This window comes from Lepisma saccharinum, unplaced genomic scaffold, assembly GCF_977018435.1.
Source record: "Lepisma saccharinum unplaced genomic scaffold, izLepSacc3.1 HAP1_SCAFFOLD_32, whole genome shotgun sequence".
Lineage (NCBI taxonomy): Eukaryota > Metazoa > Arthropoda > Insecta > Zygentoma > Lepismatidae > Lepisma > Lepisma saccharinum.
The window spans coordinates 8,954,054-9,026,142 of NW_028142898.1; positions in this window are offsets into that span (position 1 = coordinate 8,954,054).

Genomic DNA, 72,089 nt, shown 5'->3' on the forward strand with positions numbered 1-72,089 from the left:
CGAGGCCGAGTTGGGAGAAGTATATTATGGTAAATTATCATATTGTAGTCACGGACACTTCTGTGTTGTAGCAACAATATTGACTTTCAATGGAATCATTACTACCCAGAAGTGTCCGTGACTGTACAACCCTAAACTGATGTTGCGTCACATTTTGTTGGTATGTCGACTAAGAAACTCTCATAACATGTCGCAATAAAACAAGTGGCTTCACCAAACTGAGGTAGAGGCGAACAAACCATTATTCTGCACTGTTATCTCAAGAGTCCGATATCAGCAACAGAGGGAGACATTTCTTAGTCACAAGAAATGTTTTCAATTCACTACTTATAAAAAGTATATGGTTTCGTCTTGGCAGAACGAACTGACCTGACTACAAAAGCACAAGAAGCTAACTGTCTCGATTATTGCGATCATACGGTCTAGTTTTATTATTGTGTGTAGTTTTACCAACTAACCTTGAAAGAAAAAGTTTGGTTCGACGTACACACGGAACATTTGGCAGCACAAAACATGTCGCTAATAATACACAGCGACTTAGTGCAACAAAACAATACTACGAGCACAAAATGAACAATCTCTATTTGATGGTGGTATTTTAAGACTTTAGACTTTAATGTCGTTGGAAAGGTGTAGAGTTCTTAACACAAAAAATACTAATAAATAATATGAATGTGAAACATGCAAGGGTAAAGTAAAGTGCATTACAGCGTTGCATGGATGTAGTTGTAAGGGGCCACATATTATATCTCACTTAATGTCCCACCATTTTGGAACATTTCTTGATTTGGGGCAGTTATTTGGAAAATATTGTCCGTCGACGAAGCTGCTATGCCTGCAGTCATCTGTAGAAGACACAGAAAATCTCAGTCCGGATACGAGTGCATCAGCTCAATCTATGCCGTAAACTCGTTCCGACTTTTGTAATTGTTAATCGGCCCAGATTTGAAAGCACCACTGATGCAAGGCCTCTTGTTGAGTGAGCGTGTCATCCGTTTCTTTTCCTCCCTCCTAATTTATGATGGCGGACCTCACGCCAAAAGTGCATAATTTTAAAGAGTGGGAAGTTGCAAAACTCTTTCAACAACGCTTGGGAGCTGGTAGATATCATAAAAACAAGTAACTTTTCCCTATAAAATTTACCTCGAAAGCGCTTAGTTTCTGTGCTATAAGCGCTTAAAGTCTATCCTGTACGTATGCAACCCAACACAGCAAACGCTTGCTCTGACATAACTACCAGGGGCGCGTGACAGGGTTGCCACTAGCGTTCCTCGTTAAGAGAGACGACTTAAAAACAAAAACTTGGGAGTCTTGCTTGAGCAAAATCCAAAACATTAATGATACTTGCGATGTTGTAAGAAGGATTCACAGTATTTATAAACGGACCAAAATAAATAATGGGCAGACTGAAATTCAAGATTACTCATTCGAAAATATCTCCATAATTGATTGATTGATTTGGTTTATTTTAATTCCCTTTTCTGACACCTTTGGCTAATCGCGAAGATGAGGATGATATGAAATAACAAATGACACCAATGTCTAGACCAGGATTTAAACCCGAGACACCTGGCGCCGTAGCGAGCTGTGCTAACTACATCACCACGGAATGTTTCGTGCATCATGCAATATCAACAATTGCAAGGGACACGTGATATAGGGGAAATCCACGAACGAACAAATATATAGGGGTTAGAGCTGGCGCTCTCCCATGGTGGAAAGACCGCAAGGTGAATGCAACGCGGTCCTGAAAACTCGCCCTTCTGGCGTATGACGTCATCTGAGATACACAGGTGGGTCTGTTCCCGTGTATGAAGGAAAGAAGTAAAGTTTCTTTAACAAAACAACAGTATTTCATGAACTTTAGAATATTTTGAGGGAATATTTAAGAAAGTATACATCTTCTGAAGTAAAAAATAAACAAACTAAAATATTTTTTGTATAGCATGATTTCTATCAGTTAGTCGTTAAACTTCCACGTTGCACTGAAAAGGATTCTTTAATAATATCTGATTTCCATCAACCTAGCGTGCAGCATTCTTCTGTGTTTTTTATTGGGTCATATGTACAGGTAGATATCTCGGTGGTAAAGCGTGTTGAGTGGTATACTGGTAACCTACATAGGGAGGGATCCGGGTTCGATTCCCTGTGCCTGGTGTAAGGTGTGACGTTCGTGAAGGGTAGAAATTCCACGTGCCAAAGGCCTGGGCCGCATTCTGCAGAATTACGAGGCTCTGGAGCCCAGACACACAGGCAGCATAATCCTCTGCTTTGTGTTGACATGTTTGCCCTGCGGACCACAGCAGTTCTAATATTTGTCTCGATTGTAATCACTGGCGTAGGCAGAAGAGGGGGAGGCTTGAAGGGACTAGAACCACTCCGAAATTTTGAGAAAAATCAACATTTTCAAATAATGCAGTGAGAACTCGGTTGGAAACCAAAGTGAGTGCTAAATGCAATGGACAATGTGCTGACGTGTCCATAATTTAAATAAATCAATCAAGTACGTATGTTCGAGTTCTGGCCTGGGCATGAGTGTACCTTTGTAACTGTAACTCATAATTCACCTTTGTCGTCGCCAATAGTGGCTGAAAACATATGTAAATTAAAGAATGTAAACACAAACACGCTGTTGCAATTCTGACCACCTCTCTTACATTGAAGCAATTTTTTAATCTTTTTCACCAGGCCAGTGCTTCTCAACACCGCTGCTATGTACTACCTGGTTAGTAGAGGTATAATGAGAAAGAAATACCGGCAGTTTCATTTTTAGTGTTTAGAAGAAAGTTACAAAATTCAGAACTAAATTATAATATTTAGAACTAATTTGTAATATTTGAAACTATATCAACTCTTTTGGTTTATGAATAATTTGTGTCTTATAAATATATTAATATTAATTTATGAATAATGAATAAAATACGCAAATAAAAAGGTTGATTTAGTTCTAAATATTATAATTTAGAACTAAATATTGTAACTTAGTTCTAAAGACTAAGAAAAAATCTGTCGGTACCTCACTCTACGTCTACTCTGGTTTTCCGGGGTAACACATACAAACACATACATAAGGAGGGAGGAAAACCCGTTTGTGCCTTATTTACTAAAGTTGCCTCTACGTTCAATAGGTTCTAGGTTTAACCCCCCACCTCAAATGAAACCACAGGCATGCTGCTGTACCAATTTTTTCAAATTCGTAAAGCAAAAATATTAGGAATTATAACTGCTTTATGTAGCTTCAAATTATTTGGGGGTGGAATCAAATTATTAAATTGGAATACACTAGAGAGGTTGAAAGTGAAAAATAATTTTGCATGTGAAACAGTGTGAGTTGCGTAAGAAATTGCAAGATATATAGCCTAGTCATTAATAATGTAAAATATTTTAAACGCTGATTTATAAAATTAGCAGGTAGATCTGCACATAAACATTTTTAATATATCAAATAAGCAATATTTGATCAAAATAAGAGTTATGGAACTGGAAACGGAATGAAGAGACAATCATTGAATTCAATATTTTGGAAAATTTTACCTTCTGTCTTTTAAACGTTCTATGAAATTTTCCTTCGTAGTAGCAATTTTCTTCTGAGTGCAGGCTATAATGAGCAAGATACTTTGAATGAACTAACAATAACATCCAAAAAGTTTAAAATACATTGTCCTCAGTCGATTTGATTATTGAGACAAATGTTATTTTCCGAGGTAAAATTAGTTTAAGTTTTCCATGAACTTTAAATTTTCAATCGAATTTTTCCAGTTTCTCAAATCTCTAACACCATATTTGAGGCTGGTTTAGGACTCCTATTTACATTCTCCCACACAGAGTGAGAGAGGGAGCTGATATGCATTGCATGGTGCCTTCAGGTCGGCAGTTACGGCGAGATTTTCAACATATCAAGCAACAACTGTCACCATTGAATCTAGACTTGCAACTAATTATTTTGCTTACACTTTTTCATTTGTTCCCTTGTTTAATGAAATCAATAAATACTGTTCAATATTTACTTATGCATAACAAGCGAAAGTTCATGTCATCGTACACAATGTTATGATTCTTAATTTAGAGCCAGTATATTTTCCTACGTTTCTTTCCGTAAAGTGAAACGGAAGTTTTCAGTACAGAAAGAAATATATTGTGCGTCGTTGCCTTGTAAATTAGGGGTCCCAGGTTCGACGGGTTCGATACCAGGTGGAGGCACATAGTTGTTGGGATACCACTTTAAACTGTAGGTCGAGTCTCGATTGGCTTTACTGTGCATAAAACAGACTTTAAAACAACAAATCAATCAATATACTGTAAAATCAATAAATGTCAATCATATTCTTAGTTATTATTTATATTATTTATATGTTATTTTATTGCTAGAACAAATTAACATTGCTGAAACAATTACATTACATTTACATGTAAATGTAACGTAATCGTCTATTTTGTGACTGTCATCTTTTTATAACATTCACAATTAAGTTGCATTAATGATAAAAATCTTTGATAAGAAGAAAGACATTTCATTATCACTGTTACTGTTCTAATTATGTATTATGGGATATAGTGTAATATACATCAATTCGTAAGTAGATTTCAGTATTTTTCTTTCTTAAAACAAATAATATATTTGTTTTAGTTGCTAATACAAAACTAACAGCAACAATTATGGCGACCTTCAGTCAGGATTCGTGAATATATAGTGTGGAAGTTATCTTCTGATTACTTTAAATAATGGATCGGAAACAACATTCTTACAACTTAAGAACGGGAGTTTTCTTAAGATCCGATGTCGTCGATAGTTTCAGGGAAAATGAAACTATTGAAGAAAATGCTGACCCAGTGAAGAATATTATTTGTTGCAGTAACATTGAAACAGATTCTCGTCTTTTGAAGTGCAAAAACTGCAATAAATGGGAACATTTGGAGTGCAAAGGTTTGACTGTAATGCACTGGGTAATATTTAGTTCTTCTAATGAAAGCTATTTTTGTAAATCTTGTAAACCAGATTTTGATCCTTTTTTGATAAAGTCTTATACAAGTACAGTGAATCCAAACTTGGACAAGATTATTGCTGCATTTCAAGTTACGGTTACCCAAAGTTTGCAGCAAAATAATGAAAATCTTCAAGAAAAGTTGCAACAGAACATTCGCTGTGAATTACAACAAAATAATGAAATGTTGCAAAAGGAGTTGCAACAAAATAATGAAATGTTACAAAGGGAATTGCAAAAAAATAATGAAATGTTACAAAGGGAATTGCAACAAAATAATGAAATGTTACAAAGGGAATTGCAACAAAATAATGAAATGTTACAAAGGGAATTGCAAGAAAATAATGAAAATCTGGAAGAGTAGTTTCAAGCCATTCGAAATGAATTACAGCAGCATAATGTTAGGTTTTACGGCCGACTTGATCATATTGAACATTCGTTACAAGATGTTGCCCAAACTTGTCAAAATGTTAGCAGTGAGTTGAGGTGTAAATTGGATGAAGGTATTAGTACAATGCATGTCGAAGTTTCAGTTATTCAAGAACAAATGAAGAGTCATGACGGAAAGTTGTCAAGGTTGGAAGTCTGCAATGAGGAAATTATGGAGAAATTTACTCAACATGAGGTTAGGTTTGAAACATTAAATGCGGAATTAGATAGAATGAAGGTAGTTCAGACTGCTACATGTAGCTCTGAAACCTTGGTAAATGACCTTAGAGATAGGGTTATTTCTTTGGAGCAAGGCAATGCCATCAGCAACAGTGTTGCTAACGAAACTTTGAATGGAAGACGAGAATTGAGCGAAGAGGATGGAAATAGTAAACAAACTGAGCATGTGGCTTGTCAAACCAAAAAGGTAAAGAAGGTAAAGTGTTCCCCTGTGCATAGCACCACGCCATGAAGGCGTATAGGGGTGTGGGGGTAACGCCCCACACTTTCTTGATCCGGTCGTGAGTGGGGGTGATGTGATCAGCATCACGCCCCTGACCGCCTTTACCCCCCAGGGTTTCCCCCCAGGTACCCATGTTATTCGACGCTGGGTAGGCGCCGGGGCCGCTTCAAACCAATAACCAAATTCAATTCGAAGATCACGAAATGTTAAATTTCGGGATAGTGCTCGAAGTGACAAACGTGGTGTTGGTTCTTCCGGTTATGATTCATCTGATATTGATGAACCTGTAATTACTAAGCGTAAATCAGGTCAGAACGCTTCTTTAGGAACTGATTTTACCTACAGGCTTTCCAATACATCTTATTTGTGGGATCCTCCATCACGTGACGAATCATCTGCTCGTTTCACTACACATCCGTTGGCCAATAGGGACTTCGCACTTTCAGAGAATACAAATAGAGTGCATTACAATGAACCTTGTTCTACTAACCATTATGGTTATGGAAGTCCTCTTAATGCCAGTTTTCGTAATGAAACTCAGTGTTGTACAACGAAAGCTTATTCAAATAATCCAATTTCACAAATGTGTTTTCAGCATACACCTTCATGTGAGAAGCCTTTATATACTGTGGCTGGTAATACAAATGCTACAACTTCAATGAGTCCGATGTTTTGTAATCAAAATTACATTCCCAGAAATGACATTTTGAATGATCCAATTAACATTGCTTCTAAGAATTCTCAGTCTCCAAATTTTGAATCAAACCAGTTTTGTAAACCTGCGCGTGCAGAATGTAATACAAATATTTCTGCAAGAAACCCATTTGGAGAATGCCCGGGTAAAGTTATTCGTGTAAATGAGCTAAGCCAGTTACCACGTTTTGGAGGTGACATCTCGAAACAATCAGCTAGGGAGTTTATAGACCAGCTGACAACAATGTTAAATTTGATTGGTGTATCTTCTCAATATCGCCTGCAAGTTATTCACAAATGTTTCTACAATACTGCAGCGTATTGGTTCAAGAGTGAAAGACGGAATTTCTCATCATATGATGATTTTGTGTGCAAGTTTGTTGAACAATTTGCTTCGAATGATTTGTTAGAAAGCCAACTGGCAGTTTTGCGTTCTCGTAAATACAACACATCTTCTGGTTTATCATTAGAAGCGTACGCATTGAAGGTATATTCATCATATTGCAACCTTGTAGAAAAGCCTAAACAAGCTGAGATAATAAGAGTAATTCTGAATCAATTGCCAGAAACAGTTTCTAAGAATGTGGGTTGTCACGAAATTTCCAACCTTAAACAATTAACACAAAAACTCAGGACAATAGACTTATATTCCAGTGATAAAACCAAATCTTTGTCACTACCTGGTGATTATATAAGTGGGGAGTACAACTCGAATAGGTTCGAAAAATCTAGGCATTTTGTAAGGCAATTGTCTATGGAAAATAAGTCATGCAGTGATTCATCTACCCAAACAGTAGCTTCAGAGAGACTTATGGGCCAACCAGCTGCTAGGAATCCCAGAAACAACTATAGGCAATCTGGAGCAAACCAAGAGACCTATAGTCGACAAGGTAACGATCGAAGTTTGTACTTTCATAATAACAATCGAAGAACAAACACTCAAAGGAACGCTAGTAATGGCAATAATACAGATGCACCTAGATACAACAGGAATAGAAGATTTCAAAGTCCGACCAATACAGAATTGCGAGGTGACTCCATTAACACTAACTCAGAGATTTCAGCAAGGAACAATGGAAATTTCCGAAATGGAATGAATTGCAATGACATTAGTTTAAATCAAGAATGTTCCTCAGTAACTAATGCTACTAGTGGGAGCCCTCCGAGAACATTAAACAACTAAGGCGGGGAAATGCGCTCCAATTCGCCCTGCCAAAGGATGACCACATGGAGCTTACTTGAAATTATGATCCTTACCTTCTGCATTTTAAGTCTTGTCTCGGTGACTTTAATAGAGTTAAATATTTAGGCGTTGATAAAGAAGATGTTTTACCTGTAGCATTTTTGCTGGAGTGGTTTGATTCAGAGCCTGAGTGGACTGTTACAGATAAAGGAACTCCTACACCTTTACTTGAAGCACCAGAAATACAGGGAAGAATTTGTGACTTGTTTCTTAATTGTTTAATTGACACTGGTAGTCAATGTAATTTGTTGGATTACAAGGTTTGGATCACTCTAAGTTCTTTATTACCAAGTATAAAGCTGGAACCAATAGAAGGAATTCAGTTGGCTTGTTTCGCTGGTGATCAACGTATAAAAGTTGTGGGTTTTAAATATGTCATTATGCAGTTGGGAGATGAATTTTTCCACGTGGGTTTATATGTAGTTAAATAATTACATGCCGATTTGATCTTGGGAGCACCATTTTTATGGTAGTATAAGGCTATAATTAATTATCGTATGTCTACTGTTGAACTAATTCATTCAAGTGGTAAAGAAGTATCAGCTCCTTTTGTTCCGAGTTCCACAAATAATACTTGCTCGCTAAATTCCGTAATTGAATCTTGTAAAACTTTGATATTTGAATCTTCGCATGTTAATGATTCTGCTTATCTAGCTTCTGAAGAAGATATCCATAAGAAAGTTTATGGCAAAGAATATTGTGAAGCTGAGGTTGATGATTTATTTAATTTATTGCTCAAATACCAAATGTATAATTTAATATTTGGGTTACTTACAAATATTGCTTAGCTTAAAGGAAGTTAAGAACAATTTTCTTGAACTTGGTGTCTTTAGATGGACAACAGATAAAGTGTAGACACAATTTACAAAATATTAAACCCTTTCACTGTTCATTGGAGAAGAAACACGAGTTGTTGTTGAATGTTAACAAATAGGTGCGCAAGGGTAACAACGTAGTTTGAATTGATTGTCATTCTTTGAAAAATTTGTTATAGTATTAAATGTTGTTTTGAATGTTGAATATTTTAAAGTTATGTAACTGTTCGATGTGTATATTTAAAATCTTGTATCTTTTTAAGCCATCAAAGTATGATGTCTATATTTTCTTCACCCCAGGAGGGTGAATATAGAAATTGAAGGTACTATGTTTTGTGTTCAGTTTGTTATCGTCAAAGATTTGACAGTAGAAATTATTTTAGGTTTAGATTTTTTGTATAATGTAGAGGCTCTTGTAAACTTCAAGGAAAATTCTTTATTGTTACACACCAAACAAGGTAAAAGGTTAGTTAAATTATTACCTACATCTTGTACAACTTTTGATGTGAGTGAAGAGGCAGAGAGTAGTTGTCTTCATGTAACACAAAAGTCAAAAGAAGAAATAACTCTTGCTAGTGTAGAAAATATTAAATTAAAAGCTATGCAAGCTGAAATACTCGGTGAAGATGAAAATAACCAACTGTTTGATTTGTTACTTGAATTTAGGATGCTGTTTGATGAAAAACCTGGTTTATGTACTAAATAAGAACATCATATTTAATTAGATACAACAGAACCTTTAGTTTGTAAGCCATATCGAATACCTTATCATTACAGACAAAATGTTAGAGATCATATTCAAAAACTACTTGAGTGGGACATTATAGAACATTCTGATTCACCTTATTTAAATCCACTAGTAATAGTTCCTAAGTCTGATAGAAGTGTAAGGGTATGTACTGACTTCAGGAATATTGATCAACACCAAAAAGTTAGTCAAATTAGACCAATTAATATTGAAGAGGCATTACAAGGATTTGTTGGTAGACCATATGTATCACTGGTCGATATGTCCTCTGGATTTCACCAGATTTTGTTGTCGGAGTCATCTAAAAAGTATACTGCATTTTTGTTTGAAGGTAGACAATACCAATACAAACATTTAGTATTTGGTACATGTAATGGAGTACAAGCATTTACAATGGCAATGACCAAAGTATTAGGCGACATTCTGTCAGAGAATGTTATCATTTATGTTGATGATTTATGCATTAGAAGTGAATCTTTAGAAAGTCACATAGAACATTTGAGAAGTGTATTTTCTAAATTAAGAGAGTCTGGTATGACTGTACGTCTCAAGAAGACATTCCTCTGTAAAGGAAAGTTATTGTACATGGGTCACATTATTGACAAAACAGGTATACGAGTAAATCCAGAGAGAGTAGAGGCTATTCTCAATCTTCCTACTCCGAAGGATGTAAAGACACTTCAAAAAATTATAGGTTGTTTCTCTTGGATGAGAAGATTCATTCCAAACTTTGCTACCATATGTGCACCTTTATATGATTTGTCAAGGAAAGGTAAGAAATGAATATGGACTAAGAAGGAACAAGAGAGTTTTGATTTGCTCAATCAAGAAATTTCTAATGATGCTAAACTATTTCATCCTGATCTTAATCAAAGGTTTTATGTCCAAGGAGATGCTTCTTTACTTGGCATTGGAGGATATTTGTATCAAATAATTGATGATGAGAAGAGAATAATAAGTTATGTAAGTCGTACACTGAAAGGTTATGAGAAACAATACACCATAACCGAGCTAGAATGTTTATGTCTTTTATTTTGTATTGAGAAATGTAATCAATATCTTTTGGGTAAAGAATTTACTTTAGTTTGTGATCAGAAGTGTCTCACTTGGCTGAACCATTCGAAGAACTGGAACCCTCGCTTATTGCGTTGGTCCCTTCAACTTCAAAAATACCAGTTCATTGTAGAATACTGCAAAGGATCTGACAATGGCCTAGCGGACTTATTGTCCCGACAATTTTCAGAATCAGAGCCGATTTTGATGCACATCAACAATAATGTAAGGTTTAAAAATGAAGTATTAGATATACCTGTAGAGTTGTTAGTCCAAGAACAGTACAATGATAAGCTATTTCAACCTACTATTGATTATTTGAACAATTGTGAAAGTGTAAGTGTAAGTTTACCTCAAAGGTGAAGAAATTGGAAAAAGTTTTATAAAGTATGCAATGGAATTTTGATGATAAGAGATTTTCACTTTGAGAACATCTGCAAAATATGTATACCTCAATCTTTAGTTTCTGTAATACTGAGGAATTATCATGACATTATGGGCCACTTTGGTTGTAAAAAGGTACTCAGAAGGATTAGGAAACTGTACTTTTGCCCTGGTATGAGAAAAGGTATTCTGAGTTATATCAAAGATTGTGAACTATGTATGAGAACGAAGCCGAGTAGACATCCGTCCAAGGGCATATTCCAACAACATTGTAAAAAGGGTGAAGCTATTTTGTTTTTAGATATACAAGGACCATTAATTAAAGGCTCGCAAGGTGAAAGGTTTCTTCTAACCTTACAAGATGCTAACACTAAATATCTGTTCGCTTATCCAATAAGGTCAGGTACAGCCAACAGTATTGTAAAACCCTTGCTAGAAGGATATGTTAGGCATTTTGGCATTTCACATAGGTTGGTCAGTGATAACGCCACGGTGTTTCATTCTAACAAATATGTTGACACTTTAACAAGCTTAGGTATAAAATTGGCCTATACCCCAATATATCACCCTAGTTCTAACTTGGTTGAGATAATTCATTCTGAACTCAAACGACTCATGCGTGTGTTTTGTAAAAATAACCACAAAGATTGGCCGAAATATATAGATGTAGTTGTAAGCTTATTAAATGATAGTGTACACACACAGCTAGGATTTGCTCCCTCCGAGTTACAACTAAAAAGAGATCTTAACTCATGTATTTTGAATCATTTTAATTTACCGCCTAATGCAATTTCTCTGTGGAAAGATAAGCTATACATGGCTTTTATAAAGGGTTTCCAAGCAAGGAAGAAAAGGAATGACAGGTACAACTTGTAACAAGAAAATAGACCTGAATTTAAAATAAAAGACCTGCTATTTGTAAAAACCCATTATCTTAGCAGCCTTCTAGAAAATCGCACTAACAAGTACTGTGAGGTCTATGAAGGTCCGTATATGGTAATTGACAAACAAGCAACTAATGTATACATTGTAATAGATTTGAAAACTGGCAACATCAGTGGTAACCATCACAGTGATAATCTAAAAATCTGGAATTGTTCCATTGAAAAAATAAGTTGTTATTTAAGCAAAATGGAAAAAACTAAATCCAAAATTGTACAAACATTTGTTTTGGGTAGATCAAAGAAAGGTTTAGATTTTGTTTAAATTATTTATATTTATTTGCTATTTTTATATATTCTTTAACATAAATGTTGTAATATTGATTAGGTAAAAAAGGTAAAAAAAAGGTAAAGTGTTCCCCTGTGCATAGCACCACGCCATGAAGGCGTATAGGGGGTGTGTTTTTTTTTTTTACCTTTTTTTTTATTTTATTTTGTAAAAATTTCACTTGAGGAAATTTTTCTCCCAAGAGAGGGGAGTTATGACAGTTGTATCATGTGAATAATTTTGTACTAGAGTATATAGAGGTAGGAACGTTGCTGTGACGTGGTGAACGACCTCAGAGCTCCTCATGCCTCGCAGCTCGAGCGAGGTGGAAAGGGGGCGGTGCTAGCAGATGAAACTGCAGATCGCTTGACGTCGGACTGGGTAGCGAGCAGTGGCTTGACGTTTGTACGGGGTGTAATACCTGCAATTACGTGTTAGTGTTGAATAAATAGTAAGTCAAGGAAACTGATTCTTATTACATCCCGTCGTCATAAGCTGTAGTGTCAATGCTGCTGCTAGTAGTCCTCAATAAAGTCCATCAAGTGAACTGGAGGAAGAAGGTGGAGATACTGACAGCGACACGAGTAAAGTACTTACACCAAATCGGAAATGCCCTCCACTTCAGCGAATTTCTCATTAACCTCAAACGAGACTCAAATGCGGTTGCCTCTTAAGAATTTTGCTAGAGAGTGTGACAGGCATCGCATATCTGACAGAAGTGCAGCTAAAATTGCTAGTGCAGTTCTTCAAGATGTAGGTGTTATTAATGATGCAGATGTTTCTAAAGTGATAGATGGGAACAAGGTTTGAAGGGAAAAAAGTAAAGTCAGGAAAACAGCTGCTGATTGTTTGGATACTCTGACTGGATTGTATTTTGATGGCAGGAAGGACCAGAGAAGAATTAATGAGAAGAGAGGAGTGAAGAATTACGGTCGCGTCGTAACAGTAGAGGATGTGACTTTAGGCCAGGAGCCAAAATAAAAGTATATAGGACACGTCACTGTATCCAATGTTTCATCTCGTACTATAAAAAATGAGATCTTGAGCTTCCGTGCTAGGAAGGAAATAAGTATGGACGATCTTTTAGCAGTTGGATGTGATGGTACAAATGTGAATACAGGAACCAGAGGAGAAGTGATTGTTTTACTCAAAAAATAACTTGGTAGACCCCTCAAGCGGCTTATTTGTTTGCTGCATATAAATGAACTTCCACTGCGCCATATCTTTATGAAAATTGATGGATTCACAACTGGTCCAAAAGCATTTTTCTTGGGAAATAGGAAAAGCTCTACAAACTTGCGAAAAACAACCTGTTGTGCAATTCGATCCAATAAATGTTCCTTCTTCTTGTCAGCTTGTTGGGAATAGTAGTTATTCACCCCCGTTGAGGTCGATAAATCAATTGATTGGAAAAGATCGATCAAAGATCAATTGATGACCAAGCAGTGTGGGCAAGCAAGGGTGGGGTTTTTGAGCGTTTTGATTGGTTGTTGGGAAACAGTGGGCGGGGCTTAATGATATGGACTTCCTGTTGTTAATGAGGAGCTTGATAAGTGTTTCCGGTCTGGAGTTGATTGAGGGGGGCGTTTTCGGTTTGGGGGCTTTGATAAGTTTGAGATTGCGGGAAGTGTTTCCTGTTGTTAATGAGGACTTGATAAGGTTTCCGGTGTTGATGGGTGGCTATTTTGGGGGGGGGGTGTTTCCCGTTTGAGACCGTTGATGAGTCTGAGATTCCTGGAAATTGGTGTAACGGTTTTCTGTCTGAATAGAAGATGCCCGAACATGTTTTGGGCGTAGGTTTGGATGAATTTGCAATTTCTGGGTGGTGTAACGGTTCTGTGTGAACATGCCCGAACATGTTTTGGGCGTAGCCTTGTAGTTTGAAGTTTGTTTAACGGAAATGGTGACGTAGAAGGGAAAAGGGTATAAATAGGAAGGATAGAGGGTAATAGTATCATGTGAGGATGTATGTAAGCGGTACAAGTTTGTCTGATAATGGTGTGAATTTCTACGAGATCAGCTACGAAGAGTTCTGGGAACTTGTTCGGTCTTGCGGCGATCTGGACAGCGATCGAACGGCCCTGGATCGGTTGCTGAGTTATTTCCCGTTTATGTATGTATGTATCGATACCTGAATCTCCCTGGTGTGGATGTCACGTGGTCAACGGCTCAGGAAAAAGAATTAATTCACCGTCGCTGCGAGACTTTGAAGGAGATAGAAGAGAAGAAAAGAAAAGGTGACGAGAGAACAGGATTTCCGAGTCATAGGAGTATCTGCGAACTACGTCGCAGGAAGGAAGAGTTGGGTGAAGCTATGAAGAAGAGAGTGAAAGAGTGGCTTTCTTTGTTGGCAGACAGAAATTCATGTGGTGTTCTGGCTGTGATCGTCCATTGTTACTTAACTTAGAAGGTCATCCTTGTTTCCCTGTGGTTCCTCCCGAAGGTTTCGATTTTCGTAGACGGCTGTTCCCCGACGATCCTGAGGATATTCTGGCTGAACCTTTATCGCCGATACCGAGGACCCCGTCACCTACAGTATCTGATTTTGAGAATATTCTGGCTGAACCTTCATACCCGATGCCAAGGATCCTGTCACCTACAGAACCCGATTTAATTCGTTTTTACCTCGTATGAGAGTGTTTACTCACCACGATTGCTGGACTCACACCGAGCCGTATGTTATCGATTACCTGTCAGTGAATTCGAGATACAGAACATACAGAAAGTGGCCTATAGGATTATGCCAGACTCCGGAAGAATGAGTGACCGCAGGATTTTACTATTCAGGCTTTAGCGATAGGGTATTGTGTTTTCATTGTTCGTACGGACTTTGCGATTGGACATCCAAAGATTGTCCTATTCTAGGGCATTACATGTTGATACCCCAGTGTCCTTTCATACAGAGTGTTGCGGCGTTACATCGTAACTCCAAGAGCTGCAAGTATTGTGACAGTATAGAGACTGTTGAGAAAACATCCGATAAACCTAGTGTGGATTCCGTGACAGTGTGCAAAATATGTTTTGAGAATCCATGCAGTGTTGTAATTCTTCCGTGTCGACATTTTGTTTCCTGTGGATTCTGTGTTTCCCAATTGGACAAGTGTGCCGTATGCCGGGGCAGCATTGAAGATACCTTAACTGTTTTCACCTGTTGAACAAAATGGAAGCTTGTTTTTTGGACGTTCAAGGTCTTCGCGGAGCAGGAGGAGAATTTGTGTGGAAAGAATTAGGGATTTTAAAATTTCCTTTCGACAGCGCATTTGACTGTTTAGTGAAATCTCCATATGGTTTTCACTTGTTGAGTGAAAAGTATCGCCGGGTGAATTACTGGCTCCGTACCAACAAACACGGTCTGAACTGGGGAGATGGGTGGCTACCGTATGAGAAATTCGGAGACGTTTTATATTTTATGCTTGTGAATCAGGAAGTGTACGTCAAAGGTATGGAGAGAATAAAATGGTTGGAAAAATTACTTCGAGAAAAACGTATGGGTAAAATATCTGTGCGCAACATCGAAGAACTTGAATGTCCAAAGTTGGATAGTGTGAAAAAGACTACAGGAAAATGCAGAGAACATAGTAAATGCGAGAACGTGAAAAAAAAATTGTGCAGTTGAAAATGTCTGGAAGATGTACAGTTTCTATTGTAATAAGTACGAGAAATAAAAGATTTTTTGAACATTTACAAATGTTTTATTTATAATTGTAGATATAGGTTAACAATATGATTCGATCACAATGTGAAATATATTTACATATGGACGTCGATAATGGTAATTTTACACAATACATAAAAGTAACAATGGTTTATTTACAATATGAAATACAATGGATAGTTTACAACAGCAAATATATAACAGATTTTATTTACAATACCAATGTGTGTCCAAGATTGTTCTCAAGATATATTTCAATCATCAGTTCGTTGTACCAAAGTACATAAAAATAGTTCAATACATCGGGTACTTCTTTTTTTCTGAAACCATATTCTTTTTGATACAATATACAAAAGCCTCCATTTCGGGTTGTAATTTATGATAACGTTCGTTCATTAATTTTTGCAGAGGTCTGAAAAGATTACACATAAATAAATGTAGTTCAGAGGCTGTGAAAATGAAAGCATCCGGTGAATGATGTTGATACATCGAGATGCAACGTTTCCTGAAAAAATTTACACCACTAACGGTGATATTTCCAGTAACCAAATAATTGAATCGTCGACCAGTGTCGACGTAATTCAGTAAGTCAGATTTTAAAGCACACAGTTCTCTAATCTGTTTAGAATCGATGCGTACGTGTGATCTCCCCTGTTGCGAAAACTCCTACACTAAATTGAAAGGGGATTCCTTTTCGAATCCTATGGCTACGTACTTGTTTTTTTCCTTTTTCAGAAAATATGTGTTTGCAAGATAGAGATCTAAACATGCATCTACGTCATGTAGTTTAGGACACTCGATTTTGTCTGTGGAAAAACCAATTTCCCTACGTCTCTTTATGAAATCACAGTCCGTAGTCACATCCATTCCTTCGTCAGCCGCCTCGTTCTTGATAGTAACTGTTTCTAATTTAATGGGTTGCACACGTTTTCGAGGTTTACGTTTGGAAACATCATCCTGATGGGTCATGCGTGTCACAAGTTTGTCGTGTTTCTCCATTATAGAAACAGCAGGAGGTTCCATGATGTGTTCACTAGAACTGTCTCGATGGCACTGAGAGAAAGATACGCAGCACACATTTTAAATAGATTTCTTCATGACACGAGCCCGGATCGTGTGGATGGAACAACACGTTTGTTCCCCTCTTGGACACTTGGAATGGGGTAAACATTTGAAGATCTGACGAAAACGCTGCAGGATATATCCATCTTTACTGATACCTGGTGGAAATGTCTGGATGAAATCCTTGGTTGTAACGTGACGTGCTTTGTAATAAGCATACACGCAACAGTAATGACCGCATGTTGTGGCCAATATCCCCTGTAAGGCTATGTTGTTGTAAGTCCAGACCGAGGAATGACTGTTCAGGAAAGTTACGAATTCTTGATAGAAAGGATGAAATCCGTATGAATCGAAATACTCTGCCACATTGTTTTTGTCGAAATAGAAGGCCACCCAGTGTGTACCCCGGGAGTCGGACTTGTCAGTGTTTGCGATGATCAAGGCCGGGGTAGGAAACGTCCGAGGTAAAAGATCTCTCGGGTAAACACCGTAAAAAATGTTTCTGGTGGAACAGTTACGAGATAGAATCTGTCTGATCTGCGACGTGTTCATGCTGCTTATGTTTTCAATAATGTATAATAATGTGTCTGTCTTTGGTCATTTCTATGCTTCCTGGGCTGTTGTCAGGTAGTTCGGGAAACAATTGTATGTTCACAGGTTTTGAAGTTGTCACTTTCGAAGAAACACTACTATGCTTAATAGTACGGGTTATCACTTTGGCGGTTTTTTCCATCACGAGCAGTATAATGTTTACATAAGAGCTATTTCGGTAACACTGTGAGTCAGAAACATAGGCACACATATTTATGGAAAATTCGGTCTCACTGATGGAGGATGACACTTCTATATTTAGGTATATCTACTGCAGATTCAAATTCAGCATACAAAAGCATGTTATATTTTCCGACAGCTGAGGAGAAAACTGCATCTCGGCTCCGATGACGCCTTGTTCCTGGAGACTGGTGTGCGTGTCGTTTCCTGAAGAGTCTGGCGTTATGTCGTAAATCAGAAAAAAGAATCCGTTCTCGAACATTTTCCGTGTGATCTGGTGTCCGTAATTTGAGTGGTGAATGCCTGTACCGGAAAAAAGAGTTTGATAGGCACGTCTTATCAATCCGCTGTTTCCTCCTGTGGTGATTCGTAAAGGTTCGATGGTACGAGTTCTCCATTTTTCACAAGATGGAAAGAAGATAGGTTAAAACTTCTAAAGTCGAACGGATTTTTTTTACTGTCTCCGAGAAAGCTGGCGGTGGATACCATAGCAAAAAGAACAACATTCGGAAAAGGACCTTGAAAAGCATTATCGATCGAAATCTGCTGCGTTCCGGCGACGTAAGAATAAGCTTTGATGACGCTTCTGGTAAACGGATAATGGGCAGGAGCGTAAGTGAGTGCTCTGTCTATGGCCAAACTGGTTGTAGGAGTAAGAATGATGTGATTTATGTCGAGAACAGCCTTTAAAATTTTTATTCTGACTGTATGTGATGTCTGGTCTCCCCAGATGTAAAAAGCGTCACGTGATCTAGCTAGATCGATACGTACTTCAACACCGTTGATCAGGTATTTAGACTGGTGGAAGAAATCTATGTGATGTTTTCCCATAAGTTCGACCACGGCTGTCACTTCCGTAGGATTTCCGGTCGTCGGAACATACTGGAATTTTTTTTCTTGTGGTGAAACCTGTGTTGTCGGCAGTGATTTCATCTTGATGTTCAGGTGTGTCCAAATACCATAGGGCATTCGTGAGATGCGTGTTTGCGGCATCGCTTCCGTAATTGATAGCTGCTTCGAGGATCGCTTTATATGCGTAATTGTTATCGGCGGTTGTTACAGCAATGCCGTTGAGAGTCACTGTACATTGGGAAAAGAGTGAATGGAGAAGATAATTCACGACCCCGCAGTTTTTTGTGAGGGCATTTTCGGTTTCGGAAGCACTCATGGAACTTCCATCCTGTTTAACCATTTGCGTTTGCAGAAGAAGATAGGCAGATGAAAGATCGAGAAAATCAGTTCCTGCCCCCGGTATGACAAACTGAATTATATTCTGATTATCGATGGAAGCGATAGGTTTGTAGGTGTATGTGTACGTTTTTTCCACATTTTGCTGAATAGGTTTTTTCCGGAAGAGGTCGAACTGCGAGATCATGCACATGTTATCCTCCATCATTATCCAAAAATATCTTTCCCTGAGACCTTCTGTTTGATTTTTCTTTTACGTGTTCTCCTAGATTTTGCGGATGTTTTCCTTCGTTTTTTGGATGCTCGTTTTTTACGGATCGTAGATGTTCTAATACGGATGGCTGAACGTTTTAACATCAACTGAGCAATTCTTGTTGCAGGTTTTCTTCTTATACCGGAACCTATCAGAGAGTCGATTTTCCGTTGTGCTTTACTTTGAAGATTTTGACCTGCTTCACGTACCCATTGACGAACAATAGTTTTCGGAATTTGTTGGGTTGTTGCAATGTCGGTGATAATGTTAGCTCCTGTTTTTAAAGCTTCTCTTCCGATCGTCTTTGCACCCATCCAGAGTAGAGGTTTCACCATTCTAAACAGTCCTGCGAAAAGTGACCCCAATCCTCTCCCTTTTTGATTTCTAGTTGAACGGTAGATGGGCCCAATTCCTCCACGGATTTGGTTACTTTAATATTCGGTCTGCGAATTCATGGTGATTCATTCGCTTTTCGACAAAGACTGAGAGAAATAGCTGTCTACTGTTTTTTAAAAGGACTTTGCTTTTCTACGAAAATGTAAAACAGCGATTGTGGGTACGGACCCAGTTCTCAAAGGTAAGAAATTTCCTTTTCTATCGTACAAACCAATTTCTATTGTTTCGAAAGAGGCTTTATCCAGAGGAACGTAATGAATCGGGTCGAATGTTTGATGGGCTACGGGTACTGTGAAAGACGTATTTGTGTCCGAACACTGTTTTCGGGACGTACCATTTCTCCCCCGACCAATTGTTGTTTCACCAGATCGGAGTAAGTAAATATATATGGGTTTTTATCCACAACACTATTGGACATTGCGTGCGTAGAATAAATAGATTTCAATATGTCATATCGAAATTTAGCATAGTCATCTGTTTCGTCTATGGGTGTAACGGTATTTGTTGGAGCATCGTCAGGTTCAGGCTTCGGAACCCCTATCACGGATAGATGTTTGTACACGGCCTGTATGAAGAAAAACCTGAGATGAGTAGGAACAGCTACATTAGCAGGGTCTGTTTTCAGGAAATAAATCAGATCCTCTATCGTATATGTTGTTGCAGGAAAATAAAATTGTTGTTCGTTAATATAGAGTGTGTTATCCGTACAGGTAGTAGATCCAAATGTTCCCCATTGCGGTTCCGTCAAAAAATGCCAGAATCTCTCGAGAACGGATCTCCTTATTTCCGGGTTGTCGGGGAGAGATTCGATGATGGTAGAGACTAGGTCCTCAGCACTTGCATATGTCCGAACAGGAAGAGTTAACATTCCAGAATCAGTTTCCAAAACATTGTCGTATAGAGTTGAATAATGTAGTTCTGCCAATCCGACTTCCCACAATTCTGGAGACAGATCGATCCGTTTAGCAAGCTTTACGGTGAAATGGGTGAGTGTGTTGTCTGGAAAATATTCCTCCGATGCAGATGATAGGAGGTAAATGTAGAAATTATCGTCCATTCTCGCCGAACACAGAGGACTCACTGGATCGCAGTAACGTCATATTTTGATATAAATATGTTTTGGAAATTATTTTCCCGATAACTGTTTTACGGATGATGCCTTGATCCATGAATCGAAACTAGGCGGATATCCGAGCCAACGAACCAGGTATTCCAATTTTTTTCCTTTTCCCCGGGTGTTCAAAATTTTATCAATTTTATACTCTTCGTCAGGATCCGAATAAACTTTCTGCAGTTCATGTTTGTAAAATGTACCTTTTACTGGTTCTTCATTTAAGTCATCTAATATGTATACAGGTACAGGTGTTCGCTGAACAAGGGAATGGATTTTGAAAAGTTCTCGTGACCACGTTTGTTCGTATCCTTTCTCAAAATGTCCTTTGACGACAGAAATTCGTACAATATCACCTACATTAAGATCTGAAGAATATTGTGAAACATGTTTGTCAGGTTTGTTAAGACGTTTCCACACAATGTAAACGTTTGTTTCGTTGACATCTCGAGGGGCCATTCCTATGGAACTGTGGATTGCTGTATTGTAACCTTCGAGAAGTTGCGGTAAAATATCTACATAGCGTCTTGTCTGTTTTGAGGTGAAATATTTCCACATCCGTTCATTTAATGTTCTGTTGAAACGTTCCACTACACTCTCTTTCACAGGATAATTTGTTGCTGTCGAGAACTGTACATGTTCATTTTTTAAAAATTTCTGGAATGTAGAATTTGTAAATTCCGTTCCTTGGTCGGTTTGTAGTGTAACAGGTTTCCGTCTGTTTTCTTCGAAAATAGTTTTGAAAGCTTCGGTTACCGAATTGCTTGTTTTATTTTTTAGCGGTAATGCAAAGGCATATTTTGAAAATACGTCGATCACTGTCAGAAGATATTTGTATCCGTCGTTATGTTTTTGTATCGATGTCATGTCGTTGAGATCAGCTTCCCAAACATGTCTATGTTCCATACATTGTAATGATTTCGAGGAAACCTTTTTCTCGCAGATTTGTGGAGAGTGTAGGTTTCCTGATGCATCAGCCATTTTTTCACCGTATCGCGGGATATATTTTTATCCCGTACCGCTTTCCACAGACGATCTACAGATGAGAATGAAGCATGGTGTCGGGGATCGTAATATATTTTGGTGAGAATTTTGTGTTTCAACTTAGAGACTCCCATGACCGATCTCTCTGTCTACGGCTTTTTCTCAGAAGAACCAGTTTGTAAGCGTCAGGTGTTCTCAGAAAAGGTGTAGTTTTCCTGGAAACACGGACTGTCACTTTCTTCTTCTTCTTCTTCTGTCGATGAGACGGTCCAGGGCTTTCCGTTGGCGACGATGAGAAGTTCAACGTTTTCGGATCCGGAAGTGTTTTTTCCTGACGTTCGTCTATCAAATGTTGTGCCTTGGATTGGTACTCATCGATGATATTCTGTAACTGATGACGTGTATTACGGGGTAATGTCTCTGCCAGGTTCTGAGGAAAACACGTCGATTCTGGTGAAATAGTTGAAGAACCGTCGTTATCTTGAACAATAGGAATCTGTAATGGTTCTTTGGATTTTCGACTCAGCCATAAATACTCGTCCAGTTCCTTTCTATAAAGACGCCATTTTTGATCGTCTGATATATTTTTCATTTTTAGAATATCATTCATCTTCTTATCTAGAACTGATAATTTTTTAGTTATAGACAATTCGGAACCACCAATACGTGCTAACTGTTCCGGTGAAAGGACGATCATCTTTTTGTAAGAAGATGTTATTTCTCAATGAAGAATGAGAGTACCGAGAAGACCCGATAACAAGGAGCCTAGAAGTAAAGGTAGAAATCCTCCTTTCTGAACAAGAAGCTTTCTGCGTTTGTCGATGTTCACTTTCGGTTTCACTAGATTGCGTATGACCGACTTGTAAGGTGTCAGACGACGTTTTGCGGACGGTTTAATTTCACGTTTCCTTTTAAAACGTTCAGGCAGCATTCGCTGATGAAACGTATCGTTTTTTTCGGAGCAGTTTTCAATAATGATTTACGGATTTTGGGCGGTGAATTTTTCAACACGTGCAAGAAAGGTGAATGTCTCTTGAAAGAAGTGGAATGTCTATTCCTGTTAGAACATGAGTTGGTACGTGTCTTCCTCGTTTTCCTCATCTCGATGTTTTAAACATTCCTGAGGAAGATATACAGTTGAGTAATTCTGGTTGAAAACGTCTGTCTGATAACGTAAAGGATCCGGTGTTGACTGTGAGAGATCGATATACAAATAACTGTAAGGTTGCGCGGTAGCATCTATATATACTTTTTCGAGTTCCTTCATGCGGTGAGGATGAAGTTGTCTTGCAAAAACAGTGAATTGGTTCATATCTCGAGGATTTTTAAAAATAACAAAGTGCTTCACGTTCAACGAAATATCTCTGCAATTTTTTCCTTGGTGAAAAACATTCTGTGTTATGAACACCACCGAAATGTTTTTGTGATGGCTACCTTTTGTGAAAAGGTCGGCGACTTTTTCCCATTGTGCAACCATCATAAGATCATCCAGGATTATAAGTGTAGGAGTTTTTCCGTTCCACGACTGCCAATCGACGATACCTTTATGATATTGCACATCTCGAAGACTTTGAGGATTACTGTTCTCCTGATCTTAACACCATATGATTTTCTTGAAGGATCCTTCTACAAGATGAACGATGGAATCGACCATATTTGTCACAAAAGTAGTTTCTCCGCTTCCTGATGCTCCGCAAACCATCATGGTGAAAGGATGAGAAAGTTTAGGAATCATGCTGAAGAAACGTCTTACAGATTCTAAAGAAAAATGAAGGTCTGGCAGTCTGCGAACACGTTTTATATCAGCCCACAAAGGGTTCGAACTCTGGACCGTTACAGACATATTTTAGTCTGCACAGTATCCGAAAGGAAACGATAAATGTTCATGGTCGAATTGTCGTTTCAACAATACTGGCTGAAACAGCTTTTTTTCATTTGTACTGATGACTTGGAACTCTTTTGTTCTTCTGATTCTGAAAATATTTTCGACCATAACTTCAGGTTTATCATTGTTTATCATGTCGCACAAGGTATCGAAATTAATCAATTCTGATGTGGAGGTATTCAATGTAATCCCTTTCACTTTACAAATATACTGTGCTTCGGAGAACGGTTTTGTTATTTTCTGAAGAAGTATTACATCATTCTGTTCTTCAACGTAGGTTAGCCATTTCAATGCAAACTTCGACATCTGATCTGCATGATGGTAACCTCCTTTAGGAATTATTCCTATAGTGTTAGCAGGCATAAATTTCTGTCTGTAAATTAGTGAACAGGCAGATGCTATTGTGAGGCAATCCTTGAAAATGTCTATTTTGCATATGTCTAGGAAATTCTGTCTCAGCTTCAGACATCCTTGTCTCAACAGGGTAACATCCTTGATGCAGTATTGGAGAAGTTGGTTTCTGTTGTTGAAAGGTATGTTTCGCATGCATTCGACGTCATACCAAGACATGAAACGGTGTTGATCTTCAACTGTTTTCATGTATTCATAACCGTATGCAGAAGGAGGAGGCATCGGTCCAATGGAATTTCTGTTCTTGTAGGTGTTCCTCAAATGCGGATAATATCCTTTCTGAACAGGCAAACCGAAAAGTTTCGAAAAGCCGGCAAGATTTGTCTGAACGTAGTTGAGACTGGCCACAAAATGAAGATTTTGGTATGTCATGCTGATGATTTTGGTACCATCTAAGATGACACGAGGTTTCATTTCTCTCTCCAACATTCTCCGTAATAAAAATGTACAATCGTAACCTCGTGCATTATGTGCACAGATGGTTATGTCGGAAAACTTATGCTGCAATTCCAAATAGGACAGGAATGTGTCTACAGGGTCATCCCAGAATATAAACTCTCTTGTTCTACAAACAGAACACGGAACTGTTAAATCCTCTTTTTTGTAACATGCGTGACAGGCCGTCTGCACCACAATAAGATTCGGAACGTGAAGAAAAGTTTTTTCTTTCTCAAGATAAGGAATGTCAGTGTAGCATTCGAAGTCGTAAAACACAAATATAAATTTTGAGTTCTGTTTAGGTTTCGGTATAAACATGTAACAGAAATGATTTACAGGTTTCACACAATTACATACCGTACAATATTTCATGTTGCATCTATGTACTTTCTCATATCTATTGTTCGTGAGAATAATTCTGAAACATCGGGGACACTGTTGGATTTCGCTGCAGACAGTACCGTTTCGGAACGGTGTAGAAACATGATTTGTGAAGCAGTTCTCATTTTTGAAAATTCTGTTACATGTTTGACATATTCTACGAACACCCTGCTCAGGCACACACGGTGGAGTTGAACGGCACATAGAACATAACTGTTTACACAGATGGTTATGAGCTTTCTGAAATATGAGTTCGTTACACCCGCGACATTCTTGTTTTGCCGCAAATGCTCCAACACGGTTAACTATCACATCATAATGCTGTCTCAAGTTATCGTAGAGAAGATATATAAATTTGGAAGTGTTTTCAACCTGTCCTTCAAACAAAACATCTTTAACGTCACGAAGATTGTTGTATACAATAATTTTATATTCTGGGAGAACTTGCTGAAATTTTCTCAGTTCGGGAATTCCACTTCCGACACACGTTTTGTCTGTCAGATCTACATCTGCTTTTCGCATAATTTCAAAAACAGGTTTGAGAAGATTTCTGTTTCTTCTGTATTGAGTATAGGAAGGATCGTTATCAGCATAGGCTTTCCCTATGACCAGCGCTTCAGCTAAACAGAGTGGTTTTTTCTATTTGGCACACCGACGATACTTCTTTTTCGAGTGCTTAACATGTAATTAGGTGAACAATATGTTCGATTACCCCCACCTCCAACAGGTATGCTGACATGGTCTGCTCGTAAAATTAAGCGATCTTTAGCACTGAAGGTTTTCGCACTTTGTAGTATTTTGTACATAATGTTCCACACCATATCACTATGCAACTGATCACATCTATGCCACCCGATGTAAATATCTTTCACAGTTGGGTCAGATATGTTAGACAAAGTTAAACCTATTTTGCCTTCATCCTTGGCGTCTTTTTTAACGTAGGTGAAAAGATTTCCAACACCTTCGCGAATCCAAGTCTGAGGATCGACATTTTCTGGCGGGTGTGAGAAACTGAATTCAACACGTCGTCCCTTGGAACGGAATTTAGGATATTCACGTTCTTGAATGTTATGTAATGTTATATTCCCTATCTGTTCACGAGACACTGAAGCACGTTTCCTTTTCTTACCTTTCCCATTTGATGGCTGTTCTGCTGGGGGGTCCGGTCTCCATGACGGTCCTGGCAAAGGCTCCGGCTGTGATCTGGATGCAGCGTTTGTAGAAGTTCCTGTGTCGGATGCCTGGGTCTCATTGGTGACTCGGGATACAGAATCAGGTGTCGACGGGGGGCCTGGGGACTCTTCGGGAATACCTGTCCATCCTCCTCCTGAAAGATCGGGTGCGGATGTTGTCACTGTCCGTAGTAAGTGGTCATACTCCTCAACCAATGAGATACTTTCTCCGGCGATGATTTTCTGCGCAATGATCGCCAACACTTCCCGTAATTGTGCAGATGTTGTGTAATATCCGTCACGATATAGCACTAACAGATCGTCAGCGGATAACTGTACGTCCATGATCGTACAATGATTATTTCACGAAGACTGTCTTGTGGAGAGAACGCCGTTCTTTATATACGCAAGCATGACGCAACAGTTATCTCCGATCCTAACGATTCTACTGACCCTATGTAATTATCCCGGAAATGGTTAACAGGCTTCACCACATGTTTTCCTCTTTGATATCACTATGTAACGGTTTTTATGTTTATCTGAAAACGCGGGATACAGGATGTAGATAAATGCTTAACGAAGGAACGTCTGAAATGTTTATCTATCGACAAAGGAAGAAGGACGTAGATAAGGAAATAGCTCGGCTCCTAATTGAACTAGAGAAAAAGTGATTACAGATTCCGAATCTGCACGACAAGAGCTTTCACGAAATTTTCAAACCGCTCTAGTTCCTCCTCTATTCGACGTAGAGCGAATCTGATTACATATTCGTAATCTGCACGTCAAAACCTTTCATTAGAGTGGTATACGATTGAAAATAACGAAAGTAGGAAACCGCTGGTCCTAGGAACAATGAAACCTGGTTCACCGGAAAGAGGACTTCACTCCGAGCCCAACAAGCTATCAATCATCCTCCTAGCTCAATTAGGAGCCGAGATATTCGATGGTCAAGTTCAAAGGTCAAAGGTCAAGGTCAAAGGTCAAAGGTCAAAGGTCAAGTTATATATATTCCCTGTGAAAGCTTATAGAAGTTCGGATCCCCTTTAAAACTATAGGTCCGATCCCGATTAGCCTTACTGTGCATAAAGTGGACTTATAACAGTAAATCAATAACCCCATTATAAACATATATATCCGATATTATAAAATACATCTTCATTATGGGAGACACCTGTCTCAACTAATAACATCCATATTTGTAGACTTTTCCTACCGATATTACAACAATGGTTCTTAACATTACATTCGGAAACAGAAAGAAGGAACTTTAAAACTGTAGGTCCGATCCCAATTAGCCTTACTGTGCATTTCCCTGTGAAAGCTTGTAGAAGTTCGGATCCCACTTTGAAACTGTAGGTTCGATCCCGTTTAGCCTTACTGTGCATAAAGTGGACTTGTAACACCAAATCAATAACCCATTATAAAACATATATAACCAATATTATAAAATACATCTTTATTATGTGAGACACCAGCCTCAGTTAATAACATCTATATTTGTAGACTTTTCCTGCCGATCGGTTCATAACATTACATTGGGAAACAGAAAGAAGGAACTTTATAGTAGAACAGTTTATCTCAACACTTCTCGACCGGGCTGTCAGAGAGCTGTATATTTAATTAGACCCTTATTATTTTTCAATCAGAGTCTGCAAAGCAATCAACCACATGCAGCTATTAGATATCTCGCAACTGTTGACACCAACTTGATATGATACTGCGATCCAAATTTACCGGATATGCCAATTAGCCAGCAGTGAGTTCATCTCGCAAGTGTTGACACCAATTTGATATGATACTGCAATCAAAGTTTACCAGATATACCAATTAGCCAGATTCACCAATTAACTTACTATCTTGAAAGGCGATATGATACTGGAATCTGTGTTTGAGGCAGCTGCATATGTTTCTCTACGATCATTTCACACTTGGAAATTGTTAACGAAGGACCAGAATAGAGAACGGGGACGATGTAAGTATCTTATTTTAATTTCATTTTGTCAAATAATAAGTTCATATTTACACATCGCAACCTTTATTGGTGTCGATCATCAGTTTACAAAATATATACACAGAAATTTTTACACGTAATGAAACTCTACAGGTGAATAATTGTATTGCAACAAATCAATAAACTTCCCATCTATCTCTTCGAATGCAACCGCAGAAAATTGAACAGTGTGTTAGTGTATTAGTAATGTTAGTTCTAGCTGTTCAATTTTCTCTTTTTCAAAAGCTCCACCATTCTCTTCTCCATTCCTTTCTCCTCGTCCCCCATTTTCTCCTCTTCTTTCTGCTGTCTGACACCTTTAAATAACTCCATCAATTCAAAGCACACTCGAAGAGATAGATGGGAAGGTACATACTGCCCACGTTTTATATTTTCGACGAAATCCTCGAATACCGCAGATTTTTCTTTTTTCCCAATTATACATGAAAACATTTTTATCAGATTGTCGATTCTTACTTCCATATCTTTGCACACTTCTTCCAGATTTTTTAACAGATCTTCAGCTAAGTTGTTTTCTTCGCAAAAGTCTACGTAACACGCAATATGTTTTTCCGCTTGCTTAGCCTGGTTCGTATTCCATAGGTTTCTTCTTTCTCCCTTCCGATTCTCGTTTTTAAGGTCAGCATACAAAAGGTCGAAATCAAAAGGTAACAATGCCATCTGAAAATAAAAGAGAAACTGTTATTTATGTACACGTCAGTATTATACAATTTACATCGAAATATCTTTATTTTCAGCAACAATGGATGAATTTCATAAGAAATTATCTGAGACATGTCACAAGAACCGAAATGGAACAGGCCGTCGCAGACATACGTGCCACCATGCTGCGACACCTCGAAAACCAGGAGGCAATTAGCAGGCGTCAGCACGAGTTTGCTACTCAGCAGAGCACCAGAATAGTCGCTGCTGCTGAAGCGCTCTCGGACCTTTTTCGCGAACTCTTTCAACAGGGCGAGCTATTCCGTGCGGAGATGCTCCAGGATAGGAGAAGAACTGCCGAGCAGATCGACGAGCATTGGAACAGGTATCTATTTTCATATTTTTCCATTTCATAATTTTTTAACAGACTATTTTTTCCAGACTTCGTCGTTCAAGAAACATCTCAATACATAATATTTCATTTTTCTAATCGCTGTTATTATTATTTTTCAGAGTTCACCAAGCAACTCTTGATGCCGGTGCTCGTCTAATCGGCGACCTGCCCCGGCAACTTTTCCAGCACGAAATCATCGTAGCTGCTGGGGCAGGCGTTCCTATCCCTGGAGCCGCTCCGCACGACGACGTTGCTGACCCTGCGCCTCCTGGCGAAGAGGTAGTGCCTGTTCCGTCTCCTCCACAAATCCCTCAGCAGGAGGAGGAGGAGGAGGAGGATTCACCGCCTTCTTCTCCATCTGTGGTGGATTTGGTGGAGGATGACGACGACGAAGATTTTTGACGCCCTTGTTCTCCTGAATAAAGCAAATAACATGTACAGAATACAGGTAATATTTTTTTCTTTTTACCTTAGACCTCTCTAGTTTTCTTCAGCTTCCGAAGTATCCGTCTCCTCTATGATGGTCGGAAATCGACGTGTCGGAGGACTCAAACTTCGACTGAATTGATCTTCAACCTTGAAGGTGCTAGAAAGAAAATCATATTTTCTGCTTAGGTCACTCCTTCTTACAGGATTAACACTGTACTCCGATAGCTCCTCAGGGTTCAGAACACGACCTTTCACACCCATCACTACGCCTGTCGGGTCTTCCAAACCTATGCCACTCTTGAACCATTTAAAAATTTCGTTCAACGTTAACACAGACTCTCGATAATGTTTTCGAAACATCTGCATCAACGTCGAAACATCGCAGTAATCTACCATCATGTACAGGCTGTGGCATCCTACCCGATAGAGACGCGGAATTTCGTAATTTAACAATTCTTCCAAATTCTCATATCGAACCAATTCGATTCCTGAAACAGCACGATTCAGTCTCTCATCCGCCATCATCAGATATTTTTTTAGCTCACACTTTGGAGGAACATGTAGATAATCTATATTTACATGTTCCGAATTTAATTCCGATTCGTTCTCTTGGCATATACAGTCAAATGACGAAATTCCTGACAATACGGCGAAAGGTCTTGCATTGTACCCGTGAGCAGCTATCTCATCTACCACACGGTTTGACCACACACCGTATGGTAGGTGGCAATATACCGGCGCTCTTTCATAAATAAAATGTGTCTCGCATAATCCATGTCTACGGTTCTTGCAAGAATACATGTTGATCGGAAAACCGTCACTTTCCATTTCCATATATGTTTCCGATGGTAAATCTTTAATATAGAAAGTAACCAATAGAGCCTCCCTGTACCTCACAGGAGCATCGAAAATTAATAATTTTGAACCGTTATTTACAGCCTTCTCTGGTTTAACAGACTTCAATTTTCCTGGACCAGAAACCGTAACAGGATATGCCAGACACATCGTCTCACCTGGAGGACATTCCGTATATCCAAATAAGGGATTGCACGTTAGATTCTTGAACACAGACTGCTTCCTTTTTCTCAAAGGTTCACCAGCACCGCCGATACAGTTTCGCTTACGCTGTTTTTTTACTTTCTCGTATGTACGTTGTGCCGCATTCAATTCTTCCCACGATTTACGAAATTCTTCTTCACTGATCCAGCTCGGCACATCCGTATTCTCTTCCGTACTCACACCTGGACGTATCGGCGGCTCTGGTGAACATTGAAAAGTAGGTAGCGGACTACCATCAGTCACCGGTTCAGGTGGGGATGACTTGCCTATCATCCTGCCCACAAATGACAGCATCCAGGATACGAAACCCATAGTACTCACCTCGGAATACTGATTTTATACCTAGCTCGTCCAGAAACAAGTGTCAGCAAGGGCGTCCAGGAACAAGTGTCAGCAAAATCGCAGATGATTACTACCTGATAGCTTACAGTCTGCCGAACTGTGTAAGTGAAACACGGCAAAACTTCTCATGTACCTACCTACCCCTCCTCAAATTCCCTGATTTTCTCTGCGCATACTCTCGCGCAAGGCATCCAACGCCCACGTGCCTCGTCGGTCCTCCTCTTTTCCCGGTATACTATGAAACTCCACCTCCTCCGAGAACACTACTTTTTTTATTCTATTCACATGCTGCCTCTCGGAAACTTTTTTTCCTTTTTGCCCGCTCTCCATTCCGCCGCCTACTAACGTATCCTGCACACAGCCATACCTTATCAATGTTCCCACGAACTTCTACACGCCCATTCCAAGAAACACCCGACATGTCCCAACTCGTGTTCCACAATCTCTCCATATCGATTCAACATCCCAACACATTTCCTTTCCAACTCCTTTATCTTCTCAACCGTCGACGCTTATCAACTTCAACAGTCATTTACGCCCCTTTATTCCAACCGAAACGGAAACCCATATCATCATTCCCAGAAAACCAACCGTAGTCACTTCCTCATTAACAACAGGAAACCCCAACCCATATCAACATTCCCAGAAAACCGTCACCTCATCATTAACAACAGGAAAACGTCTTATCAAATTCCCCAACCGCCACCGACTTTTCCTCCTCCCCCAACAACCAATCAAAACACCCCTCACAAAATAAACACAACCCATTCAATGACGTCACACCAATTAAATCCCTCCTAACAAAATAAACAACACCCAGTTCATGACGTCATCACTCAAAAACCCCACCCTTGCTTGCCCACACTGCTTGGTCATCAATTGATCTTTGATCGATCTTTTCCAATCAATTGACTTATCGACCTCAACGGGGGTGAATAACTACTGGAATGTTGACTTTGAAGACTTAAGTACTGGTAAGAGGTATCTCTATAATTGTTGTATTAGTGTAACAAATGGGCACTGCAGTGATGAATCGCAAACCAGGCCCATTAAATCATTCTTGATGGCTAAAAACAGCTGCAAGACTGCTAAGGTTGTATGTATCGACTGATAAACCCTCAAATAATTTGACAACTCTTGTGACCTTTGTCTTGAAGTTATATACTCCAATGCAAAGAGAAGCTCTATGTTTTCAACTATGAAGTGAAGAGCATTGATGAAACATTTCATACTAAGACAGAATATAAGTTGTAAAAGTAATTAGTAATACGATATTGGGCTATATGTTAATGTAAAAGTTTAACATAGTTACATATTTTGGGTACTAATGGGTACTTGGGTAGTTTATTTTATGTATTTCGGTAGCACTACTTTATGGTTGTATTCAAATATCTATTTTTTGCACTTGTTTACTTAGGAAACATGATATTCTGTGTTTCAGTTCAGGAAAATAAATAAAAATTATAATTTTCGGTGAGTAAATGCGGATTTTCATTATCAAATCTTCAATGAACCTGGGACATCACTAAAAATCATTTTTTTCTGAAACAGTTAGGGTTAATTAACTGTAAAAGAACACAGCTTTTCCCACTGCAGCCATCTTCATTTTTTGAAAAACAAAATGCCCTATATTTTCTAACTAACTAACTAACTAACTCCCTAGCCTTCTTCAACCCGAAGGTTCATGGCTGCAGCAACACAGGCCTTCCATCTGTCCCTATCTTGAGCAAGTTCTATATACTCTTTTCCATCCCTACAGATTTCCCTTAGGTCCATCTCAACGTTGTCCCTCCATCTTCGTCTTGGCCTTCCTACAGGTCTCTTACCATCATGTTTCCCAACAAGAATCCTGTAAACTCCTCTTTCCTCTCCCATTCGTACCACATGGCCTGCCCATCTAAGTCTTCTTGATTTAATCATTCTAATAATATCTGGACATGAATACAAATTATGTAGTTCTAAATTATGTAACCTTCTCCACTCACCTGTCTCCTCATCCCTTTTAGGTCCAAAGATTTTCCTAAGGATCTTATTTTCAAATACTCTCAATTTATGTTCCTCTTTCAATGTAAGGGACCAAGTTTCACATCCATATAATACTACAGGCAAAATTTACTGTTTTGTATATTTTAACTTTTAGTTTCTTAGATATTAAACGAGAAGACAAAAGTTTATGAAGAGAGAAGTAACATGCATTTCCTGAAATAAGCCTACTTTTTATTTCCTCTTTAATATAATTTTCATTTGTTAATATTACTCCTAAGTATTTGAATTTCGAAACTGGTTCAAACGAGTTGTTATCAATAATTAGATTTTGATTATTACCTAACACTTGGTTTCGGCCTGTAAGCATATATTTAGTTTTCTCTTTGTTAACTTCCAAACCTATCTATTTCGCAGTTTTGAAAAATATTTTAGCATTATTCTTAATTGTATTCACATCATCCCCCAGTAAGTCTACATCATCTGCATATGCTAATAAATGAGTCACATTATTTAATTTTAGTCCTTCTTTAGTTTCTTTTACCTTCCTAACAGCATATTCTAGGGCGAAATTAAAGAGCAATGGAGATAATGCATCTCCTTGTTTTAACCCATCATGAATTATAAATTTGTCAGACATATTGCTATATTTTCACTCCACCTTAATATACATGCACCATTGTTATTAAGGTATACAAGTATATAATGTTCACTAAACAAAAAGATGATTACACAGATTTACATTGTACGATATTTAAAATATTTAGGAGAAGATACAGACTTTGAACGAACTTATGGCATGGTAATATAAATGAGAGTAAGCAATTCAGTGATTAACTTATTTGCTCGTCACCTTTTATATTACATTTAGAGAAGATGAAATAAGTATTAAATACACTAAAGAAAGATAAAAATACGAAAGGTTGACTTAAAAATATATAATGTTATTTAGTTAATAATGTTTGTAGTAATATGCATATTCTATGGGTATCCTGTTTGTTGTACTTGTGATTACGGAATTATTACGTGTACTGTTACATCATAGTTTCTTGCGCTTTGCTGAAGTAGTTCTGGAGTTCGTATTTCAATTTTAGGTTGCTTAGAAAAATGTCCACTGGGTACCTTGATTTTGTAACTACGTTAAATGAATTAGACATTCTTCGAATTTGAGCTACATTTGCAGATTTCGTTTGAGATCTAGAAATTTGGAATAGGCTTTTGCGCGCCCTTACTTTGATGTGCGGTACGAAAAAATTAAATTTAAAAAGAAGACGTTCGGAGTATATTATATTTGTGAGTAATTTGTGCAGAAAAAAGTAAATCATGGATCTGTCTTCGGCTGCGAAGGGACTCTATATTGAGAAATCTTCTTAATGCTTCGCTTAGAAGATAGTTGGGATAGACGCTTGACATGTTCAGTGTCAGCAACCTAAGAAACTTGTTTTGCACTCTTTCGATTTTGTCTGTATGGGTTTGGATTTGTGGAGACTAGGCAACAGATGCGTATTCTAATTTTGAACTTACATAAACTGTTGTATAACATTTAGAACGTTTGTTTCTTTTTGAATTCTCCTCCCATTCTCATTATAAAACTAAGGTTTCGATGCGCTTCGTTATTATTGGGTCTGTTTCTTTTTGTTTTTTTCAAAAAAAACTTAGATCATATTCAAACTAGACGCCCAAGTCTTTATAGTTAGTTACTTTCTCCAAAATGTAGGCATTGATTGTGTAACGATATGAATAAGGACGTATTTTGCGACTAAAAGCCATTATTTTGCATTTGTTAAGATTAAACACTAATTTGGTCTGTTCGCCCCATTTTGCGAGGCAATTGATATCATTTTGTAGTTCGGTTGCGTCCTTATTGTTTGTAATACTTTTGTAAATTTTTAAGTCGTCTGCGTACAAAATTGTTTCAGAGTGTTGAAGTTTTTCTGGGAGATCATTTATCATCACCAAAAACAGTAGGGGTCCTAGATTCGAGGCTTGCGAGACACCTGAGCAGGCTTGGAATTCCGAGGATGTGCTGTTGCAGTACTTAAAGTATTGTATGCGGCCTTTGAGATAAGAAGATATGAGTTTTAAGAGAGGCAGTGAGAGGTTATACGTAGTGGTGGAATTTTTTAGAAGAATGCCGTGATGAACAAGGTCGAATGCTTTGGAAAAATCTGTGTAAATTAAGTCTACCCGTCCTTGCTTGTCTACCATGGTGGAGACTAAGTCGGTAATTTCTACCAAGTTCGTTACTACTGATCCTTTCGAAACGAAGCCGTGCTGATGAGGAGAAAGAACTGAGTGAAGATGGCTAGATATATATTTGTACACGATTTTTTCAAATATTTTAGCAGTAGCGTAAATTAGAGATATTGGCCTATAATTGTTGATTTCGGTCTTGTCGGAAGCTTTTGTGATGGGACGTATTTCAGAGATATTCCACGTATCTGGGAAAGTGCATTTTGAAAACGATAAGTTAAATAGGAAGTTGTTTTTTGTGGATATTTTAACCTTTACTGGCCCCATGATACGGCTGCTGATTACGAAATGGATGCTCTTTTTGGACTTTCATTCTCTTATTTTCGGGTGCAAACTCTGACAAAGGTCTGCAGCAAGCCTGGGAAATTCACATTTATGAGCACCCCTTTCAGTCAGCAACATATCCATGCCAAATTTCAGAAAATATTTTCACATTTTGTCTCATTATTCAACTTGTGTGCCACCCAGGAACATGAAACATGTTTAATGCTCTTGAGAAACGTCCATTCTTTGAAAAGAATACTAAAGTTTCCGCTTTCTCTCCAAAATAGCGGGTGATTAGGGGCAAACTACAGATTTTTAGTTGTTTTCCATTGAAATTAGGGGTACGCGACAGACCCCCCCCCCAACCAACCCTCCTCACGGTTGCATGCTCTGATGTTTTAGCTGCAAAACAAGACTTATCCTAAATATATTCCCTATTTTTCTAAAAAAAAAACAGTTTCACATTTTAGCTTAGTATTCAACTTGAATGGCACCCAGGAATATGAAACATTTTTCATTCTCTTTGGAAACAACCTTTGCGCCTTCTCCCCAAAATAGCGCGGGAAGAGGGAACAAACTCCAGATTTTTATGTTTTTTTTCCCATTGAAATTCGGGGGTCGCGCCTTGCAAACCCTCTTCCCTCGGTTCGGCGTTCTGAATTGTACACGGATGCATGCTCTGTTGTTTTAGATGCAAAACTAAACTTATCCCAAGTAGATTGCTTCCATAGTGCCCCATGTATAACAATGTTCTGAGCAATTTGCAAATTACGTATATTTCGTAAATAAACAGAGATTCATATTTTTACTTATTATTCAACTTGTATGTCACCCAGGAACATGAAACATGTTTCATTCTCTTTGGAAACGTCAATTATTTGAAACGAATACAAAATTTCACACCCTCTCTCCAAAAGTGCGGGAGAAGAGGAGGCAAACTCCAGATTTTTGTTGGTTTTTTTCATCAAAATGTGGGGCTTGTGTCCCCCAAACCCACCTTCCTTGGTCCGGCTTTCTGAGTTGTACAAGGTTGCATGCGCTGATGTGTTAGCTGAAAAACAAAAGTTATCAGAAATAAATTGCTCCCATAGTACCCGAGGTATAACAAATTTCCTCCTAAGAGTGTCCTAATTTAAAATTCGCTCCGATAATACTGGGCCAGAACTGGGTTACTTTCGTAAACCTGATCGGCCATTAATTGCCTTTCTGAGCTGACCTTTCCTATATATGAAGGAATCATGTCTGGACCTATTGGTTTTTTAGGTTTGAGCGATTTTATTGCTTCTTCAACGCCCCTGAGAGGAATGCAGTGATATATATTGCATCCAGCAGTATGTTGGTGTTGTCTACGAGTAAGGTTATTTTGTAGGTTGATTTAGCTTCTTTTTAAGTTGAATTGAATTAATGTGCGAATGCTTCGGCAATTTCATTATTGCTTAAGAAAGGTTAATTCAAATAAGTAGTGGGGTGATTTGAGGTTTTCTATCTGTTGTCATTGACAAAAGACAATAAGTGTCGGGGATCGGTTGTATCTTTAGCTTGCATTTCAATAAATACTTATGATATTATTCGCTAATCCATTGTGTGAGTTTCTCTCGCAATTCGTTTAACTTGGTTTCGTGAAAGGACGCGTCGCGTTTTTACTGTTTCCATTTTTGGTGATGCATTGGTTTTAAATCAATATCTTCGCTCGTGAACCAGCAAGGAAATTGACGCGAGTTGCATATCGAATACAGAAGTTAGAATATTATAGAAGTTATCTGTAGCGTCATTTACATTCTGATATTTTTTAGTTCTTTACAGTTAGTTGTTTGGAGTTTTTGATACAGTTTATGGAAATCGGCTATTTTAAAATTATATATTTTGTTTGTCGGTTCTGATTTTATTCTGCGATGTAGTAAGTGGGATACATACACGGATAAAGCTAAAAAATGTTTATCTTCGAGAAGTAGCGGCATTTCGTTCTTTTCGACAATCATCGTACACTAAGTGGTGAATCTGGAGGAATATAGGCGACACAAATGTATGCATTAGCTTTGTCCTGAGTCATAACATTTACAATTAAAGAGTCAACGGTGGGATTGTCTGGACCGCACTCAATTTTGGTTGGCTGATATTTCTTTAAAATTAACACGCCTCCTCCGAGAGGTTTTGGTGTGGATATTTCATCGCGATCTGTTCTATAGACTACATAGCTATCATCGAAAATTTCTGTATCATTATCTAAATAAATTTTCGGTACTTATTACTACATCATAATTACTTGAGAAAATACTGAGATAAAACTGTCTCGCTTTTGATCTCAACCCACTTACGTACTGATACGTAATATTCAGTTCTATTTTAGGCTTAAGTCTTGGTTGGTTGGAGTTTTTTCCCTAAAGTTGTTGTTTACAGCGTTATAAGTTTAGATTTTGCTAGTGGTTGGATATTGTTTATTGAATATTGTTATAAATGTGCTGCATATCTGACAGCTCACAGTCGCATTACTGAACAAAATTATTGGAGCTGTCTTACATTCATCATATTCAGAATGGGCACTGCTTTGCAGAGATCCTAATAGTGAAAGTTGTCTTCAAGTTGCAGCCCTTCCGAGGCTCCGGGGATCCCTGGGATGAGCGCAGGGTGAACCTGGTGGTTTATCTGTTGTGGAATGTACCAACGCTTTGATTTCCTTTTGGCACTGATCATCCGTGGCTGCCTTGAGATCCTGAAGCGTGGCCAAAATTAATATGAGAACGATGTCCTTTTCTCCTTGCCTCGTGCATAAAGGGTAGCAGCTCTTGGCGTTCTTTTCTCACATTATAAGAAAAATCCTGGTCGATAAAATTTCGTTCTTTTCAATTTGCCTCTGTTCTTTAGCACTTCTTCCTTTATTTTATAGCAAAGAAACCGGCATTCTATTGGCACTGTTACGAGTGCAGTCTGTTTCTGTGGCAGCGGTAGATGATGTCGTCTTGTAGACTGACTTGCAGTGTTGTTTCAACCAGATCACAAACTATTTTCTCAGTTGTTTCCCAGTTCTCACTCGCATCTTCTTGGGTGATTCCAAAAAATACCAAATGCTCACGCCTGCTTTTATTCTCTTGATCATCCACACGGTTCTCCAGGCAATTACAGTAACCTTGAAATTCCGTGACATCTGTAGCAAGTTTGTCAACGTCCTTCACGATGTGGGAGACTCTGTCAATAAGTTTCGTTATTTCATTCATTAATCTCACTTCCTTCACCATTGTCAAATTTGAGGACTGTAACAGTTTCAGAATTTCCCGAATTTCACCGATGGCTCGTTTCGACACCACAACAACAAGAAATGCTAACACCACAAACCCGTAAGCGTAGAAACACCTAGACACACTTTCAATTCGGCAGTGGGGACCTTCCCTCAGTTTCCTGGTATCGCGCTATGTGCACAAGAGAGACCGATCCTCACTCTGTAGACGGTGAATGGCACTCGCATCTCGGCGAGACTTAGGCTTGCACCCTGCGGACCATGAACGATTAGAAAGCACGTCCGTCCACCACGTTGAAAAGCTCATGACGAATCACACTCTACAGTTCGGTTTATTTAGAAAAGAACAAACACAAAATATATAAAAGAAAGAAAAGGAGGAAAAATAAATAGAGACCACTAATACATCATTTCCATTGCCATTACATAAATTTTGAGTCACCTAAAAAAATTATAAAAATTAACCAACTAATAACTTGACGTAGAACAATAAAATGCAATATATGAATTGAAAAAGAAAAATAAGTATGAGTTCTTTGCACAATATCTCAAAAGTGCGAGTTTTCTAATAGACGATAATATGTAATTTTTACATGACAGGTAAACACAAGAGTTAAATGCGTTTTGATGAATTTGACATGAAACGCTGAGTACAAATTTTCATGATGTGTCAAAGTCAATAATATTATCGCTTGCACAACACACAACAAAAATGCTGAGAATAGAACTTGGAGTTAGTATTTCTGATTTTTTTCCCGTCGGAAACACTTCAGGAACAGTTTCCAAAATGACTGCCACCGGTGATCTCGGGCTGATGTTTTCTTGCTTGCCTCTGCTTGGCGATGAGAACAAATAAATGAACAGCTATTTGCATGAACGGACTAGTGAAGACCGATTTTCACACAGAGAGTGTGGTTCACCTGGATGTAAGCACTAGCGAAAACTACAAATGGCGCCTACTTCCGGTATCACAGTACCAGAATATTCGGATAGTTTTTGATCATCAAAGCTTATGTTGGCTCAGAAAGATTGATGACCGTGAAAAGGCCATGCCTGAATACCCAACAGCACAGGAATATGATACGTAAATATTTTCATAGGTAAAGGTATTTTATTATTCATAGCACTAATATAGGAGTGTGTAAACAATGGCATTTCTCGCTGGCTTCGTCGGTAGTGTAAAAAGAAATGCACATGTCCTTGCACTTATAATAGAAAGTATTGCTCAAACGTGTTTGTATTTGTATTCTTTGCCAAACGTAGATGTTTGTTACATTGCGCAAATATATGTGTGGAAAACTTATGCCACAAAAACAAACAAAAATCAGTGTAGCTATGTTTGATGCCTTGTACTTGTGAGAAAGTTAGTAATAGTAAAATATCTATTTATTTGATCTTAATAATGTGTATCGTTGTTGTTAGTGATTGCTTCCTTGATAAATGTTGAAGAAAGTTCATTAACGTACTATATAAACAATATATATGTACTTAAATAAATTTCTTACATCACTGGTATTTCAGATATGCACACATATACTTGTTTTATACACTAAAATTGCTTTCACTGGAAGTTTGTGAATTCAACTTGCATGAAAAATCACAAAACCATATGGAACATTTGGCTTTCACCACAAGAAGGCATTCCAGTACTCACTATGTTAACATATGGTGAAAAAAATTTGCACAAAAAGAAAACGCTGTGGTCAACGGCAAAAACACACAGATGTATTTCGGGTGTTGGTTGGTATACAAGGGTGGTATCTGAACATCAATGAACAAACACATTCACACAGAGTCTGCTGACCTTGCGACAATTTTGGGGCACTTTCTGCATAGATGGAGCAAATGTCGCGCAAGTATCTGCGGATCCGTTGGATGAGGGTTGCAACGGTCCGTGGTTGATATTTATTGGCATACACCATCCGCTTTAAATTTGCCCAGAAATCTTCAATGGGCCGCAGTTGGGGAACATTAGGGGGATTCTGTTCTTTGGATATGGAAGAGATACCTAAGTGCTCCATGGCCGCAAGACTTTGTGCAGCGTAATGGCAGCTGGCTAAATCTGGCCAAAAAAAACAACAATGTCCCCACGATGGTATTCATTGATAAACTGCTTCACTTTAGGCAAACAGAACTTTACATACCGGTCGGCGTTGAGTGCAAGGCCAGCCTTGAAAAACTGAGGTTTCGACAGACCTTTCTCACTCATGGCAAGCCATAGCAACACCTTCTGTGGGAATTTGGTTTTGGCAGCAAAACGCACTGGATCGGGCACGGCAGCAGTTCCAGGATCATAGTAGGTTTTCGGCTGCCACTCGTTGCCATCTAGGGTGAAATAAGTCTCATCGTCCATGATACAAATCACGTCATTTGTTGCAGTGAACGTTTTTGTCACAAGGCTAGATAAACGCTGTTTCTGGACACCAACTTGTTGCTCCGTCACTTTTGGCATAGTTTTTTCGTTTATATCTCCGTATCCCCATCTTCTGTAATGCTTTCTTCACTGTGTTTTTATCACACTGAAACCTCCTACCAAGCTCACGGTAGGATTTTGCCACCTTACCTGCAGTAACACGTCGCAGTTGTTGCAACTCTCTGGGTTCATTTAACTTCGACTTCCGTCCACTGCCCGACTTTCTTTCCACATTGATTCCCTTCTCCAATTGTGACACAATATTATAAACCGTACGACGGGAAAATCCTACACGTTGAAAATGTTTCACAAGCTCGGACTTTTGCACATCACGATTCTCTGTCCAATATTGCACGATCATTTTCACAAGGTCGTCTTCTTTCAGCTCCATACTGACTTGTTTTTACACCAACCTTCTCTTTCTCTTCACACTACATAACTGGTAGACGTACAATCCAACACAGCTCAAATGGTGTGTCAGTGTTCAATATTGCCAGTTCCGCAGGGTTGTAAACTTTGTGCAAATTTTTTTCACCATACGTTATAACCTTGTGAAAACTGTTCGGTTATCACTGAAGCAAGATGCAGAATCTGTGTGGCATGATATGTAAAACTGGAAAAGTTCATAACCTTGATTGGTTAAGTTCCTTGTTCTTGGATGGGAATATTTTTTTGGCTTTAAACATTTGGAGGTGTGTGTGTGTGTGAGGAGGGGAGGTTACAAATAAATAAACTGGAATGTGTAAATTTGTGTTTCTTCCGGTTCTGGCACGAATTAACTTAATGAACAAGAACTATTGTATTTAGGTAGCATGATTTGTGACATGTGGCTTGCACTCTATTCAGGAAAATTCTGAGACTTGTCCATATTATCTTTTTGGTTGAAATTAAAATAATATTGCATGAATACTTGAGTATTCACGTGGTGAAAAGTTCGTATGTGAGCATATGTGCATGAAGGTGGGACAATGATGCACATTTCAAGGAACATGATTGAGAAAATCGTAGAATCAAACTGCTGTGAGACCTCTTCTTTTGTAGTTGCATGTTTACATCGGTGGACTTCTTAGAAACACTGAGGTATGACCATTTTAGGGAGGGATCATGCATTTTCTTGGACAAATCTGAACAAAATCACATTTGTTCATTTTTCTTTTCTTCTTTGCGGTGTATGTAATAAAAAGGCTGCAAATAGTATGATGTGTACACATGGTGAAGTGAGTTAATGTGTATGTAGGCAAGGGTGCGGAAAATACGAAACACTCTGTAGTTCCAAACTTCCGCAAACATATGATACAGACATATTCAGGAACGGGTGTTGCATTAACAGAAGAGACTGGAAAGAGAATGAAATTATTTTATCGATTTTGGTGGCAAGCTGATCAAGATGACAGTAATAATCCCTTTTCCCCGACACCTCCCTTGATTGATCTGGTCGGAGAGAGGAAACTTCAAGCCAGAGCCTCCTGTTCTTCTAACATCACCTCTGGCCAATTATTTGTACGTTATAGATAAAGCAATCAAAATACATATTTTTCTCTTACCTTTTCAATTTACTTCACCTTGTGTCAGATGTGCCAGTCTCGGTTATGATCTCCGTTCAGTGGAAACTGATTAGCAACTCCGTTGTATGTACACAATTTTTCTCCTTTACATACTATCTACCTGGTGCATTTTCCGAAATATATTCGGCACACATCGTTTCGCGCAGAACATCAAACGTCCACGTGCGTCTTCTATCTTCTTCCTGTTCTGGGACACGGTAAACCTTCACCTTTTCCGAGAAACGTGTTTTTTCCTCTAATTTTAACATCACACCTTTCCACATCTTTTTTCTATCTGCTTCTATTTCAGCACGTACTAACGTCCACACAGAGACACCCACACGCACACAACAGACACAGACCTCACCCTTTCTGGTAATCGTTACGCCACATATGTCTCATCACTTGGAAGAATTTCATAACCTTTCCCTTATCTTCTTTAACCCTTAAACGCACACTTCCATGCTAGAGGTTTGTCTATATTGAGTGTGTAGGTAAACCTAGTGCCTAGCGCTCTAGGAAGCATGAAGTTTCAGTCTGAGACCGTACGTTTCAGTCAAAGTAACGGGATTGTTGTGAGAGGATGTATTTATTTTGACCTTCAATTTTTTATTCAAAATGTCAACTAAATATGGTGTTTTAATCTGATTGTCTTTCATTATGGAGTTGTGAATGTTTTCTAGCATTTAGTAAACAGATGTAATTAAAACTAATGATGTTTTCTATACACGAATTTGTAACACTTGTTCAATTCTTGCTCTTAGCGGTGGCGTTACTATATGGCAAGGCTATGCAGATACAGTAGCTACAGACATTTACACAAATAGTTCATTTATTCTGTTATTATTTCATGTAAACAGAAAACATTGTAAAGCCTCTTGTCATCTTTTTTATTGTTTCTTTTCTTCTATTGCTTATTATTTATATGTCTTATTTAATCATAATAAATATAAAAAAATGGTAATGATAGATTACCATTTCATGGAACATTTTCTGCCTGTTCAGTAGCTCAGCTTTATTGAGTCTTTGATCCTGTATTATGGAAAACATTCGTGGAAGTTATTTATTAGAAGTAAACCTTTAATATTTGATTTCAAAGCCTGCCTGCTGCTTGAAAACCTTCCGTGGATACCTCTTTCGTTTTGATATCTATAAATGCAACAGGAAAGAAAATTCCACTGACACTTAAAACAAATTTAGAAAGACTGCATCCCCTTTCATGCATATTGTACAAACAGTTCAGGGGCAAAAATTCTCCCATCTTGGATTTGGATGGAAATCTCTGTAAATTATGTAGTATAATTTCGTGATTCAGCTATGAAGCGTGGCGGTCCATTTCAACACAAATTAAGGATTTTAGAGATGTGTGATATGCTGGTGGTCCACCAGTAGTGTTCACATTAGCCATGTCAAATATGTGGTGTACTTCACGTTCCATGTTTCACACGTTTCTATGAAAAAGTCTTTCACGATGGCTTAGTAGTAAAGTCGTCACCTTGTAATCAAGGGATCCCGGGTTCGATACACAGTAGAGGTACATGGCACAGTGTTATCGATCTAATTTTGAACTCTAGGTCCAATCCAGAGTAGTTATTCGGTGCGTAAAGTGGACTTAAAACTTCCATTCAGATCAATTCAATGTTTCGATGTCAAGTGAATATTCAAAAGTGATATACAGTATGTGAAAATAGAGTAATCATTATGTACTAAATAGTTACCGTGGCCGCGGTAGCTCACTCGGTAACGCGTCTGACAACCATGGTAAAGGTCCCGGGTTCGATCCTAGGCCGGTTTAAATCCGGAACTTTTGTAACGTTGGAAGCGGCCCCGGCGCCCACCCAGCGTCGAATGACATGGGTGCCTCGGGGAAACCCTGGGGGGTAAAGGCGGTCAGGGGCGTGATGGTGATCACATCACCCCCACTCACGACCGGATCAAGAGAGTGTGGAGCGTTGCCGCCAAACCCCTTTTACGCCTTCATGGCGTGGTGCTAAGCACAGGGGAGCACTTTACCTTTTACTAAATAGTTACCTTAGCTCAGAAAATGTGAGATTAATGTACAATAGATCTATAATATTTGTATTACTAGATAAAAAGAATATTCGACATATGAAGTTTTCCAATTTTTCGATAATAAACCAAAACAAGGAATGAAAATGGTAGAAAGAACATTTCCAAAAATGATTCAAAATCGCTTATTAGTACATAAAAGCAACTTAAAACAAGACAAATTTGATAAAAAATAATTCATCCCTTTAAGGGTTATAACTTTTCTTCCAATTAACGTCCGACAATATTCTTATCTCCCAGTTTTCGGGATTCTAACATATCACTCATGAATTCCAAGAATTTCATAACGTTTCTCTTATCTTTTACAACCACCTCAAGTTCCCTTCCATCAAGGTCGACCTTCCCAATTTCCTGGAAACACAAATCTTATAAAAAAGAAAAAAGAACAAAGCTATCTTTATCTCCTCAAACAGTAACCATTCCTGGAAAGAAACTCATATCTCAATTCAAAGAAACAGAGATCGCAAATCAATGCCAAGAAAAACGTAACTGAAAGACAGTAACAAAATTTTCCTCCTCCAATGAAAACCATACACCACACAATATACTAAGAACATTTCTAACGTCAAACCAATCAAAACACACACCCTGCTTACCTACATCATAAATTGAACTTGCATCGATCTTTTCCAATCAATTGATTTATCAGACAAAAGAGGGTACCATAACTACTATTATCGATATTCGAACCTTAACAAAAAAACATATAGAACAGTTATATTTCTTGTAATTGCATAGGCCTCCCCGTTGGTGCAGTGGTAGCGTCGTGGCCTTTTAATGAAGGTGCTGTGGGTTTGATACCCGGTGGAGGGTCATGGTGTTTCGGATCTCACTTTAAACTCTAGGCCCATTCCCGATTAGCTTTCCTGGGCATAAAGTGTACTTAAAACACCAAGTCAATCATTTTGAAATTATTTAGTCGCGCATGAAGAAAAAATATACATAAATGTAATTATATGTTTACGAAAATAAACATGCTTGCCTACCTTGATAAAATTGTATCCTTTCGTCCTGATATATATTTGAGACCATGCAGGGTAGAATTTTCAAGGATGTCATACATTATAATTGTTCCTCTCCTAATAAATCTTTCGAATGTATTGCTACTAACTATTCTTCTGAGTTGTTTAAATCTGAAAAGAATATTGCTTAATCTTAAATCTTATACTAAGTACGATTAACCTTATAATAAAATGGGTGAAAATTTTATCACTCCGCTATGAAGAATCAATTTCAAGAAAATTTTACAAAAATGAAAAACTTTAGCTCAATGACAATAAACTTTAATCAAAATATGTATATATATGCATATATTCGTGTGTGCGTGTATACATATATATATATATATATATATATATATTAATTTATTAAACAAATGATGCCACAGAACATTGTTCCAATGAGGCATACACATAGTTTGTGCATTAAATATATTTGTGCATTAAATATATTTGCGCATAACATAAATTGGTTCACTAATTACTATATAGACGAACGTATCACTCGTTTCTCCACTGAGCCAATAGGGCTCTTTTGAATGATTGAAGTGACATATTGTTTACATCAACGCTCGGATCATTTGCATACACATCAATATAAATTTTACTCATTTTCTACATCGGAGATATATTTACATAGTTGGTTATAGATTTTGGTACATGAAACAAACCAGGTTTCGGTCTGGTTCTCATTTGAGGCACACGATATTGTAATGCAGATACAAATCCCGTACAGTCTATTTTGTTATTTGCAATTTTTTAAAGCGTGTTCATGAAATTTAAATTAAACTTTACTTCATTTTTTCAATGTTAAACTGCGATACAAGCTCAGAGTACGGATTCAATTTAGGATATACTTTGTCTTCTCTATACTTTATGAACCTTTAGAACTTGGACTGAATCATCTCTATTTCCCTCATATGATTTTTGTCCAAAGTCTGCCTTATTCTACGAGTGAGCGTACAAGGGAGACATACAAAGTTATTAATATTGATGTACTCTTCAGATCTTCCTCACATATTTTTATGAATCCTAATTTCTTATACGCATGGTTAACGATATGATGCATATGCTCTTTAAAACATAGATTTGTGTCACATGTGACACCAAGATTCGTAAATTTACTGACACTTGTTATTTGTTTTCCTACCATCTGACACTGGAAGTTAGTTATTGTTTGAATGTGTGTTATAGACATTACCTGACATTTATCAAGGATAAAGGAAAGTATGTTATTTTCGCTCCATTGTGGTAAGCTATTTACTTCTGGCTTCAAGTCAAGGCTGTCTTAGTCAGAGCAAATTGTTCTAAATATTTTTACTTCGTCAGCAAATATAAGGCAAAGCGACATCGTAATAATGTTCGGGATATCGTTAGTAAAGAGTACTAAAAGGAGTGGGCCCAAATTGGATCCCTGCGGCAATACAGAAGGCTTAGGGTATTCCTGAGCTACGTATCCTCTATAATTGACAAATTGCTTTCTGTCCATTAGGTAAGATTTTATCAGCATAATTACGTTTTTAGAAATTTTAAAATACGATAGTTTCTGAAGTAATATGTCATGATTCACCGAATCGAACAGCTTGACCAGAACAGCATAGTATACATCTATATGTCTCCTTTCGTGTAATTCATAAGTTACAAAATGTGTAGATTCGGCAAGGTTTGTGATTGTCTGTCCTATGCAATATACAACCATGTTGCATGGGAGATATAGCCGGTCGTACGTTCGCAATTATCATCTCGTACAGTATTTCTTCAAACACTTTGCAAAAAGCTGATAGAATTTACACTCGCCTAAAGCAATTGATGTTCTTTACATTTGTCTTATATATGTATATACATAGAAGGTGTTTCTTTGACGAAGTTACAGACATGTAGGGATGATGGGAGAGAACGAACGCAACAAAATGAGATCGGAAACCCTGGTTCAAAATCTATCAGTTAAAATTTACAAGCCAAAATCTTCGAAGGGCAGGCAACCTCACAAAACACAGAGGGAACCATAAAAGAAAGAGGAAAGCTGTGTCAGTGCAATGGAGTACACACCAGAGGAACTGGCTGATGTGGTGTTTGTTTATGATCGATCAAATGGGAAATGCGGGGTAGCAGAAAGTTTGTATCAGACCACGTATTCAAGACGCATGTATCCAGCACACACCATGTTTCTCAAACATTTCCAACTATTAATGTAAACGGATCAAGTGCGACCTGAATTCCACGAGCATGGAGGACAAAGAACTGAAAGGACACCCGATTTTGGAGGAGCAGTGCTAGATCGGGTGGAAGGACAACCATCCATTAGTACACGGGCTGTGTAAAATTGGTGTGACCCATGGTACTGTATGGGAAGTTCTGAGGAGACAGCAGTGGCACTTTTACCATCAAGAGCATGTCCTTGACTTCGGTCCAGCTGATTTTGCACCCCTCGACGTGTTTAGTGAATGGTCACTACAGCGCTGTGTGGTCGATCACAAGTACCATGCCTATGTGCTTTTCAATGATGAGGTATATTTCACAAGAGACGGGATGCTTAATAGTTTCAATAGCCACGTATGGGCCCATGACAATATTCGTGATGCAATCGTGAAGGGCAAAGATGCAGAGATGTAAGATTGAACCCACGACCTTCTATTCCGCATACAAACACGATGTCCCTACACCACACGGTTCAAATTTCATTTTTGCACTCAGTTTGAGGTTGAAGTCATACACATTTCTTTTGTAGTGTAGTGTAATATGAAGTGGAAAGTTTTAGGTGTTTGCTGGGGTCTTCAGGATAGGTGAGGATGCTTGTAGGATTAAAGGTGATGACTAAGGCTCAGAAGTTTGTGACCTAAAGGAAAATCAAAAGATGGCCTATAAAATGATCTAAAAATGGTAAAAATGTATCATAAAATATTTTTACCTGTAAGAACGAAAGATTGATTTTTTTTATAAATTACAAGAGAGTAAGTAGTCTAATATGTCTATGAAGCCAGTTGTTTGGTGGTTGAAACCACTGAAGCAAAGGGGAAGAGAGCAACTATGTGACAACCTAGTTTTCTTTCTTTACTTCAAGGTTACATAAAATATAGCTCAAGGTCTTTCTATATATATTATTTAAATACTTTCCGGTGGAGGCACAGAGTGGTTCGAATCCTCCTTACACTCTAGGTCCAGTCTCGATTAGCCTTACTGTGCATAAAGTGGACTTAAACCACTAACTCAACCAATTCATCTCCTTTCAGAGTAGGCCTTCTACGATACAGAAGTCGGCCAGCATCCGAAAATACAGTTGTGCATCGCGTATACCAGAACATAAATTCATTTAATATTGTGATTAATTTTACATTCAAACCACAGATTAAAGATTATAGTGTCAGTGAAAAATATCCTGAAAGTAGGCTTCACACAAAGTATTTCAATTAAGAATAATATTGTGCTTTTCCATTTACCTCATTTTCGATTCACGGTGAATTTTCTGAAAGGACCATGTCAAGAAATTTAAATATGTAAGTTTTACTAGTAAAGGCATTAGAATGTACGAAAAAAACAGGGGAGGAGAAAAATAAACCTGAAAAAAAAATTCAAATACAACAAACTCTGTTACAAATACTGACAAATAAACTAAAAGATTCCGAAAAATGCTACAAAAAATGTAAAATAGAAAGTATTTTCAGGCTCTCACTGAAGGGAAACAAACATGATATCGGATTTAGGATTTTTTCTAAGGATCAGAAAAAAATGATTTTTCCTTAACTTCCAGGAATCTAAATACTAATTATGACCATTGGAAATGTTGGAGGGAAGGAGGCGGCTTACGTAACTTTTCCTTGCTGAGGCATTTTATTGTCCCATATCTCAACTTTAAAATACAGAAAAAAATAAGGTTCATATTTCGAAAATGACATGCAGTTTTCCACGACGAAAATATTTATTTCATAGCTTCAAGTTCGTTAGTATGCACTTGCAAGGTATCCCATTGTTTTAATTTCTCACATATTTTATATTTCATATGTTGAATATCCCCTTCCTCTCTCTTTTCCTACAGTCTTTGTAAAAAAAACTGAAGTTTCTTGGCAATCGTTTTCTGGTTCAAATGACTCTCTTTCGTTCTCCTGTTCCTAATTTAAACAAACAACAAAATACTTCGTAACTAAAATCTTGCTTTTTCAAAACACGAAATTGACAAACAATTTACCAAATATTGCAAAACACCAATTTAATTATTCCTCATCTTTCCCTTTTAGCGTTTCTCGATTTTTTTCTGAATTCGTATCAACGTATAAAATGCCATGAGGATATTACAGACATGACATTATTTGTGAATTGGCTTCTTCAAACTGGTAGCAAAATTTAACATGAGGTGCCTGGAGAAGAGGTAGCATGCTTGATTCTCACTAGGGAGATCGTAGGTTGGATTCTCCACCTAGGCAGGGCTTTTTTGAGGAGTAAATCGTTGAGTGTTAAGTTAATCCACCGTGCTAAGAAGAAAACAATGATCTCTGTATTTCACGAGGTGAAAGGAAATAGTAAGAGGAATATAAATACTTATTCGCAGTTTTCTATCGCATCCGCCTCCGTCGCAATAATCATTTACTTATGTTATTTGGATATTTACTTTTAGTTTTAAACTCATGGTAAGATGGTGGTTAGGTGATTGACAACAGTCATTACGAAGGAACGGACATAAAATTTACAATCTTAGCAACTGGGACACATTATAGTCTCTCCATCGTTACAGTTCTGCACTGTATCACTACATAACATAACTCTTTATGTTTTCTTAGTATATCGAAATAATCAATATTTTAGATGTCAGTGAGTAACAAGAACAATACATAACTTAAGTAACATTACATTTTACATCCTGAATACATATATGTGGTTTTTAAATTAATCATGATGGGTGTGTTAACACAACATATGAACAATAAGTAAAAAGGTTTAAACTTTAACCCTGGAAATCGGCAACTTCTAAGGTGGGAAAACGAGCAGAAAAGACGTCCCTCAAGTGTGCATCGAATTATTTTCTATAATATTTCTAATATCAACGGTTTCTGTTCCGCAAAAAAAAAAAGAGAAAGGGTAGAGTAGAGTACCAGCGACCTTTCACGTTTGATGAAAAATAAGAACAGCAGGGTCTAAAAAACTGCTCTACGTTAACATGACTACCTTATGCCGTTAAAAAACATCTTGACATTTATGAGGACTCACTTTAAGATGTTCCAAGCACATTTTTTCGTCAATTCTTGAAAAATATTATTTTTTGAGAAGTGTTCGATATTATGCAAAGGTATTGTAAATAAAATGTCGCATATACTACTCACAAATTTGCTTCTTTCGGCAGAAACTTGATGGCGATTTCCTCCAGGTGGAGAAAAATTGTATTCAGTGTTTCAAACACCTCTAATTTGAATTCGATCAAGCAAAATCCTAAAAATTCGTCAAGGTTATTTTTTAAATGTATCATTTCCGTTTGATTGTGTATTATATTGCGGTTTATAGTTTCAAAGTTCATTGAAAGTGCGGAATTGAAAACCTCTCAAAGCAGAGTTTTTCGTCTAGTGGTAGGACCAACACAAAGTTGGGTCTCACTAGGAGCCGAAGTGTAATGTTGTGAAGTTTACGAATTCTGGAGTTAGAATTCTTTCGGTACGGTCAAATAAGATGTTGAAATAGATTACAAGTGAAGGAGAGCATTGCACTTTGTACAATTAAGAAAAAATCTTAAATCGAGACAGTTAACGTTATGTGGTTATGTGTTTCATCAACGTAAGAAGTGATTTGCACGGATTAAATGTAATGAAAATTATTGATTTTAATTAAATAAATATATTTCGATAAAATATACCTATACCATAAACAGTATATGCTCTATATATGTACACTTCTCTTCCCAAAAGTGGCACAGTGGTTTGAGAGGAAGTCCAGTTTCGTAGGCGATCGTGTCTGGCAGTACATGCGAAGTAAGTGTTCGGAGAGCATCAGTGTTGCTTACTGTCAAACATTTTAACCACATGCAAATAATTTTGTGCCTCTGAGACTCACAGAAAAGGGCTAATGGAAAGATTGCAGCGTAAATATTAATTAACTGTACTGTACACGTTTACAATGAAACAAATGTAAATGTGAAGAAAGTGAAAAATGTATTTAAAGAAAGCATTTTTGACGCTCGTGAATAACTTGTTATCGCAATACCTTAGATTTTAGCCTGAGCGTGGGTGTTCTTTTTTAGTTTCTTTTCATCGTTGCGAGTAGCCGAAAATGGAAAAAAAGCAACACTAAATAACGAAAAGGGAGAAACTCAATTACTATAAGCGAGGCGGAAATAGTGCTGTTGAAATCCTGAAAATGATGAAAAAAAACAACTTAATTTTTCTTTCGGAAAAAGTGTTATCGTAGCCCAGGAGAAGGCTTGAGGAATATGTAAATTCCTTATCATTCACGTTGGCAAACAAAATCGCAAAGTCTGCACTGAATATACGATGGAATGAATAATAGAAATCCTAAAGGAAGAAGAGTTTGTCACAGCCAGGGAGCATATGAGAGGAGGAACTCTCATCCCCCATCCACACACACACACACACACACACACACACACACACACACACACACACACACACACACACACACACACACACATCTATTATCCAGGCTATTAACATTAACTCGATGCTATTAATCTCACTTAAATTTAAGGGTAAATGGACTTTTGGTAAAATAAAAATTGGCTGGTTTTCCCTTTTTCTAAAAGTGCACGTTGGATTCGTAATGGAGCACAAAAAATAATGGTGGCTCTTAAAATCAGTACCAGCTGAATGGATAACTCCGTACATTCCAGAACAATAACTCTTTTTAAAATTAAATAATTTGAAATAATATAATATGTGTACCGTTTATAATAATAATCCAATAGCGCTTCAGCCCAATATTTGGCCTTGGTTTAAATACCAACTGCAGGCCTCCCTCCCACGTGGGCCTCCACGGGGACATGGAGATCTGTAGCCAGTTTAAAGGGGACTGGTTGTCGGCCCGACACTCGAAGCTACCCAATTACCTCACGATGGTGATATGCACCGTTGATTAATAATATTCGTAGTCACATAGCCGAATCCGCAACGTTGACGGAAGCTATATCACCGTGATCATTTAGTGTTGGAAACACTAACTTTCCACAATGCACAACTTCCCAATGTCTTCAATAATTTTTATTCACAAGCTTGACTTCTATTCTGTCACCAATATGCACAGCATACAAACACTATCTGATGAACATTATTGATTTCAAGTGAGTGTAATTAGCAAAGAGCGACATCAAATGTTTCGAGCTGGAGGGGAGAAGATGCTATCTTATGTAGAAATTACCTGAATAGCTTGATTTCCTCACCGTGGCTTGTGGCCATTTTTGGTTGAAATTCAGCTTTGCAAGCTGGAATCCTAGCTTCGATTCCCCTCGTGGTCGATTTATATAGAAACTTATTACAAATTAAATATTTCATTGTCTTTGTATTTCAGTGTTTTAAAGTGTCATGCGAATCATTATGTGGCTTGACTGAGTATCTAACACGGGACATCCTGAATTCAAATCTTCACACCGATTGTAGCGTTATATTTTGTTATTGTTCCTGTGGCAAAATATAAATAAAAATATGACACCCACATATCTTCTGACAGTCGAAATAATTTTGAGTGTAGAAGGTGTTTTATTTTCTTCAGCGAGTTGCATCTAAAACTTGCTGCTTATAATAATGAATACTAAAAACGCTTTGTGAAGTACGACCTAAGATGAAACTTTCTATATTTTTTGGAAGAAGAGTCACTGAAATTAACTGCAAAAATTGTGAATCACATAGAAATATAAATCCGTCATACACATACTTGTTTGTTACATATTTTGTGTATATATAATGATAATTATATGTAATTATTAATATTAACATTATACTGTGAACATTATAGTGCATTAGCATGTCATTTTCCTATTAGATTTAATTTAATACACAGACACATTTAATATTCATTCGCCTTTCTCTGTAATTATTTCATAGAGTAACATTGAGATATGGTAATGTGTTACATATATATATATATAAATTCATTATTGTCTATGAATTTATGTGTACGTTGGAAACTGAAAGGTGATCTTCATTTCAGTATTAATGTCGACAGTAATGTAAATAAAAACAACGTGTATTTGCGACAGCACTAATGTTGCTCACAACAGCAGCATTGTCAATTATTAAATTAAAGTAATTTCAATTCTATTATAACAAACTGCATGAAGTTAATATTTTTACTGAATGGAAATAAAATAACAACTCGAAAACTTGGTTGTGATTAGCCGGAATGCTGCGGTGAGTCGGCTGAAGATGGCCAGACAACGTCCACTTACTTCGCGCGCGGTTCGGGTTAAAAATAAACTCCAAATGCATGGAAGTAATATTTCTGGAAACTTTGAGTGGTTATAAAAAATAATTTCAATATTTTCTTCACAACTTTGTCGCTGGAAGTTTTTACTTGGAATTACAGAACAAAAAATGGCCAGCGACGACATTTTCTACTGCACGAATATAAAAAATCTCCACATACTTTATTTGAATATTTTTTAATGCGAATATGCTTTAAAGTATTCATAAATTCTGAGCACCACCATCACCTATGACAATTAGAAAACAGTGTCAATTTTTTTCATAATGAATGCTTCAATTTTACGGCATGTTTCAACGTTAGGAATGAAACATTGTAAAAATTTTGTTTCCACAGAAAATTTGCATTTTTAATTTATCTAAAAATATGTAAGCAAGTTACCAGTTTTTTGTGCTCACCATCGTATTCTCTACACAATTTCCTTTAAAACTGCAGGTACCGATTTTACGTAAACTAAATTTGTAAATAGAGAAATTTCACAACAGCGCGCTCGTATTTTCCCATAAGAAAAGCATTGCCCATAAGAAACCATTGTGTCTTCTGAACGTGAAAACAACTTTAGAATCTTTTTCTTGACTGTTCTCTCTCCGAGTCTGAAACAACATAATTACGAAATCTGGCATATCATTCTGTATACTACTGAATTGATTAGTGGCGTCAAATTAATAATGTCCACCAGAGGCTGGTTTTTGAACACATTGGTAAGTGTAAAATCCTATAGGAATTTGTGGACTTTTTAGAATATTTGCTTTGTATTTAAGGGCATAATGAGTTTCATATTCTGCTACTGGTATTCTTAGCTCCTTGGTCATGATGATACACTTGACTGTTTCAGGTAAGGTTTTGGGTAATGTTTGACGATCTGTATTTAAAGTACTATAAAACATTAGTGCATTATTGTTATTAGCTGCCCTGTGAAAAGTAATTCTCAAACCACCTTTCCATTGATGTCCTTGTAGTCTGAGAAGTTACCTGGCAGCAGACGCATGGGAAATAGTACTGTGGGTTATGTCAGAATTTTGGTTTCTGATTCAAATCGCCCTGCATGGTAACATGTTGCATCTACTTGGGAAAATTTTAGTGTTCCTATGACAGTAGAAGTAATGCCAGAATAGTCTATTATATCTATCACAGTACCATGTTTTCTAATTTCTACTTGCGAGAACAAGTGTGGTACAAAATTATCTACTAGTTTTATGTTTACACCAGGGGGAAATGCTTCATTATTTTCATTATTTATTATTTCAAATTTAATATACAAGTCTGTCCTTTGAGGATGTTCAAAACCGTCACCCATATACAAATCAAATTCAGTTTCACGATTGGGATCATTGAGATTTACAACTGTACGACGATTGGGAGGAAAATTTTGTAATTCATAACTTTCAATATGCTATATGTTAATGGTTATTTTATATAATAATTTCTGTGATTGCTGTTGTAGAAGCACCTGCAAAATCTACTTCTTCACCTTTTTCGTTGGTTGCCACCAATTCTATGTGAACTATAAGATTGTGAGATACTGGAAAATGGATAGGTGAGGAGGGTGTGTAGATGATAGACTCCATGAACTCAGAAATCTGTTTGAAAGTTGCTATTATTCCAGTTTGTTTGTGACTACCTATGTTGCCATCAGAATTTGTAATCATTCCTTGTGCCACATTACAATGGATATTTAAAGTGTCTATGAAAAGAATTTAAGAATATTGTCACCTATGTGTTTGTTGGCAGGCTCATGTTTTGTGTTGTTCTCAAAACATAGTAGGTTACCAAGTGTACCTAGATCAACAGTTTCATTTGCAGAAACTAATTAGTCTCTGTGTATAACAGAATTTTGTGATAATAACACACCTCTAGGTAATGTGCTTGCAATGTTGATAGAATGTACTGACCAGTAGTAGTAGTATTTTTTTTCCATTTCCTACTGCAGCCCTATTATTGTGTTCTGTGATATTAGGAATAAGATACATATTGTAGAAAAAGCGTAGAGCTATACATTTAGGATAGATAATGTCATTGTGTAAGCTAAGTTTCAATACTGAAGTCTCACAAGTGAGATGGAATACTCCCATGATGATGTAGATGCCACAATGCTTTCTGAAAATCTTCAATTAATGGTTTATTTATTTGAGATAAAAGGCCAGCATAGAAACACATAGGTGGCCACACTTTACATCCTCAAAACCCTGGATACGCTCGTTACTATACCAAAGATTAGAAGTATTAAGATAACAAACTAAGCCTGATGGTGGTATGCCACCAAGATAATTTAAAAACAAAAGCTATGTTATGTTGTTTGTAATAACAAAACCAGTGGGTACCTTGATTTTTAAAACTGTCCAAATTGACTACACCACACTCTATTTTATATGGTCCATTAATAGGTAGAGAATCTGACATGAAAACATCTCTGAAGTATTTAATTTTCAGTAACGTAATCATATTTTCAATATCGTAGTTTGATAATGGTTCTATTTCTATCATTAATACCCTTGCCTTTCTTCTCCATTGCCAGATTATTTATTTATTTATTTATTTATTTATTAAACACTACAGGCAAATGCCCAGTTACAGTGCTTTTGAGGTTAACTGAGTTCAGTTTACATACATATTGACAAAACAAGTATTTAAAAGTTGGTAAGAGAAAACAACAAAGACAAGTAGAAAATAACTACGTATAAGACGGAACAGAATAATCATTACATAACAACAATATAGAATACAAGGGTGGTATATCATAAAGTATACAACATATTTGGTTACAATGCTATTATATACAGGGTTCACATAATAAGTTTGCTTTTAGGTCTAAATAGATCAATGTCAGGGGTATTATTGGAGACTATATTGTACAACGCGCACATCCTCCTCATGGGATCCATTTCAGCCATCCTGGTTCTACCGCGTGAAATTTTAAAGAGGTCATTTCTGGGTCTTAATTTTGAGCATGGAACGTAAAAGTTTGTTTTTGCGAGAAGTGCGGAGGAGTCTGTTTTTCCATTGACAAGTTTCGAAAGGAATGTTAACTGGTGCATCTGTCTTCTTTTTTCAAGGGACGGGACACTCAGCATGTTGCGTACGATGTCACCCGAAGTAAATTTTGGATAAATGCCATCTAATTTATATACTAAATACCTTAAGAATTTATTTTGGAGTTTCTCTATTTTTTCGATTTCCTTTATAAATAACGGGTCCCAAACGACTGAGGCATATTCAAGTTTTGATCTGACAAACGTATAGTAAAGTAGCAAAAAGGTTTCTTTTTTCTTAAACTGGCTACACATTCTCATCACAAATCCTAGGTTCCTGTGCGCTTCACTGAGGATGCGCACAGTGTGTGTCTGGAAATTTAAAACTTTGTCAAATGTGACTCCAAGATCAGTTACAGTATTCTCTCTTAGGATTTCTTTGTCGGAAATGTTATATGAATATTGCATGGGATGTTTGTTACGTGTGAATGACACTACTTTGCATTTCTTGAGATTGAGATTAACCTTGTTGTTCTTGCACCAATCAAGTACTTCGTTAAGTTCGTCTTGTAATTTCGTACAGTCGTGATCACTTTTAATTTGTTTGAAAATTTTGACATCGTCAGCAAAGATTATTTTTTCGGAGTTTTTTAGTGCATCTGGTAAATCGTTAATGAAAATCAAGTACAGCAGGGGGCCTAGGTTCGAACCTTGGGGGACACCGGAGCTGGCTACGTAATAGGAGGACCTTAGTCCTTGGTGCATGACATTTTGTCATCTATTCTGTAAATATGAAGCAAGTAGTTTGATAAGTTGCGGGGAGAGGCAGATGTAAGCTAGTTTCTGAATTAAAGTATCATGGTGTACCGTGTCGAAGGCCTTTGAAAAGTCCGTGTATATTACATCGACCTGTCCTTTATGGTCAATAGTTGACGCAACGTAATTTGTTAATTCGACGAGATTAGTCACAGTTGAACGGTTTTGTACAAATCCATGCTGGTGTGGAGAAAGGATAGGTTTGACATGAGAGTAAATATGATTATAAATTATTTGCTCAAAGAGTTTAGCTGGAGCTGACAGTTTCGCGATTGGTCTGTAGTTATTCATGTCTGTCTTATCTGCTGCTTTGGGGATTGGACAAATCTCCGTCGTTTTCCAACTTGCGGGGAATTTTTCTGTTTTCAAGATTAAATTAAAGAGGGTGTGGCGAGGGAACTTGAGCGCCTCTGAGCAACCTTTAATAACGAAGGGGGGATTATGTCCTGTCCAGCTGCTCTTTTTGGTTTGAGTTTCTTGATGGTTTTTCGATTTCTTTTAGGGAGATTTCTGGGATGCTTAAGAGACTAAGTTGGGATTTCGGGAGCGCGTTCGTACGTTTGGTTTCGTAAGAGGACGGTTCCGTGGAAAAGACAGATTCGAAATATGTAGCATAAACATTCTGGATGTTATTGTTAAAGATAGGTTCACCATTGAGTTTGGTTGGTTGGGCTGGTGGATTCTTCCTTTGATTCTTAACTAAAGACCAAAATAGATTTGGGTCGCGAGTCAGATTAGCTTCGCAGCTGTTAAGGTAGTTTTGGTAAGCTTTGTTTATTTCCGCTTTTAATTTCGTTCTTAGGGCTTTAAAGTTAGCTTCATGATACCCTACATTCCCTTGTTTTTGTTTCCATTTTTTATGATGGTGCGACTTGATCTTTATACCTTTTATAATATCTAGCGTGAACCAACATGGGTACTGATTAGAATAAGTTGAGCGGGAGAATGGGACGCATTCATCAAATATACACTTAATTATTTCATAAAATTTGTCCACTGCAAGATCGATATCTTCGTATTTATGTAATTGTTCCCAGTTAGCCGATTTAAATTTGTGAAACATACTGACGAAATCAGCTTTCTTAAAATTGTATCGCTTAATACTCGACTTTGAAGTTTTACGCTTAGGTTTGGGGCGTGGTACATTTATTCCTAGGGGAGAGTGGTGAGTATCTTCCGGCACCAGTGCATCCTGCCGGACTATCGTTACATTATCTATATTTGTTAGGACTAAATCAAGGGTTTTACCGTTGGCATTTTGTATAGTATTTAAGTTTTTGAGATCATTAAAATCAATAGGTACTTCAATTCACGACAGTGGGAACCTAACGTGAGGAGGTCGTTAGTGGGATGAGTTATGTCAGGGATGTTAAAGTCACCAGCGATGAGCAATGGGGCCCCTAGAGGACAATGTGCGGTTATGTGGGAGAACAAAGTTTCATATACCGGTAGGGGTGATGACGGCTGGATGTATATTACATAAATATAGATGGCATGTGCATGTTCCGGTTTTAATTTTATAATTACACAGTCTATGGTTTGTTCTGTTAACGGTAAATCCACCAGTTCAGGGCAATGTTCTTTCTTTACACCAATAAGAACACCACCTCCTAGGGTTTTCCCGTTTTCTCGTGGGTTGCGGTCCGATCTAAAAACACTGTATTGTTCTGAAAATATTTCCGAGTTGGATATTGAAGTGTTGAGCCAAGTTTCAGCGCACAAGACCACGTCGTAGTTATTCGCCAAAATGCTGAGAAGAAACTGATTCGTTTTCGTGCGTATACCTCTTATGTTTTGATAAATAATGCTCATGGGGACTCGATTTGTTTGATTCTCGTGAACGGTTTTGACTGAATGTACATTCTCTGGCGAGTTATCAGAAACGGAGTGTGCACTAGTTGCGTTTGTACTCGTTCCGCTAGGTTCGAGATTGTCAGCTGTTTTCACTAATACACCAGTGGGTCCTGAGGGGATGTCCTTCTTACCTGTCAGGTTGCGATGGGCGTGGCTACGTCGACATCTTCAGAGAGGCCGGAGGCCATTTCCGCGGGACCACTTGCTTCGCCGATCGTACTGCATTCCTGAACTTCCAGGGTGGATAGGGGCTGGGGGATGTTGAACTGCACTTTCACTTCGAGGCGGGTTGGCGCCAACAGTTTGGGGCTCAGATAAGGTGGCTGGGTCAGGTTGGAGATCACTCAAGGAATACTTGACATTGTCAACAACGAGGTGGCGGTAACTAATGTAGGCTCTATGACCAGCATTCCGGGCACTGTGCATATGTTCCAGGAGTCCCTGGGGCTCCTTCCGAGTGGAAAAGCAAAAGTCATGTTCAACATATATTTTTGTACCTTTTAGTTTGTTGCGGCACCTAAGAATTTCTTCCTTTTTTTGTACCGTAAAAAGCGGCAAACGATTGGGTGTGGGCCTCGCGTGCTGTTCGTGTTTATCCTATGAGCTCGCTGAATGTCATCCTCTTGCAGAATTATGCTCAGCTTGTCTTGTATAATTCGACGTACTTTGGACTCGGATTCTGCCCAGTCTTCTCCCGGGGAATCCTCATCGACACCGTAAAACACTAGGTTATCCCGACGACTTCTATCTTCCTGATCATCCAGCCTTTGTTGAAGCCATCTATTGTTCTCCGACAGTTCTTCTACGCGTTTTGTAAGCGAACCTACGTCACTTTGGAGGACATCCACTCTACCGACCAGAGTTCTAAGTGCATCGTTGAACTGTCGAACTTCGGTAACAAGTGATTCGTGAGACGCTTTGAGATCACGGAACATTTCTTTGATTTCTTTCATTTATGATGTTTTTGCTAATCTAGTTCAGCTTTGTTCTTCTTTGCGTCAATTACTGTTTTTCCTATAGCTGCACTACCTCCTGCTAGACTTTCAACTGAGGCGCACTTAGTGTTTATATCATTCCATGGCCCTCAGTAAAACAAGATCTTTCCTTCTCCTGTTATTTTTTTAGTGAAAAGATTGTCTAAGTATCCTAGAGATTTTAGATATGAATATGGTACTTTGTATACAATATATTTCATCATAATGTGTATTTATATAGATATTTAGAATTATTGTCAGCAACCTATTTCTTTTTTTTTAAATTCATGACAATGGTTGTACAAACAGCTGCTATTTTTTCACCTAATGATGCATCTCTGGTGTTAAGCCATGCAAACGCAAATTGTTGCAATTTTTGGTCATTGTGAGTATTGTAGGTAATCGCATGGTCTTTACAAGTTGTATCCAAAGTATTACTCAGGTAATCTCCTGCCAAGGAACCTAATAATTTTTTTTTGAATCTCCTATGTCCTCAGTATGTGGTTGTTGGAGAATTACAGGAGTTTGAACACTAGATAATTGTATAGGAGGTAAATCTTCATAATTTCTAGTAGCAAGAGTCACTAGCTCATTCATGAGATTCTTATTTTGTTCTCTGACACCTTTAATTTCTCTACCAAAACCACTGATAGCAACAATAATTGTTTGATCTTGATGTTTGTGTGTTTTATAGTATCATCCATTTTCAGAATTCCAGCCTTAAAATCTTTTAGTCAGATAGCCACGTAAATTCAAATTGTCTTCAATTTCACGTTTTGTCATTTTTGTTTAAATGTTATTTATAACGTCACAAGGTATCTTATAATGACTCAACTTTATAAAATTGTTAATTTTGTTTCTATATTTTCCATTGTTTGTTTTTTGAGTCATATCTATTGTGGCAAATCAAAAATCATCCTTGTTCCAGCATGAAGAGCAAAATTTTGAAAACTGACTGTAGTTTAACTATCCTCCTACATAGTCATTATATAAATGTTTAAGATTAGTGTGGTTCTGACGAAACAGACAAACTACATTTGCATTATCATGAAGTAACTGTTTGGGAATCTTAGAATAAGTCTGAGCCAGATAAAAACAATCTATACCACTATATAGACCCTGAGTAAAAAAATAACGTAATAAATGTTGATTTTCTTAACTTAAGCCCCTATCACACGGAACTGGATTTCTAGTTGGATTGCTCTAGTTGACGCTGGACTGGCTATCCATTTGCTAGTTTTCGCCTCACACGGTACTTGTTATACCGTACTTGTCGATAGTCTTTCGTTCCCATAATGGCGGCCGCGCGAGATGTAAACAACGTATCACTTCAAACTTTTAAAATACGATAACTATTGAACCGAGAGGAATATCGCTTCGTATTAAATGGTTTTAGGTAGAGAAGAACGGCGCTGATAAAATACATACTTTACAACGTTTACTATACACGTATGGAAGAATATTTTAGCTTTTTCAATTGTAAACATGCCTTTCGTGCTGTATGCACTCGGAAACCACAGACAAAAAAAGGCTACTTTACAAACTCACAGATTATCTTCACATGGCCAAACTTTGCTCTGATTGGCTGTTCCAGATAATCTAGTCGAAAAAGTTAAGTAGCAATTAGAACATGTCATATTCCTCAAAACCAGTCAAGCAGTCAGCCAGGCGGCCATGATTACTACCCAGAGAGTCAGTTCATCGCCAACTAGGGCATTCCAACTAGAAATCCAGTTCCGTGTGTTAGGGGCTTTACATCATCAAAGACTACAACTGAGTTTTCAAAACATTGTCAAGTGTTTCTATTTCTGATTTAAAGGTAGCTATGCCCAGTCCTTCATACAGTTCCATAAGTAGCTGGTGTTGTGGTTGCTTTAAACTTTTTGAGAAAACACACAAATGTCTGTTCTTCCAGTCTAACGAATTAGTGGCAAGCAGAAAATTATCTACAAGTAGTGTAGTTTTTCCACAACCACATGGATCTACAAAAAGACACCTAATATTTTGCGGTAACAACTCACCATTTTTCTTTCTAGTTACTAGTAAATGAGGCAAACGTCTTACCACGTTCCCCGTTGATGTCATAGAATTGTATTTTGTCTGTGGTAATCCAACTTTTTCTGGAAGTCCCAGGCATTTCACTAATACATTTTTTGTTTTTTCTACGTACATCTTTCTCAATAAGATATTTATCTGGGTATTCAGTTTTGTTAAGTTCTACTTCATAAAATCTTCCTTTCAATATTTAATTACAATTGTCTTTTATTATATATGTATACCTGTTCCCTGGTAATACTTCTTCCACAGTGAACAAATCTGTACCTCAATTTTTAGTAAAACCCTTTTCAAAATTGAGTTTCAATTTAGTAACACTTACTTCATCTTCTTTTTTGTACTTAGGTTTCTTGGTTGTGTGTTGATATTTCGGACAGTAAATATTAGAAATCAATTGTGCCTAGTAGGGAACAATGGAGAGTTCACAGTCACCATAGTACGAGCATCGATTAATATTAAGTCCTATTTTGGCTTAAATTGACTACAAATTATGCTATATTTTTATATATATCTCTGGTGGATTTAGCTAATCTATAAGTGTAACAAATTGCCTCACAATTGTACGAAATTTAACGATGATTAACCCTAGTGTAAAGCTGACTTGGTCAGGGTCACGTGACCCGTTGCTGATTGGTTGAGAGTGTGTATATATATATATATATATATATATATATATATATATATATATACATATATATATATATAGGTTTCGCTCGAGCATTGCCATCAGTTGTTAAAAACCAGTTATCATTGAGAGTGGTTGTAAGCAATTTTATGTGAGAGCATTTGTGATACATAGGAATAGTTATTAAACATACCAAGGTATAGACTTGTCTTTCTTGTAATATAAATATACACAAAATATTTTTCTATTTTGATACACTTAGGCATAGACTTATGTATCCAGCAAAATCTATATATTGTTGAACGATTCAACGGAGACTCTGCAAAAAAGGTAAAATCTCTCGCCAGACATCAGTGCTCGGTCAAGGGACAATTGACAAACACAAGGTAACATTCCACAAATAGCGTAAACACATGACGTCAGGAGACACGGCATTCTTCGATACTACCGGGATCAAGCCCGCCATCGGCTTGCAAATACGTTAGTGCTGTCCAAGCAGCTAGGAAATATTTGCCAGCAGCTTAAAAGACCTAAGCACCAGAATTCAAGGCTCAGTCAAGTCTCAGAATTCAAGGACCTCAAGGACCAGGCGAAGACTTCGACACCTTTCAGGTCTCAACACGGCTCGGGAAACCGTGACGAAGCTCTCGCCTAAGGCAACCGCAGTATATTCGCGAGTTGACTATCCTCAGCACCACGGCCTACAACTTGTAGCCGTCGGACAGACCATCGTCCCTGCGCCTCTTCTAGGGCCGATACTCCAAAACCAACATGTGCTTCGTCGCCAGCCACGGGCAAGAATACCGTGGGCCGTCGAATTCAGGACTCCGTGCTCTGTCGCCTGACGTCCACACTCAATCGCTTGGTCGAGAGGTAAGATGTACGTCGTCTACATCCCTTGAAATCATTCCACTCCCTGCCAGAAGCATGTCAGCGAGATTGTATGGGGAACATAAAACGTAACCTAGCTATACCATCTGGCCCCTAAAACGTTCACAGTAACGATCCCCGTAGTTTTATTAATTGAAACCAGTGAACGCATGAATATAATAACCAATACCCAAGATATTTTACAATTTTTATACACTTAGGCATAGATTTGTCTTTTCAGCAAAATCTATATACCGGGTGACTTGTTTAGCTTGACACAACGAAATATCTCGAAAAGTACGCATCTGATCAAAACAAATTCTCAATGAAATTTGTTCGTCTCGAAGGGGCTCATCCAATGCTGTCAGAGTCCACCCCCACCTCACCTTCTGGGGGTGGGGCGAGGGGCAACTTTAAAATCTCAAATGGGAACCCCCATTTTTTATTCCAGATTCGGATTCTCCAGACAAAAATACGTAGGTTTTGTCTGAAACTTGTTGTTGGATTTGTGATAGATGGCACTGTAATCGTAAGAAATAAGATTTTGCGCAATTCTCGAGAAACACACTGTCCTCTTCGTCAGGCTTCGTGCCAGATTATGCCGTGTCTCTTTGACCAGGAAACAAGGTGTAAAGGTTTGTAAGATAAAACATGCGGTCCTGAAACATGCTCATCAATCTGTTAAAAACGAGGATAACCAATTATGAGACTGTAAAACGTTGAAGAAAAGGAATGTAGATGGGTAAAGATGTTAAACAAAATGGGAGAAGATAAAACCAAATAGGCTTTAATGTAACGAAAGGAATGACACGAGCGTTGATGATGATAGAGGAGTTTCAAGGCGGAGGGATGACGCAATAATTCAGGAGTTGGAGGGAAAAGGAGTTGGAGGGAGGAAGCAAGTAGGCGGGACAAGTACCAGTCATCGTCAGCACATCAGCAGCGCATCAGCAGCACAACATTAGCTGTGATGACGACTAACTCGACGATGCATTCCGCGAAAGTTAGATTTTTTTTATTTTCACACCGTGAAAGGTTTTTACGGATCTTTGAAATGTTCAAAGCTTTACAGTTTTATAAGTGTTTCAAGACCGCATGTTTTCTTATAAAAATTCAACGTGCCTCACATGATTTTGCGATAAAAAGTGCAATTTTTACCATTTCCGCAAATATTTCATTTTTGCGATTACAGCGCTATCTATCACAGCACCAAAAAATTTTTAGACAAAACCTACGTATTTTTATCTGGAGAATCCGAATCTGCAATACAAAATGAGGATTTGCATTTGAGGTTTGAAAATTGCCCCTCGACGCACCCCCAGGAGGTAGGGTGACGGTGGAGTTTGACATCATTGGATGAGCCCTTCGAGACAAACAAATTTCATTCAAAACATTTTTTGACCAGATGCGTACTTTTCGAGATATTTCGTTGTGTGAAGCTAAAAAACTCACCCAGTATAATAACCAATACCCAAAATATTTTACAATTTTTGATACACTTAGGCATAGACTTGCTTCTCCAGCAAAATCTATATATAATAAACAATACCCAAACTAATTTACTATTTCTAATACATTTAAGAATAGATTAGTTTATATTCAATTTCTAAAGTGCTTGTGGCAAATATATTATCCCAAAGTGAGATTGAAATATCGAGACTCTCTAGAGTTGTTGTAAATCCCGAAAAAAATATAAGTATCAAATAAAAAATAATGTCTAAAACTGAATGCCCAAATTGTGGTAAATTCCTATCCAAATCAAATATATCAAAACACCGGGAAATATGCACCGGCCAACCGAAAAATTCTCTATTACCAACCAAACCCTGCTCCTATTGTGGAAATCTTATTATCATACCTCATATGAGCAGACATAAGAAGATGAGTTGCAAAAATCAACCATCAACCAGCTAGATCAATCCTAAAAAAAAAAAAAACAGATATAGCGCCAATCGATGGCCTCAACCGAAACAAATTAGATCTTGGACCACACCTGGTATAACCGCTTTTGTTGGTCGACTCAATGATTCTTCTCCTTCTTCTCCTATGGCGGTTCATCCCGATATTGAGCCCTGGCCTCCATAATAGAGCCCCTCCATGCTTCTCTGTGCAATGCTTTCCTCCTCCAATTTCTCATTCCTAACATTCCTTTAACGTCTTCCTCCACCGCCTTCAATCCATTTTCTCCTGGGTTTCCCTACAGATCTTCTACCTCCTATTGTACTATAAGCCACTATCTTTGGTATGCGATGTGCATCCATTCTTTGGACATGTCGTGTCCACTCTAGTCTTTTACATTTAATAAAGTTGGATATACGAGTACATAATTCTTTGTATAGATGGTTCAATTCATTTTTATATCTTAGTCTCCATCCACATCTGTCTCCTATTGGTCCCCATATTCTTCTCATAATTTTCTTTTCAAAAGCATCCAGGTCCATCTCGGATTTCTTATTGAACGTCCAGCTCTCACTTCCATAGTACAATGTTGTTCTGATCACAGATTTATATAGTTTAGCCTTAGTTACTCTGTATACTTCACTGTTTTTGAATATCGGCGATCTACTAGGTCAATATCGTCATTACCAACTGATATTGTTTTCTTGCATCATATGCTTTAGTCTTTTGACTGTGAATCATCATTTTTGTTTTATTTAAGTGTATTTGTAGGCCAACTGTTTTAGCTGCATTTTTAAATTGAGTACATATTTCTTCTGCTGCAGCCATTGTTCTTGAAATCATAATTATATCGTCTGTGTAAGCCATTATCTGAGTCGTCTTATATACTATAGTGCCATTTCTGGCTATGTTAGTTTGTCTTATTATATATTCCAAAACCACATTGAAAAGTAAATTAGCAACTCCGTCACCTTATTTCAATCACTGCTTCACTGTCTTCTGTGAGTTCGTTCTGTATTTTAATTTGGCTTTTAGTTCCTGTCATTGTCTGACTAATCAGTTTAATCAGTTTTTCAGGTATTTTATATGTCAGTGGTATGTCTTCCAATTGCCCTCTTAGTACACTATCATATGTCTGTTTAAAATCTATAATAATCATATATAGATGCACATTGTAGTAGTGTAAGTTGATTGTTTCAAAGTAGCACTTTGTAGGTATCCTCTTTTTTTATCAATTGAATATCACTTTTTGACATATTTTGACAATTTTTTGTCGATGTTTTAGCGTTTAGCGATGTTTTAGTACAATTTTCAATGCACCACTTTTTTTCCCACCTCGCACTTGTAGGTATATCACGATCTTACGTGATATAACTTAACCTATTCATTTTTTTTGCTAAACTACACGAGAGCCTCTACGTGCTTTGAAATACTTTAGAGTAGTACGCAACGGTAGGGGCTGGACACCTCCTTTGACCTACTACTTTTTTATTTTACGACGTTTTACGCACTAAACTAACCTACAATGAGAGAAAAGTGGACAGAAGAAGCTCTGGCATCACTTTTTAAGCTATTTTTTTTTACCTCCTGAAAATTTTTGCTCTTATGCTAACTCGTCCTTTGGCCTTCTTTTGAAATGACTTACGACATTTTCCTATAAGTCTGCTGTCTCCCCCTACTGTAAGGTCCCCTCAGTGTAATCTGCCACGATGTTTTTTAAAACTCTCATGTGTGATCTTCTACAATGTGTGGCCCTCCTGCTACGACCTAACGGGACCTCTCTCCTACGATGTTTTGCCCCCCCTGCTACGATGTTTTTCTCCTCATGATGCAAAAAAATGGTATTGTAGCGATATTTGAAATCGACTCTGCTCTGTGAAGGGCATAGGAGAGCGGGAGAGTACAAGCAAGCGCCAACTCAAGTTTTTTTCAAGAAATTCGATTTGATCGTAAAAACTCTGCATCCTATTGGAGTGCTTTGGGCGTTTTTTTTTAGATTAAAAATTTTGTAATGGAGGATGTAGAAAAAGCCATTCTTGCTCGACGAAGGCGATATTTTTAAAACTGCTCCGTGACCCTCTCGTTCTTCACGTCGTGGACGAAGGACTTCTCGGCGACCAGGATGACGCTGCACACGGTGTCCTCGGGCAGCGCGTCGTGGAACTCGCACACGATCTTGATGTTGGTGCGATCGTTCAGTACGAATTCGACCTTCACCCGCAGTTCGGGAACCAACCGCTGGTGCAGGTGATCGATCAAGCTAGCCTGATCGCGTTTATCCATGAGGATAAAAAGCGAATCCGTGTCCATGTACATCATGCGCGGTCGCGGGTTTGAGGGGAAATTTTCGACCACGTCGCGCGATTTCAGTAGGATGGTTCTCGACAGAAAAGTAACGAGGGACGCACAAGCAGGGTTCTTCGAAACGAACGAGCCCCCAACGTTTTCCCGTACGGCCTTCGAACGTAAGGTTGGTTCACGTGAGCGCGAATTTCTACGGGAATGTCTTTCAGCTCGTACATCTGACCGTACATGCTGTTCATCATCAACTTCGCCGTGTTCTGTTTCGCGTCCATTTCGAGCAATTTGCCCGGCGGCAGTGGGTCTTGCAATTCTTGGCTTCCTTGATTTTTTTGTGCAAGGTCATGATCTTGCGGATGCACATGGCGTTGAGCGTATCGAGCACAAAATACACGTGGAGATCCGCTTCCGTGCAGCCGGTGGGGGATTCGTGCTGCCGCGATAAACGTCCACTTCCGTGCCTGTGCCTGGTGAAACGGACGTTCCGATGTGGAATTCACGACCTTCAACGTGAACTTGGAGTGGCGAAAGCCCCGCTGCGACCATGACGCTCGGATAGAGCGACGTATGAACCCCGAGAAAATTGTATATAAAATAACATACCTGGAAATTATATTCACAGCAGATTGAATTTTGATTTTTGTATCACCCCGAGAAATTCTATATAAAATAACATACCTGAAATTCTATTCGAAGTAGATTAAAATTTTTTGAGTTTTGTAATCACCCCCAAGAAATTTTATATAAAATAACATACCTGAAAATTGTATTCACAGCATAGATTGAATTCTTGAGTTTTTTGTTTTCGCACCCAAGAAAATTCTATATAAAATAACATACCTGAAAATTCTATTCACAGTAGATTGAATTCTTGAGTTTTTTGTATTCACACCCAAGAAATTCTATATAAAATAACATACCTGAAAAATTGTATCGCTATATATACTAGACTTTTTGATTTCTGTGATTTTGGAGAAAGCAATGGCATCCACCACCAGTTTTAATCGAAAAAATGATAAAACTGAATGTGTTACTTGTGGGAAGCTAATCTCAAGGAACAATTTATCGGTACACCGGGCAAGATGTAGCGAGACAGGTTCGAGAATTAATCGTTCGTTACCTTCTAAGCCTTGTGCGCGATGCGGAAAGATGATCAGCATTACACATTTAAGTAAACACCTGAAAATTTGCAAACCATCGACCGAACAAGGAACATTGAAAAGAAAAATCGATGATTCAGAAACGGAAGCTACCACTTCCAAGCAAATTAAATTATGTAATGAACGAAAACCAATTAGATCTGCATTTAACCATCATATTCAGGATTTCTCTTTTAGTTCGGAACCAGGCTGCGACATTCTTAGTTTCTTGCGTGAAACGAAAACATCCGTGATAAATATTCTAAAAAATAAATTGGAAAATAATTCCATAAAAGTATACGTTGATCTATTTTCCGAATACGAAAAAGTCGATGGTACAACAAGAGTCTTTTATCATCGAACAAAAAACCAGGCTCTTCATTTGGCGGAAGTCGATAATTTGGACGAATTTTATTCCGATCTTTCAAATGAACTGGTTAAGAAACATGACGATTTCGAGGCTAAAGTGTCGGGATGGTCTCTGTGTGGAAGTCCTCACACGTTAACTGTTTACGTGACCAATTCTCGCCTCTTCGCGCTTCCAGCTACGTTCCTCTTCCACCGAACATTCAACACAAGAGGGCTGTGTTAAATATACAGAACAGCGATAACAAGTGTTTCCTTTGGTGTGTGTTGGCGGAACTTCACCCGATTCATTGGTCAAATAATCCAGAACAGCTTTATCATTACAAGCAGCATGAACCTGAACTGAAAAATGCAATGGCTGGCATCGAATACCCGGTGACCATTTCTGATATATCAAAATTCGAAACACGAGCAAGAGATGCAGAAGGAAAACGCTTAATCATCAACGTGTATTCCTACACGTTGGATAAACATGTCGTGCATCCCGTCAGGATAAGCGATGTCGACGATGATGATGCTCGTGTGATTAATCTTCTTCTAATTTCAAACGACGGTGTTCACCATTACTGTCTCATTCGTTCAGTATCACGTTTGGTCAGAAGTCAAACTACCAAGTATGCAAACAACATCGAAGTTTGCCCAAGGTGTTTGACCACGTTCGACGATCGAAAACAATCCAATTATCGAAAATACACCGGACGTCAAATTGCTATCGAGAAACTTGCCGAACATAAAATGTATTACGGCAACAACAGACCGGTTCGAATGTTGATGCCCGAAAAGAACGAAGTGGAAGAATTCAAAATGCACAAGGCATTGTTGGAACATCCGGCCATCATCATTGCTGATTTCGAGGCGTTCCTCAACCACTCTCATACTGCGATCCGGATCCCGAAGTTTCTTCCACCACACCTTACCAGCTTCACGAACCAAACAGTTTCGGTTACGTTGTCGTGCAACAGGATAAAATAGATGAACCGTACGTATACCGAGGACCTGATGCAATCGAACGTTTCTTCGAAAAGATAATCGAGGAGGTTGGGGAAATTGGATGCATGCTGTAAACATCGAAGCCGATGCTTCCGTTATCTGCTATCGAACTTCAAAATTACTATGACACTGTCAAGTGTCCTGTGTGTGATAACCACTTCACAGACGACAATCGTAAATTGTTTCACCATTCGCATACGGAATGTCGCTTCTTAAGCGGAATCTGTAATGCATGCAACCTCAAAATCCAAAAAACAAAATTCGTCCCCATATTCTTTCACAATGGCTCTAATTACGACTTTCATCCCTTAATTAGGAAACTCGGATACGACACTCAAAAAATAGATATTCTTGCTCAAAACGAATAACGATACATCTCTATAAGTAAGAAAGTTGTGATTCCTGAGACTAAAAATACCATCGAGATGAGGTTTCTGGATTCGTACAGATTTCTCTCTGCCAGCCTGGACGCTCTTGCCAGCAAACTTTTAGACGAACAATTCAAAATTACAAAAGCTAGTTTTCCCAACGTAGACATAGAACTCGTTAGACGTAAAGGAATTTATCCTTACGAATATGTTAGTGATAATTCTAAATTTAATGACGACGCTCTCCCACTTCCAAGAGAATTTTACAGCGGACTCAGAGAGAAATGAATTACGGACGAAGAATACCAACACGCGCAACTCATGTGGGAGAAATTAGAATGTAGGACACTCGGAGACTACCACGATGCATACTTAAAATTAGACGTAACGATACTCGCGGATGTTTTTCAAGCGTTCTGGAAAACGGCAACGAATATTTATAAATTAGATCCAGCGTATTTCTACAGCCTACCGGGATTAGCGTGGTCGGCAATGTTATTCCAGACAAAGTTCAAGCTGGAACTGATATCGGACGTGGACATGTTACTTTTCATCGAGAGGGGGATTCGGGGCGGTATGGTACAATGTGTACAGAGATATGCAAAAGCCAACAACGTGCACATGAAAGAAGATTATGATTCAAATCGAGCATCGAATTACATCTTCTACGCCGACGTTAATAATCTCTACGGACATGCCATGGTACAGAAACTTCCTTACGGCTTACGGGGGATTCGAATGGGCATCAATAGATATAGAAAATTTCGATGATTGTGAGTATGGCTTATTCGCAGAGGTGGATATCGAATGCCCGACCACTTACACGATCTGTTCAGCGATTTACCACCGGCATCCGAGTTAAAATCTTCGCCTCATTCCAATCAATGCAAGCTTTTATTGACTCTAGAGGGGAAAAAGAGATACGTTGTTCATTACTCGAATCTCCGATTCTTGATCGGGAAGGGTGCTAAGGTAGCGAATATTAGAAGAGTCCTCAGGTTTAAACATTCCGAGTGGCTCAAACCGTACATTGAAACAAACACGCAACATAGGACAGATGCCACTTCCGATTTAGACAAAGATTTTTTTAA